Below are 72,089 nucleotides of genomic sequence, written 5' to 3' on the forward strand. Positions count from 1 at the left end.
TCTGTAGGTACTCTGGGATACCCACAGCGGCTGCTCATACTAGGCAGGGAACTGTGCTTCCAGTTTTGTGTCATGAGGCCGGTTACTACTGTAGACCACCTTGATGCCTCCCTCAGAAAGCTTATTATTTGCTATAATAAGAAATATTTTCACGAGAAGGACCCTGGATCACAGAAATAGTAAAGTTTGTCTAAGGTTATTGAGAAAGCGCCCCATAAATAATTATGTATCAGTGACTTACTGCACTCCCCCAATATCTACAATGATATGCGGGGCACTTAATATAAAAATAATTGGTGGCAGTAATGTCTGCAAATTACAGTGATTAGAAGCGACAGGAGTGCTTTTTGAAATACTATACACCAAAAAAGTATTACTATTACAGACTCCGGAGCACGGACCGCGAGTGACAGTCTTACTCCAAGCTCAACGTCGTATATTTGTTTTTCTTAATATGTCACTCTCTGCCAAACTTAAAGCTTAAATGAATCTGACTGGGTGTGAACATGATAGTTGTGAGAATGACTGGGGGTACTAGTGAAATCCTCAGGCACATGCTTGTTGCCAATTTGCTTGCAAAATACATTTCCTTTTTATGTTCAATTTACCAGCAACCGATGTCATTTGTATAGCGCTTTAACCTCACTAAGACTTCCAAATATTGCATACTTTTTTCATGGCAGCCTTTTTCCCGTCACATGAAAGATTAAGCTTTTGGGATTGCTCTAGTGACGGACGAGGGACTAAACTAAAATGCAGGTTGGAGCGGGGGCAAAGCAATGGAAAAGAATTCCCGTAAAAGTCGAGGCGTGGATATTGTCTTTTATTTTCCCCAAAAGGAGACATTTGAGGAGCTGTCCTAGGAAGAGGCAGTTAACCAAGTAAAAATAAGCAATGACAGGGAAGGGAGGGCCGAGAAACAACAGGGGAAGAATAAACAAGAAACATTAAATCAGTCCTGTCTGCAGGAGGAAGTGTTAAAGAACCCCCTTGCTGAGATACTTGTGTGTGCTATTTAATTAGCAAACAGCTCGGTGATGTAGGAAAAAGCTTGTTTTTATGATCTGTGTCAGAAACGCATTCATTTTTTCTGCAATGCTCAATGCATTATAAAACTGACCCATCCTGGTGGCTGTCCTCGGGCAGTGTGTAGATAGGGCTCAGAGGAACTTCCAAGCAAAAGCACGCCGTCACGGACTACAGGGGCGGCCTTAGGCATGTGCAAGCTGTGCACCTGCACAGGGCCACCAAACCCCAGGGGCCACCACGCCAATATATATCCTTAATATAATATTCCTCTGAGGATGGATACATATTTGTGTGGTGGCCCCTGGCAGGGATTTGGCAGCCTACGGCTCTGTTCCACTTCCAAACACCCTGAACCCCCCTCTTCACTGGCCTCCGCGCCTGCGTTCCTCCGGGGGCCCCCTACCTGTTCCTCAGGGGGCCCCCTACCTACGCTCCCTGCCCAGGGCCACCATGAGCCTAGAGCCGCCCCTGCGGACTAGGTGCGTGTGGACACGCCACCACAGCCAAAGTTGAATGCACACGCGTGCAGATGTACAAAGATGACTGCTCTCACCATTCAGAAAGGTAAACATGCACGCGTACGGATAAAATTAAAGTAAAAAAGATGGCGTTGGGCTGTCCACATGCACATGCTTTTTTTGTCCGTACAGGTGTTTGTTTACCTTTGTGAATGGCGAGAGCAGCCATCTTTATACATCTGCACGTGCGTGCATTCAGCTTTGGCTGAATCAATTGCAAAAATTCCTCTCCATGGTGAAAGCAGTGTTCCTTGCGAGAACAGCGCAGGCGCTGCTTTCACCAGGCGAGACCTAGGAGGATACAAACGCTCCATTGCAGAAAACCGTAGAAAAATGAGAAAATTAGCAAAAACAAACAAAAGAGAAAAAAGAGAGGGTGATTAGGAAGATCATTGACGTCACAGAGAAGCAAAGGTGAGTCAGGGTGGTTGCCATCATTTAGTGATTGTTATTTGTACAGAACATTGGCTCATGTGAACAAAGGCATTTTCTCAGAGACTCAGAATGGGGAAACCCCTTTAAAACATAAGGCCCGATTACGATGGCGGGCAGACCGCAACCGATCAACTGCCGGTTGTGAACCGTCCGACATCTGACATTGTGATCTTCCCGCCGCATTATGATGCGGCGGGTGGAGGCATTGGGTGGCTGCACTGACTGCAGCGCTTCTGATGTGCTCAAGGAGCCCATCGGAAAGCACCATAATACTCTAATGACGGTGGAGCCAGTCTCGGCTCAGCTGTCAGGATTATAAACACAGTTTCTGACAGCCCTTTCATGTCAGTCTTTCTGACATGGGAAGGCTGTCGGAAAGTGTTTTTTGGGGTTCTAGCAGGGCCACCTTTCCCCCGGCCCTCCGCTGTGGGAATCACCTATGGTGCCCCCCTAATCATCCATCCACCGTGTGGCAGGCACCATAAAGTGCCTGCCACACGGTGCAGGGATGTTTCCAAACATGCAGTTTACAAGTGAAGCTTAGGCTGTGGGCCTTTTCCGCCCACCATGCAAGCTTTCATCATAAAATGCATGTTTGTGACCGAATCGGAACCGCCGACCTAAGGTCAGGCGGTTCCAGAGCCTCCAACCTCGTAACCAGGCCCATCATATCCAATATGAAGAACTGCAAAACATGTACTAGGTTTGCATTTCCTTTGGACAACATAATCTGTTTCAAACTCTATGTAAACAAAATGTTAGTGCAAATTGCCTGTTGTCTCTCATTTCCTTTACAAAATCCAACAACTAGGTCAGAAGACATCACTTTTACCCATGCAATGTTTTCCAAACAAAGCTGTTAATTGTTTGCTGGAAAAATTCATTGCATATTGTGTTTTTCAACTCCAAATGGGGAAAACGAGGGGTATTATTGTATTTTCGAAAATCAGGTCCTGCAGAACTTAAAATGGAGAGATAACAGTGTTCTGGGTAAATGCCACACTTGGTGGTATTAGTTTTTATTATCTGTGGTATGACATCAGAGTACTTCCTGCCTCAGGATAGTGAATAGAAACAATATCTTACTTGCAGGGCTAATTGCTTTCAGCCTCTGTGGTTGTTTATCTCCAGCAAAAGCAAAACTAACCCTTCATGTTAATGTCATTCAAAAAGGGTAGGCACTCATTGCAGGCATCTGAATGTACAGGCTCTTCATAGCTGCTAAACAAGCCATACGTTTTTGACACCTTCTGTCAATGCTTTTTACCCAAACGCATTGCATATTTATATTCACAGTTCCCTAAGTATGCCAACAGAGCCAGGGCACTGTCAGCTATGCCAAAGGAGCCCTGTTGTGAACACCAATGCTTAGTGTAAAATTTCAAGCCTCTGGTGTACTTTCTTTAGTAACCCAATAAGGGAGAAACGCTACCGTATACATACTTTAGTTGCATAATGACACTGCCGCAGTCCTACAGAAGTGGAGTTCTGTCCTGAAATCATATCAACTCCCCGATTATCAACTTCAGTAAATATTTAATCGACTTCTAAATTATAAAGTGCCAAATTTCTAATTTCTGCATTCACAGTGATGACACACAGATCTTCTATACTCCTTTCCTTACTGATACCTTTCTTACACTGCATCATGATCCTCATTTTGTGTGACCTTTTTGCAGCTTTCTTCTTTTCAAATTATATTTAAAAAATGTTAGTTAAGAATCTCTGCCATTAGTGCTCAAATCTCCAGAACTTTCCAAATTTCTTCAACTTTCCTGAACTTTCACTGGAAATCCATAGGGTATGATTTGCAAATAAAATCTGAAAAGTTGTAGCGAAGGCCCATAAAAAGATCGGAATCTCTCTAAGTTTCTCCAATGACTTCTGCCAACATTATGTTTCACACATAGAAAAAGGACTGAAGCATAAAGTTCACTTAGGAGATTTTTTTTTCCTGATGGCTTTACATAACTGTGGACACTCATCCATTAATTGTGAAAGACAAAACAAAATAATGCACACTATTTACATATCTTCAAGACTTTCAATTAATTCCAAATTGAGCAGCTTTCCTTTCCTTATTAATAAATCACTAACATGTTCGTTATTGCAGAGTATATCTCAGTGAATTAAACTTCCCTGCGTCATTAATATTATCGTCTCTAGTGAAAACGTGATCAAATGTGTTATTCCTATTGCTGTTCACAAGGATTTCCTCTGAAGTAAAGTGGAAAATAAATATTTTTAGCAGTTTAGCATTTTTCAGTTTCATGAAAAGTTTCATAAGTTTAGTTTGTAGTTCTGAGCAAAAAATGCTTTTTTATTGTCTATGATGTGTCGGTATTCTGACTTCCCTCTGGTGTTATAAATTGCACCTTGGGTACTAAGAGGGAGGAGTTGTTCCTCCTCATGGAGTTATTACGCCTCATGGAATTATTCCTCCTCATAGAGTTACGCTTTCTCAGTGAGTTCTGGTGAGACAGTTCACTCTTCTGCAGGGTTTGGATGAGTATTGAGGGTTTTTCGTCCAGCTCCCTGGCGCTGCAGCGTGGCGCAGCCACTTTGACTGTGTTTCCAAATTTCGAGTAGTCTACTGAGTATATCCCTTCTTCTTCTGTTACAATAGGCACAAATCTGTGGCCCCACCGAATTTCCTCTGTAATGTATGAGGTTCTTGCTTGAGTTGTGATACCGGTGGTTTCCACCACCCCTTCAAGTATGACTATAATTTCTAAGTCCTGGTTGATGAGGTCAGAAGCTGATATCTCATACAAAGGGCTTCGCTTGTCTATGACATGGCAGATGATCAGTGGAGCCACCAGGAAGATATTGTTGCTTTCAATGGGATTCTCCACGGGGATGTCTACCTGGTGAGTGGGGATGACCTCTCCCTCAGGTGTGGTGGTTTTCCTCACTGCCTGAATGCGCACTGAAGCGCTAATGATCATGCTCTTCCGCAGATCTCCAACCCGGAACATAAAACAAAGCCTGCCATTTCGCACGGCAACGACAGCGTGCCGACTGAAAATAAGCGTTTCCGCCCGTCTGTGGGACTGCGCTGTTTTCATGAAGATGCAGCCCAACATGACCGCATTGATGATTAAACCCACAATGTTCTGCACAATTAAGACAGTGATTGCGAAAGGACACTCCTCAGTCATCATTCTCCCTCCAAAGCCAATGGTCACTTGAACTTCGATGGAAAAAAGAAAAGCCGAGGTGAAGGACCTGAGAGAAAAAGCAGAATGAATCCCATTAAAAGCATGTTACAAGCTAAATAAATCACATGAAAAGCACGTTTCATTAAATATACATCAATAAACAAGATTAAATAGTAGCTTAGTTATGCTCCCTTTTATTAAATCATAATTAGCATTCTTTTTGGACATAAATGTAGGATTTTTCTTTACTGTTTCTTTAATGAAACTAGACAGCCTTATTCAAGTAACTTCGAAATGTCACACTTTCCTGTGAAAAACGTTTAAACTATTATTTTTATTAGGGCAGGCCAGTGTTTTTTTTCTAGATGTAGTATCATAAAGCATTCGTAATTGCAAAAGGACCAAGTTACACTTTTCAGAAACATTAAACAACAAACCATACAGAAGAGATTTGTTACTATTTTTCAAAACCTGGCTAATCAGGAGACCAGAAGAAGCATTACATATCCCAGCCAAAAGCAAACATGCACCTAACCAGTGGGAGGAAATGCTGAGGTTTTTCCACACGATGCATAATTTAGCGACCATAAAAACATTCCCTATGCAAGACATGTCAACAACAATACTGGAAAGACTCCTTATCATCTCTTTAAGCTAAATGTGCAAAATTATTTGATGAGACAATGAATACCTATAAAATATGCATTCCAACACTACAGGCCGACCTGCTCTATTTCCACGCGTGGGTGTGACTGGTGCGCATGCTGCCAGCCGGGTCATTTCTACTTCCGTTAGGCTTCCAATGAGAATAAAGTATTTCATTGTTGAAAGAATTACCGCAGGTCATAATCGAGCCCAATAGTTTACCGTCCATTTCTTCTTGCAAGCTACGTAATAGCCACCAATTACCTTACTTGTCATAAATCATAAATCAAATGTTTCTTCTCTACACTAGTCCAAGACATTAAAGAGATAAAACAATCTTGCCTTCATGTCGAAGTCCTTGACCCCATCAACCATTTCGAAATCTTGAAGAACATGGAACAAGGTGCTAGGCAACTATTATCGCACCTTAATCTACCACACCTTAGAAAATGTGGAATGCCTAGAACGAGACAGCATCCAGAGTATGAGTAAGATCACAAACTGCCTAATGAGTGTTGTTCAGACATGATAGCTGCTACAAGAACAGCAAAGCATGGCAGAAGGTACCACAGAGAGTAGGAGAGGCAGAAAGATGGAAATGTGAGACCAAGAGAATTTCAAAATAGCAGATTCTGGATCTCATATACTATTCTTTATTCATTTTTGCAAACCACAGGCGTGCAATTTGCACATTGACATTTCACATTGCAAGCTGTGCATTTAGGGGGGTCTCAAAATGACTTGCGTGATGAATACTTAAATTGACAGGTCACAATTTGTACTCCACTGTGATTGGCTGTAAATGCAGAGATGGAGGCTTTCAAGGAACAGTAAACCGCCATCCCTGCATTTACTTTCACTGTAGTAAACATATATATAAAAGCAGACCAATCCCATTAGGGGACATGAATTTCTTAAAAAACAAAAAAAATAGGTTTCTCATATGGGAACGCCGCTAGAGGCCACCAAAGCAAATCCTAATGGGGCACATATCCCTCAGAAACAGTAACTGCAATTATAAATCAAGCATGATAAACTGTGCTCTCTGAACAAATGTTTAGCAAAGACAACTATTATACCATGCATGTGCCTAGCGTGTGCTACAATACGCACACATAAAAATTGGTCTTATATTAGAGTATCTGGTATACCTTTTAAGACGTTAGAAATGTGGTCCGGGTAATTCAATGCAAGTAAGTTTAATCATCAACTAAGCATAAAATGTATGGGTATTCATGCCGAAATTTATCTAGACTCTAGTTTTCATATAAAATAACAATGTAAGCATTGTGCATAAATTAGAGGGAGGTGTAATGTTGATAGCGTGTGTATGTAAGAATTGTTGCTGTTGGAAAATGGTCCTCTTAGACGGGTCACCTCCAACTTTTTTCCTTCCTCCTCCTCTTTTTCTGACTTTTTTGTTGGCTTTAGGAATCTGAGCACTTTAGCACTCCTAACCTGTGCTGAAGTGCACGTGCTCTCCTCTCTAAACATGGTAAAATTGGGTTACATCTATTTGGAATATTTTGTATTTATTTGTAAGTCCCTTGTCAAGTGGTGTATTATGTACCCAGGGCCTGTAAATTAATTGCTTCTATGTTTCGAACCCTCCAGCATTTATGGGTTCTCCTCAGAACTGCTGAATACTCAGGTCCACTTGCAATGTGAAACTTCCAGCCGTAAACAGGGGAATTCAATTTCTCACTTTAAAATGGATTGATTTGGTCTTTAATACTCGATCAAACATGCGTTTTAAATGCTGTGAAGGAAATTCTTTGCAGGAACCATCACTTAATTTCATAACGCCAACTAGCTCTGCGGTCACTTCCGAAATGAAGTGCAAAATTAAATTGACTGGAAGTTTCACGTTGAAAGTAGACACAAGTATTCAGCCGTTCTGAATCCTTCGGAGAAGAGTGAATGGTTGAGGATTCAAAACGCTTTGACAGTTTTTCACAAACAATGAGTGCATTCAAGAGACTTGTTGCTGGTTTTCAGGGAATACATTGATCAAACAATGGAATTGATCTACCCTTGATGGTAGCCAGCTTAGCACTGTTTAGTTCTTTGCCCAATAATGAGGATCTTGAATGGATGGCTAAAAGATATTTTAGGACAGTTGATTCCAGAACTGGGGTACATTTGTGGGTTCAGAGTTTTTGATGTAAAAAATGAGTCTTTGTTAAATCTGTCTAAATGGTTTGATTTTGTTCTGTCATGATGCTTTGTGGGTGAGATATATATCAAGAAAGTATGTTCATTGTATGTTATGGTTCTTCTGTTTACAACCATTTGTCTGAATGAATAAGCGTTTTCTTGACAAGGAAGAAAATAAATGGTGATCACAGTAAGTGAATTGTGTGATCATGTAGGTAATTAAGATTGTTTGAAAGTACAGTCAGTATTGGCACATATTTGTTTAAGAGTTTTCAGTGGCCTAGTCTTGCTGCCTATTCAATTGGCCCAACCCCTTTTGACTTTGTATCACTTTTAGAAAACAGACTATTCTCTGCTCTTACTGCTCTGTGTGCCTTCAGCCCATCTCCAATGCACATTGTGGGTAGGAGACAGTTATACTTTGTGCATTCCCTGTAGACAGCCACAAACACAGGACGGGTGGGGGTGACAGAGAACTCTTCTGCATTCATCTGCATTCTGATAGCTCTTTGTGGGCTGGAAGAGAGAGGGGAAGTTGACACTTACACCCGAATAGGCAGTGTCCTGTTTCCCACACAAGGGGCTAATTGCCCCCTACTGATAGTCTGGAGTGAGGGCTGGGAAGAAAGGGGACATTTGCACTTCCAGGGCCTGCTTTAAATACACCCCCACTTCAAAGACATTACTGAGTATAAGTACTGGGGCTCTGACCCTACCAAGACAGTACACTGGTGTTCCTGTGACAAACTCTGCCAGGTGTAAAGACTGCTGTGGTACAAGGATTGCCCCTCTGCTTGACTGCTGCTCTAGAATACCGGATTTTCTGCTTTGCTGTGCTGCTGTGCTGCTTACTGATCTCTGGCCTGCAGAGGACAAGGTTTGGCCCAGCTCACTTGAACCCAAAAGCACCGGGACTCAGACATCTGTGAGTCCTGCAGTGCCAAGTGGTGCCAATCCAGTCCTGGCCCTTGAAAGGTGACTTTTGCTGTCCAGAACCTAAAGAATCGACACAGTGACATCTTTGCGCCGATTGGAATTGACTCATTGCCCTTTGATGCCGACACAGGAGCTGATTGACAACATCACCTCGATGTACTGCGCGGCTCAACAACGATGCATGGGTTGCGTCGACAAAGCCTTCATTGCCTGTGCACATTAGAGCCGATGCATCAAGCCATCGACCTCGGCGCTTGCTCCATCCAAGGTACTTTTTCAGCGGGAGCTGCATGAGCCCTGTAGCTGACCTGCCCTTCATCTTGGTCTATGCAAAGAAATGATGGACGGAATGCTAAATTAATCATACATTCACCCCCAGTCAGGAGATCTGGGTTGAATCCATTGTTCTTTTGCCCACCATGCCACCCCAGTTCAGACCCAGCCATATGCAAATCTGTCTAACCCTGTGCATCATGGGAACAGTCCAGACCGAACTGCCAAGCCAGGTTATCCCTGGCCGGAAACAAGCATCCTGGGACCGGTTTCTGGGTATTACCCTTTATCAGCCAGGCTAGCTTGAATCCAGTGGCACAGTGTGCAAGGGACCCACGTCTGGCCGTACCCATCCCTCTTAGGGTGAAAAGTGCTACGCAAACAAATGATGGATGGAATCCTGAATTATTCATGCATTCACCCCCAGCCATGTGCAAATCAGTCCTGACCCTGTGTCTCGTGAGAACAGTCCAGACCGAACTGCCAAGCCATGTCTTCCCTGGACAGGAAACAAGCATCCTGAGACGAGTTCAGTCTAATACCCTGAAACCGCTCCCAGGATGCTTGTTTCTGGTTCAGGGAGGACCTGGCTTGTCAGTTCGGTCAATTTTCATATGGCTGGGTCTAAACTGGAGTGGCATCTCTTGACTGGGGGTGAATGTATGATTTATTCAGCATTCCGTCATCATTTGCTTGCGTAGCACTTCATCTTTGTCATCCTAAACTTTGAATTTGGTCCAGCGCAACCACAAGTAACGCCTAAGCACTATTTGCTTCTAAGCACTGCTTTTTATTTATTCTTAAAAAATTCATAACCTCGGTTCTACTTATTGGATTTTAGTCATTTTGGTCTTGTTCTACTCATATAAATATAATCTAGTTATCTTACCCAGTGGGGAGTATATTTGTGGTGTTTTCATTGTGGTACTGTGTGTGCTTGTTGCACAAGTACTTTACACATTGCCTTTTTAGATTAGTAGAGACTGGCAGGAAATGAGGATGGAGGAGGAGGGGGTAGCAGGAGGGATGGGGAAAATATTAAAAGAAATACTACGTACCATTTCCGCCGGCTGGGTCTCTCCTCCACTTCAAACTCCGGCTAGTCCCAGGGGAAACATCCTTTACAACGCAACTTTTACCACGCAGTGCCTTTACGACTTTTACAATGCAAACCATTACAACGCATTGCGCTGGGGGGCGCTCTAGGATAGGGAATAAGTTTAATTTACTGTTCAACACCTTCCCTAGTGTCCACAGGACTGGAGTTGGAATAGTAAATTAAACTATTCACTATCCAGCACCCCAAAGCGCTATGCGTTGTAAAGGTTTGCGATGTAAAAACTGCATTGTAAAGGCATGCGATGTAAAAGCATGCGTTGTAATGTCATACATCCGGACCATCCTAGTCCCAGATCAAGGAGGCACCCAGGCTCCCCATAGTCAATCACAACGCTGCACTGATTTTGCTGATTTTTGGTGTCATTTTATACATTGAAATTTTCTCTATGTTACTAAAATGGTAAGAGATGTTTCTTGCATTGTGTTTTCCATTTACTACTGTTTAAAAGCTATATAAATACTTTACATATTGTCTCCAAGTTAAGCCCGACGTCTCTGGTGCCAAGCTCCCGGAGAGTTAAGCATAAGTTATTTAGTGACTTTTGTGGTCACTCTGCCAAGAATTGTAATCATTATTTGAGGTGAGTTCTCGCCCCTCACCCCATCAACTAATAACCACTTGTTTGACACTTCTTCACTCACAGGCTAGCACCAGGCCTAAATGTGGCAACTTTGGGTACCTTCTTCGGAACACAACTGGCCTGCCGAAACACAGAATAAGGACTGCACATTCTGTTGAGACCTATGAGAAGAGCCCAAGGGACTGGACCTGCTCCCACTTGTACCTAGGACAGAGAAGTGGACGCCAAGGGTCAGTCTGCTGGCCTCCTGTTAAGCTACAGGGACACAAAAGCTACAAGAAGTCCACCTTCCTGAAAGAACCCAGCTGACCAGTTTCAAATGGACCTGCCAGGTAACCTACTGATGGCTTCTTTTGGAGTGAGTCTTAAACCCAAGGTGGGGCTGCCTAGGTCCTGGCTCCTTCGCTGGTGTTAGAGTGTGCTCCTCCTGTCCCCAACTGCACACACTTTTGCTTGGAGAAATGACGTAGGTCAGGGTCACCGTTAGCTCATCAGTCAGTCTCCATTTGCTGGATTGCCTCACTGAAGGTGACCCGACTTACAGAAAGTTTCTAAGTCTGAACATAGAGGGCATCACTGGGACCGAAGTTAAGCAACATCAGAGTGATTTTGAGGACCTCTTAGGCGTGGACTATGGACATTGCCCGCTCTGAGCTTTCCCGCCGTCATCTATAAACAGCTCCTGAACCCCATGCTTCAGCAATATGCTATTATCAAGGGCCGCTGTGGATCCAGCTTGTCCCGCCAACCACCCTTTGACAACAATTTTTTCTCCATTAAAGATTTTAAGTCCAAAGTTAACCCTTGAACGGTGACCAACCTGGTCCTCATATCTGATCCGCACTCTATCACAGTCAGCCTAAAACCTTACCCCTGTCCCGGTCTTGCGTGACTGGTTGCCAGTAGTTGGCGCTTTGCGCTATTTGTCACTAATATTATTTATAATAATTTTTGTTGTTTTGGTGTCATTTTGTTCTTTAAATATTGGAGTGGGGTTTTAATTAGGGGTGGGCGTAGTGCACGAAGTAGCGCTACGCGCAGCTACGCGAAGTGCACTTCGCACTACGTGAACTTCACGTAGCACTACGCAAGCTTCGTAGTAGCATGTTCGCACTGTGCAAGATGCGTTTTCAATGATTGCACAGTGCGGACAAGCATCCGGCACGGTGCAAGCATTGAAAACGGCATCTTGCACAGTGCGAGCTGTAGTTTTCTGCTGCTCGAGTAGATTATTCCTCGAGCGGCAGCTTTCTCAACGCGAACAGGTAGTTTCTCATTGAGAGCGGTCGCGAGCATGCGCAACCACTCACAATGAGAAACCTGACCTCCTCGCGTTGAGAATCTCGCCGGGATGTCATTTTGCTTGCTCGCAGTCGCGAACATGACGTTCAGGACCGCGAACAAGCAAAAAATGACCGCTGCACTACGCTACGCTGCACTACGCATGTTCGCACTGTGCTACGTGCAGCTCGCGTAGTGCGAAGTTGCGAAAACTTCGCAAACTCCACGAGCGTAGCGTAGTGCTTCGCCCAGGGTTAGTTTTAATGTGTTGTGTTTTTGACATTGTAAGTGTTTTGGTACTTAGAAGTGTTTTAGACATTTTCTTAAATTAAGCCATTCTGCTCTGTGCCATAGCTACTGGAGATTGAGCTCCAGTTGAAATTATTGAAACCTTTAGTGGACTCAACAAAAATAGCACTCAACAAAAATAGCACTCATTATCACTTGTGGTGATGTTAGAACTGGGGGTCTCTAGTTGGCAGGGGTAGGTACCACTGTCCACATAGGGACCCTTGCTTCTAGTCAGGGTAAGGAGGAAACCATCTGAGATAACCTGCTCACCCACTAGGTAGCTTGGCACGAGCAGTCTAGGCTAACCAGAGGCAATGTGTAAAGTATTTGTACCAACACTCATAGTAACACAGTGAAAACACCACAAACGGACTCTTAAGGTTTGCGATAAAGTTCTTTAGGTTGCGATAGAATAATCCACAGATGCGTCAAAAGTTCACAGTTGCGTCACGTTTACTCACAGTACCTTTTAGTTGTGACACAGTTCCAAAAGCAGAAGCTGGTGCGGTGGAAAACAAGCGATGCGTTGCTCCTGAGACCCTGGGGAGGCGTTTGCGACAGCCCCGATGCAGTAGCGGGCGTGTTGCGATGAATCCGGTCTGTATGGGGAGGAAGGCCACTTGTATGGATTCCGGTGCGGAGGTTCGTAGGAAGTTTGTTCTGGCAAAGGCACGATGCGACGATCTTTGGAGTTGCGACGATGCGCAGACCAGCGGTGATCTTCTCTCTCGCAGCTCCTCGACGCGATGGTTTCTGCGACGACACTCGCAGCGATGTGATGCGGTCCGCAAGCAAGCGGTTCGGCGATCTCACCCAGCGACGACAGGCTCTGCGACGACACTCGCAGCGATGTTCGACTTTCCCGCACCGGTCTGGCGCGACGAAGGATGCGACAGCTCTGGCAGCGGCAACAGATGCTGCGACGATCTCGACCTTAGTAGCAGCGGGAATCTTCTCGCACTGTCGGGGATGCGCTCCGCAAGCGAGCGATGCAACAATTTTCAATTGCAAAAGTCTCTCAAGCTTAGTTTCAAGCTTCCCAGCACAGGTACAACTTCCAGAGGCCCCACAACTGGATCAAGCACTCTAGGAAGGACAGAACTCTCTCAGCAGAGTTCAGGGAAGCTGGAGGTGAAGTCCTTTTGTTCCTGGGACTTCAGAACAGGGAGCCAGCTCTTCTCAGGCCCTTGGAGATTCCTTCAAGACAGGGGACACAGCACCACAGCAAAGTCCTTCCCCTCTCCTTGGCAGCAAAGCAACAGCAGGTCAGTCCAGCAGAGCAACAGCAGGACAGTCTTCCTTCTTCAGTTTCTGCTTTCTCCTTGGCTGAGGTTCCTTCTTGATTCCAGGATGATCTAATTTTCTGTTGTTAGGGGTCCTGTACTTATACCCCTAAAAGTCTTTGTTCTCTTTGTGCAAGTGGGCCCTGAGCCCGGTCTGAACCAGTTCTAAGTGTCTCCTGAGTACTTTTTTTTCCTGGCTTCTCCTTTCCTTTCAGAGTGAGGGGCAGGGTCGTCCGCCGCCCAGCAGGAGGTGGAGCCAGCATTGTGGAAGGCAGGCACAGCCCTATTCAGGCCCAGGTGCTAACTCCTCCCACCACTCCAGTTGCAAATGCAGTCATTCAGCCTAGGGTTGACTCAGCCAGCCTCCTGGGGCATCCCCAGCCCCTGTCACTCTCAAACCAGACAGTCAATCCACAAACAGGCCAAGGCACACAGAAAGGTCAGACAAGAGAACAGCAACTTTCTAAAAGTGCTGTTCTCAAACACAGGATTTAAAAACAACCTTTCCTAAAAGATGTGTTATTAAATTCTGAGTTCAGGGATACTAGATACTTATGTGCTATCTTGTTCCTATGGGAAGAAATGCTGGAAGCCACTGTAGCCAGCATGCCCCATGTTAATCTATGGAGCAAGATAGCCTTACAATAGTGAAAAACGAAAATGGCTGCCATTCACTATCAGAGCATGTCACCTGCACTAGTACATGCTCTACCTTTTACATACACTGCACCCTGCTCAGGGGGGTACCTTGGGCCTTCCATAAGGGTGACTGATGTGCACAAAAAGGGAAGGGTTAGGCCTGGTCAGTGGGGACACTGACCAGGAGGACATGGCAGTTTCTAAACCGCACACAGGCACTGCAGTGGCAGTCCTGAGACATCATTTTAGGGCTACTTATGTGGGTGGCACAATCAGTGCTGCAGGCCCACCAGTAGCATTTGTCATCACCAGCCCTGGCACACCCAGTGCACTTTACTAGGGACATCATGGTGATACAAATATGCCAAACATGTATATCCAATCAGAATAACAATTTACACAGAGAGCATATGCACTTTAGCACTTCTCAGCAGTGGTAAAGTGCGCAGAGTCCTATTGCCAACAGCCACGGGTCAGGAAAAATAAGGGAGGAAGAAGCAAAAAAGTTTGAGGATGACCCTGCAAGAAGGGCCAGTTCCAACAGGTGGAATACAATCGACCCCAACTATTGTTCCACTTTCTGCACTAAATTTCAGCTGGCAAAAAAACAGTTTCTCCATCCATTCTTCAAGAAGCACAGGCACTATGCTATCGAATGGACTCAGGCGCCATTTTTATGTTGGTTGACTCCTACATTTTTCTGGCTTCAAGCTTAACTAGCCGTGGTCCTTTTCAACATCTACATTTTTAAATGTGTATACTTAATCGATTTAAACTTCTTTTTTTTTTAAAGCAATTGGTCAATTGACTACATGTGACTCTGGCACCCTAACGCACTCTTGAAGGAATAAAGAGAAGCGTGGCTCAGTGGTTAGAGGCGGCAGACCCGGAAGCTGAGATCGACCGTGGACCAGGGTTTGATTCCCCGCCTCGGCGGGTCTCGGGCTTAAAATTCCACGGACTCGACAATTCTCGCTCCGGTGCCTACTCGACTCACAGGGTCACACTCTGCAACTCTGGGCAATAGCTTGCTTAATCTCCACTACGGCCCCTCGCGGCGGGATGCCTGGCTTTCACCTTGTGGACACCCTACCGGGGTCTCTCACAGGGGAATACCAGGACGGGTTCCCTAAGCAAGCGCTTAGATACCATGTCAGTGATTTGCGCTATATAAATACATTTATAAACTCTCCCTGAGTGTACAGTTTTAATGTAACCAATGAACTACCTTTTGAGGTATGTCTTATTTATGTGGCTTTTTAGCTCAAACAATGTAAATGTAAAAATGTAAATTGATACTTGTATAGTGCACTACTCACCCGCAAGGGTCGCAAGGCACTTGTACGAATACCGCTGTGGAACCCATCCTGGCTTTCCCTGTGAGGTGTCCACTCCTGGGCACCCCCAAGGTGGAGGCCAGGCATCCTTAGCGTTGTGGGGGCCGTTGTGGAGATTAAGCAAGCTATTGCCCAGAGTTGCAGAGTGGGACTCCATGATTGGAATAGGCACCGAGGCGAGAATTATCAGGTCCGTGGAATTTTTGAGCTCAAGACCCACCGAGGCGGGGAATTGAACCCTGGTCCCGGGCTAGACCTCTGCATCAGGGTCTGCTGCTCTAACCATTGAGCCACACTTGAACCATTGAGCCACACTTCTCCACGACAAAAATCCGACATACACAGTTCAAGAATATGGTTTCAAAAGAGTTCCTAAGGTTTGCGATAAAGTTCTTTAGGTTGCGATAGAATAATCCACGGATGCGTGAAAAGTTCACAGTTGCGTCACGTTTACTCACAGTACCTATTAGTTGCGACAAAGTTCCAAAAGCAGAAGCTGGTGCGGTGGAAAACAGGCGATGCGTTGCTTCTGAGACCCTGGGGAGGCGTTTGCGACAGATATGCTAACTTATATTCGAAATTTATAGACAATGTTTTTGGGAGCACTCTTAAAATGAGATTATGAACAGTTATTTTAAAAAGCACCCTACTACTGATTAGACTGCTATGGAACATCAGCTGATTTGCACAGATTAACAGCAAAATCCACAACTCCCTAAACACAACCCTGTAAACAAACACACACATACACTACCTGTCCTAACCAACTTACTGCTCACACTTTATTACCACCAAGCATATTCAGTCTCCCTGATCCTGTTCTCTTATTCCACTGACAGGCTTATGACTTGAGGAAGCAAGTCATGTTTTAAATGTAATGACAAAAATTCATCGTGATATAAAGTCTCCTCGGACACAAGTACTTATTTTACCTTGAGATGTTGTGAGGAGCGTTACCTGTTAGTTTCTACTTTCTGAGAAATGTCTTTTTCCGCTGTTTATGAGCCAAAGACCTCAGTGCCCAAAATAGCTCTTCGGTATTAAGATTGTTTGGGAGTTCTGGTGTTCATGCATTCTTTGGCAGAAACTCGCTGTCTGCTGAGACGTCTAAATCCCCTGGCAGCTTGGCATTGTTATAAGAAAGAAATGTGTGAATGAGGCGTAGGGAGAGAGGTTAAAGACATGCTAGGGGGGTGGGGAAAGGCGACAGAGGAGAGGGAGACTGGGACGAAGAAGAGAGAGAAGGAGCGGGGGTGGAGAAAACAGAGAGACAAGGAGAAAGAAAGTGAAAAAACGAGGGCTAGAGAAAGTTGGCAAACACATGAGACATATCAGGTTACCGTGGGATACTATTTTCAAACCAATGGTGACATTATATCCTTAAAGACAGAAGGGTGTATTTACAAGCTCATTGAGCCACCGGTGCGTCACTTTTTTTGACGCAGCAGAGGAGCAAAGGGATTGCCCATATTTACAAGGCCAAGTAAAGTCACCATGTAAAAAGTAACATTTATTTCTCCTTGTTTTTACCTCTTTCTATGCATGCTGCTTTCTTCAGCATGGACAGAAAGAGGAAATGTCATTAATGATAGTTTTCTCCTGCACACAATCATCCCGCAGCTCAGGCACCCTTGCAAAATGACTCAAGGGTGCCTGCCCTGGCACATGGCAGCCAATTGTGCACCAGTGCTGGGAAAAGCACAGTGATGCATCATATTGTTGGTAATACGATGCCTCCCTGTGCTTTGAAAATGACACCGCAAGGCGCAGCTAAATAGCTTGGGAGCTTCGAGGCGTCATTTTCTTGTAGATGAGGTCCAGTGTATGTAAATCATGATTAGGGCTCCCGGTTTTATGGTATTTCTTTTTTTGCCATTTCCGTCTGTATTTATCCATATTTATTTTTGGGGTATTTTTTCTGTATTTATCCACATTTATTTTTGCCACAAGCAAAAGACGCCGCTACAGCTAGTATTTTTCCGCATTTATTTAAATTGACAATGCACACCAGCGCCCGGCTGTTATTGGTCAACACAATACATTCATTTGAAAACGTTGCCATTGTAGTACAAGCACATGTGCATTTCAAGAGACTTTGCAGACATTCTAAAAAGAATAAAATACTACATGAAACCAAAATTAAATCACAAGTTACTAGTTCCAAGATGTAATTGGCTTCTAATAGAAAATACTCCATAGTAGTTGTCGAGAGGTACACATAATGTAAATAGGTCAGTGGTTTACTGCTTTTGTCAGAGAGACCCTATTGTTACTTGCAGTTAATTAGTAAAAATATTAACATAGAACAGTAAGCTATCAACTGTCACGTAAGAGCTGTATGCAAATTGCAAGGTATAAGTAAGAGCGTTATGGTTTTTCTTCCAGTCTTTGATCATCCTAATGAGGCAAAAAGGGTTAATTTGGGTAGAAATCAATTCCGATTATTAAAGAGACTCCCCAACCATGGTATTAAGTTTTAAATTCTGAGTTTGTTTCTCCAGACCAATCACTATTAAACTATGCTGCCTACTAGTATGGTTGTCATGTGACTCCTACACCTTGTAGTTCTTTGTTGCAAACTAGGATATTTTGCATTTCATTTTGAACTACTCTTGTGGAAAAAGGGAGGAGAATTGCTGATGACAGAAACTCCATGGCTGCTAAGAAGCCATTACTAACTGCATTTATATAGCGCTTACTACCCGTGACTAATGTATAGCGCTACCTGAAAAATAAGCAAAAAGTGGACGAAAGAAACGTTGCCTCTGTGCAATGTGTTAAACAAAAGTGCATTAGATAGGTTCTTCTTCTTAGGGCACATGATAGCCGAGTCAGACCTGTGCTCCGAGGCCTGTGATATTCACAGTGAGTTTCAGGCCCCGTGTGAGGAGGATCGCCACGCTGCTTGGAAACAAAGGGGTCTCTCTGAACTCATACGTCTATTACTTGTGCCTCGTGCTAACATGCCCTGATGAAAGGCTCCAGTAATCTGGATAAACCCAACTAAAGCCCAGAGCAGCATCTGCTGGGTGCATGTTTTTGTCGGTGCAGTTCTTTATCTGATCCAGTTTCTCACACAGCCACTTGCCGTGGCATAATGGGAGCTGCACTCCGGGAATGCGCTGCTCAGCCGCAGTCACGTGGGCACATTTCGCTAGGTTCACAGTTTGTTGAAAGCTGCTGCCTGACACTCATATAAGTGGAAAGATGCATAGACTAGGCCATGATTTTAAATTATGCAAAAATAAATAACCACGTTTTGTTTGTTAATTTCGTTTTGTGTTTGGTTTTTGCTCTTCAGGGTTTACTGGGTGTGGTATGTGCGAGAACTAAAGACGCTGCTATGAGGGGGAGGCCGGAGCTGTGTTAAGGCAGGTGGGGGACAGAATCATGGCTCTCGAGTCAGTCTGACCCCTATACGGCCCCCCCCCCAAGTTTTTTAACCTCATGCTAAGTGGGCAATTAATAAAGTAATGGCGCGATGGCGGGCCCTTTCCCTCCACCCCTGCTATAAACTATTACGCTTTTCTGTTCTGGAGACACTGCAGGCTCCGAGCCTTAATGCTACTACTATGGGACACAAGGCACCCTGTGGTATTCAACACGCACGGTAATTAAGAAAATAAAGGACAACAATTCTCACCTCCTCCTCACCCACTTGACGTCGGAGAATAAGACCCTCTGCTGCTGCCGGGGCATAGGGGGGGCAGGGTCCACATGAGGAAGCTAAAAGACCTTGATTGAAAGGGATTAAAATGAATTCCCAGGGGCGTGCAAAGGAAACAGCATGCAGCGGCAGCGCGGCAACATTTGCCAGTGTTTTGCCGTTTCTAAATATAAATACAGACAAAGGAAATATAGATTTCCGTCTGTATTTATATGTAAATATCCGTAAAAACGGAAAACCGGGAGCCCTAATCATGATGTAAAATGAATCACGAGTAACTAGGGACATATTTGAAATGCACTCGGTTGGACAAGACTGATATAATTTTGAGTCTGAACCTTGACATGAGCTGTGCCCTGGGTTTCTAGTTCCATTGGCTGTAAAGATGCAGGTGTTTTGGGGGCATCATCCCTCTCCAACTTTCCCCGAAGCAACTAGCAACTGATGATCTGGCTGTCTGTGACTCGCTAAGGCGGAACTACGGGTGGCACATATTTCCTCTATCCCTGGAGTTACAGACACTGAGAGTACCGGTAACTCCAGGGGAAGAGAAAATCTGGTCAATTATAATTTGGACCCAGAGCGTCCACTGAGAAATGATGAATTGCTGAGCCAAAGAGCAATTCTGGGTCTGATGCGTACCCAAGATAATTCCTCAATTCCTCTGGAGTTCAAAACAAATATTTGAGCTGTATTCAGGAGCTGGTGTTTTCATATGAAAATGGAAAGCATGCTGGAATCAGTGTTTCCATGCCGATTACTACATGTTTTTTCATGGAATTTCATACAGAGTTATATCTGCTGCTTTCATCAGCTGAAATCTTCCTGTGAAAACATTGGGGGATATTCACAAGAACGTGAGATAACTATCGCAAAATTAGCTTAACGCAACTTTCAACTTCGCAGTCTATCGTGGGAAAATAACGCTGTGTTAACGTGGTATTCTCAACACAGCGGTACCATGCGAAAGGCACACAATAACGCATCAAATGTCCGTGAGAAAGTCAATGCGATGCCGCAAAAATGCGAAACATGAACGCAAAAAAAGTTGCGATGCGGCCAATTGCGATCTAAAAATCTGCAAAAACCAGCAACAGGCCTGCAATGCACACACGTCAGGCGGGAAAAATCACCATAAAAGTAGAAAAAAAACAGACAAACAAATGCCAAACAACAGCGAAGCACAATGGATGTTCGCAGAGCAAGTATGGAGGACAACCAGAACCCCACAAGCCACCCGGAGGACCAGCTTGTGACCTCGGGGTCTGGGAAGGCCAAAGAGAAGAAGAGTAGGAAGAAGCGGTTCAGTCCTCAGAAAAACAGGATCCTGATAACGGAGGTGGTAGAACACCATAAACAACTGTTCATCACCTCCACTGTGTCACTGGCAACAAAAAATTGACTATGGCAGTCCATCGTGGACAAGGTGAATGCAGTTGGAGTGCTGAAGAGGACAATGGAAAAGGTCCAGAAGCGCTGGAATGCTGTCAAGCGCTAAACCAAGCTGAAACTCGTCAACAACCGGAAGGCAGCAATGCAAACTGGAGGTGGGAGTCCTGCACCACAGGAGGAGCTGGACGAGATGGAGGAAATGGTGTCCACAGTCATCAGTGGGGAGACGGTGGCAGGAGTTAGGGGACCGAACAATGCTCAACATGACCGGCACAACAGCTCCAGGGTGAGTAACGACGGGGACTGGGGGACGGGGGGGAGATGGGCACACATGTACAATTAAGTATTGCACATCTGCTGACAAACCATGCACCAGCCCAAAACTCCCACCAAGAGACCAATGTAACCAAGTATGCAACATCTCAGCACTGTACAAGCACAAAAGTCAAAGGCACATGGCATGAAAGGGATAAGGGGCAGCAAAATCAGAGCTGTAGGTGCGGCCCGAAATGCAGCACACACACACATAACATGCAAGGCACTATAACATATACACAATGTGGTACAAACCGCAACACGTCCACAACAGAACACAGGACACAACTGGTGCCGCTTGTGTGTAGAAACTGGCAAGCCACATATATGTGAACAACTTGTTAAACTGCATCTCCCCTTCACATTGCAGAGAGAAATCTAACACCTCCTGCAGAGCAGCCCGAACCTCTCTTCTCTGATGATGAGGAGGACCACCACAGCTACGACTCTGACGCCCTCCAATAGCTTGTGGAGAGCCTCCGCACTCCACCTCCAGCTGCCATGAGGAGACCCCACACCCTGCACAGACCACGTAGCAGGCAGCACCCACAACCACGGCTGCCTCCCAGGACCCACACGAAAAACACATGGCCTTCCAACACTATGTGTTGGGGTGCCAGGAGAAGCTGGCTGAACAGATGCGGGTGGGGTTCGACCGTATGGCTGGCATACTAGATGCCAAAAGTGGGTGTCTAAATCCCATCAGGGACCACTCACAGTCCCTATCCGACACCCACCATCCCCGCTTCATGCTCTCCAATGGACTATGGCTGACATTGCTTTAGCTCTGACTCTGAGACTAGAACAACTGGCCAGCCAGAGTGTCTCTAGAGATGTCACACAGGAGTTGGGACACATGCGGAGGTTAATGGAGGGCATGGAGCGGACGCAGGGGGAAAGAGCGGCTGCCACGGCTGCACATCAGCGAGAGGTAGCTGGGTTTCTCAATTACCTCAGGACGATCCTCATGGCATTGCTGCCACAATGCCTGGCGCTGATGCATGCTGCTGCTACCACTACATCCACCTCTCTGCCCCCTGAAGTGTCAGTGCCACACAGTGTGACAGATATTCCACCTCCAGCCACTAATGAGTCACTTCCACACAGTGATGGAGACAGAACATCACCACCCATACATGAGGCACATGAAACAGCAGTGGACGAAAATGTGAATGACCCTGCCTTCGTGGTACGAAGGGCGCAGTAGCATGCATCTCCGCCATAGGGCCTATTTCTGCTTGGTTCTGCCCTTTGCATCATCACCTTCTACTGTCCCCCGATACACTCTACAACACTCACCTTGGTCCTCGACATTGACTGCCATATACGGTGACTGAACTCTTCCTCATCTTTGGACTTGTCATTCCCTGAATTGTGAAGTGGGGTTTGCATGGCCCTGTACTGCTCCAGTTGCAACACACCACTGAATGTGCATTAAACATTTATAATCACACAGATGGGTCATGTCTATGATCTTTCAAGTGTGGGAGTATGGATGAATGTAGGGTCATGGATTCCCCCTTACGTCCATGTTGCTTATGACATTGGAGTTGGGTCACAGGGTGACACATTGCCGATTGCGGTCCGGGTGACGCCGACACAGCAACAGAGACACACACATTAGTTACGTTCTTGTTTCAGCCCAGTACGGAACCACGCCCAGAGCCCCGGGGTCATTGTTCAAACCCTTATGCTGGACTGGCATACGCCAGGCCAGATTAAAAACGAAAGAGAGTTACCCTCTGGACCCACAGGAACTGGGTAGAGTATAATAAAAAAAAACTGAAGATGTTCCCTGGGTTTTTGATTCTTATGAATGGAAGTAGTGTTTCACCATGCACCCATTCTTGTTCTCTCAATCCAACGTTCAATCTTGCCCGTTTTCACCTATTAAGTGTAACCCCTTATACTAGTAGAACCACAAAGGCAAATTAAAGTGGCAGGAGAGGATTTATTAAATTAAAATTGTAATAAAAAGATTCATAAATTTAATATAAATCACAATATATTCATATTTGAACAATATCAACACTGTGCGTTTTTTTATATTTAATACAGTGCCTAGTGCTGTTCGCTCAATATGTCAATACACAGTATAAAAACAATTTGTTTAAAAACAACACATATAATCAATAAAAAAACCCTTAGGAGGTGGAATTATCAACACTATCAGCCATTACGGTGGGACGAGAGTAGGAGAAGGTACCATACACTTTCTTAATTTTGTCATCAAAATAATCCGAGATATCTTCACAGAGAGACTCAGATGGGGTGACTTCTGTTTCAATAATTCTAGGCTTGAAAAAAGACTGCACTATTTTAAAAACGTATTTGCTAGATTGTTCCGCATGACGGATTGAGGTGGCAATATGAAGTCTTTTTGCTTTTTTTATAGATTTATGCAACTTGCGGAGGGCTGTTCTATAGCGCGCCTTAGCTGATTCACAATAGTTCACCCGCCACACACGCTCCAGTCTCTTGCATGCACCTTTTTCTGCCCTCAGCTCTGTAGAGAACCATGGGGCAGAAGGGGATTCCCTGCGAGATAGAGCAAGTTTGGCTGGAGCGATGGTCTCCACCATGTCGCCTATCCATCCATTCATTGCCACTGCATCTGCATTTGGATCTGTAGTTAGCACTGGAGGGTAGACTGCCAAGGCCGCGCCAATGGTGTCAGGTCGAAGGTTTTTCCATTGCCTGAGCACAAAGGAGCGTCTACCAGTGGCCTGAGAGCAGGATGGCAGTGTGATAGCATAAGGAGATCAGGAAGTGATCCGACCAAAGCAGAGGCTGCGGCGTCTCAACTGTTGTATCATGGATGGTCGAAAAAATCAGGTCCAGCGTATGGCCCGCTCTGTGCGTGGGGCCAGTAACAATTTGTGTTAAATTAGCTGCTCTCAGAGTAGATATTAACTGATCTTCCAAGGGGCAGCTAAACCCATCAACATGAGCATTAAAATCGCCCACTACTATAAAGTTGGGGTGTATAAGAGAGCTTTGGACAATGGTGTCCATAAGTTCACCTGAACTGACCCCAGTGCAGTCCAGGGGTCTATATATGACTATCCCTGCCAATGAAAGTTGGGGATTGACTTGCAGACAGAAGTGAAGCCCCTTCATCCCTGTGATCGAGGTACGTAGCGAGGATGTGAGGGTAAATTTATCTTTGAAAATAAGAGCCCCCCCCACCCCTTCTGTTCTTCTCCCAGTTCGAAAAGCTCATTTTGAAACCTGGAGGGATAGCTAAGGCGATAGTGGTCAGGTTGTCTTCATTCAACCATGTTTCTGTCAAGAACAGGGCGTCCCACTCCGAGTCCATCAACAGTACTCAGATGTAGCCTTTCGACTTGCTGAAGCACATAGCTTTTCATTCTCATATTTAAAGTTCAGAATATGGTGTTCTCCCTTGATTTGACTCGTTGAAGTGCTCCACACATTATTTTCTCGTTTCACTTTATAGTAAAATGGCATTTTAGTAAAAAAAAATACAACAATGCATACATTTCTAATGCAAACAATTGCAATCAAGTTTGAGTTAAATATTTCTGTGAGTGGTTGAAGACTGCACATTTATAGCCTGATTACGATGTGACTCGGAAAGCCTCTGACCACAGGTCGGAGGCTGTCCAAGTCACATTGTAGGCTTCACTTCCAACCGTCACATTGCAATGCAGGAGGTTGAAAGTGAAACCGACCGGTCATTTTGGCTGGATTCCGAGGGGCTCAAGGAACCCGTCGGCCAGTCGGAGGCTTCAGAGTGATCCCTATGGACAATGTTTCCGCCGTCAGTATTACAATATCGGTTTCTAACAGGCTTTCCATCCCAGACTTTCCAAATGCCTTTGAGGGCCCCTAGCACGGTTCCCTTCTTCAGATGGCTTCCGGTTGGGGGCACCTATAGTGCCTCCCTGTAAATTCCTGCACTGTGTGGCAGGCATGGTGAGGTACCTACCACATGGTGCAGGGATTTGTACAAACTCCCACTTCTCTATTGGAGATTGTGCTACGGCCGATTTCTGGCCATAGCACAAGCTACCATGTGGAAATGGGAGTATGTGACCGCACCATGTGCAGTCGCATCATAATTATGTGATTGGGTCTGCTGACTGGAGGTTAGTTGGTTCCGAATCCGCGATGATGTTGGTCAGAGGCAACTCCAACCGACATCACAATCGGGCCCATGGTGTCAGTGTAATACCAAAATGGTGAGATGAGGCAGACAATTGGCCTTATCAGTCTTTGGAAACCTTTTTTACACAAGTCAGACCATATCTTAATTGCATGATGTCTAGAAGATCATCTGATTTAGGTTAGTTTGTGCTTCAGTAAACTCCACTTTATTAAGCAGGCTGGTCAGAGCAAAACAAATAAGCACTGGCAAAGCAAACACATTGCGTCTTTGCTATTGCCTTTGTCAGTGTATTTTAGACATGTTGTGTCGCAGTGCGACTACCGTACAGCATAGCTGAAAGTTAGTAAAAAGAGCTATGACAAGAACAGCACTGGCCACATCGTATCGGTTTTGTTTTCAGGTAGGAGTAGTGGGGCAAGCAATACAACGCACGAGGAATGGGGCAAGCAAAACAATGCAGGAGGGAAACAGAGCAAGCAACTCAACATAGATGGGGCAGGGCAAACAACACAATGCTGGAGGGTTGGGACAAGCAATGCAATGCAGGCGGGTTACAGGGCAAGCAACACAAGACAGGAAGGGAGCAGGGGATGGGGCAAGCTTCACAACACAGTTGATGGGTGGGGGGATGGGGAAAGCAATATAATGCGGTAAGAGGGGCGGGTCAACATGCACAGTGGGAGGAGGGTATGTAGGGGAAAGCAACATGAAGAGCAGCAGTAAGAGGTCTGAAGTGGTTAATTAACACAATGGACAGAGAGGGGAGGGTAGGAATACAAGCAACACAGTGGTCAATGGGGAAAATGTCAGGAGGGGGCAAGGAACACAATGGACAGCGGGAAGATGGCAGGAGTGATCAATCAGCATGACAGGCAGTGGGAGGAATGTGGGTGGGGCAAGCAACACAAAGGACAGGTGCAAAAGGAAATAGGATAAACATTATAATCTGACCCACATTACATATGCATTGCAATGTGCATAGAATATTGAACATATTCCTTTTTGCTGTAATGTCTTAACAAGGCTAATGTTGCTAGGCAATGCGATATACTATACTGGTGAGTTCCAGGCATACTAACCACACTAAAATCTAAAATATTATTCCTTATCGAGGGCAATGTACTGAATGACTAAGGTTTGTTTTACAGCTATTGATCAATGTATCTTTAACTGAAAGTTTTAGCTTTCTCGCTCCTAAGGTCTCCATGCAAAAGAGTGTGTTAATTGTTAAGACAGCTTTGATTCACAGTATGTTTAAATGGAGCTGTGGGATAATTAAGGAACATTTAAGCAGAGGCAGGGAACAGGATTGTGGAGTAGAAATTCTGTTGCCACACACCACAATCCCTATATTTTCATTTGGGTAAAGGCATCTTGTGACATCGAAGACGTCTCCATGGAGTGAATGGAATGTATATCTGGTAACATCTAATTTGTTGTTCAGTCCCCTGTTACAGTATTACAATCAAGGATGCCAACAAAACTTTCCTTTACTCTGTGGTTTTGTTTAGTCAGGTCTTTGCCACACACCCAAAAAATAGAAGGAATAGAAGACTGTTAGATCTGTCAGCCTTATGGTGGTGTCCCCCCAGACTTTGTGCCTTACTTTTCCTGTTTTTGCTTAATTTGTTTTTGTAGGCTTTAAGGCTCTGTCCCTTTTACCACTGCTAGCCAATGCTAAAAAGTGTGTTCTCTCTCTTTTAAACATGGTGAAATTGGCTTACACTTAATTGGCACATTCAATGTACTTGTAACTCCCTATTAAAGTGGTACAACCTATACCCAGGGCCTGTTAGTTAAGTGCTACTAATGGACCTGCAGAACTCATTGTGCCACCCACTTAAGAAGCCTTTAAACATATCTCAGGCCTGCCATTGCAGCCTGAATGGGCAGTTTAAACTACCATTTCAACATGGCAAGATAAACCTTACTGCCAGGCTTAACCCTTCCATTTTAATACATTTAAGTCACCACTAGGGTAGGCCCTAAGCAGCCCATAGGGCAGGGTGTAGTATGTTTATAAATCGGACTTATACTTTTAAGTTTTAGATGTCCAGGTAGCAACAAACATATATGTTTGTTTTTCCCTGTTTATTACAATTAATGAGTGGTAACATTCAGTTGGGAGCAGGTAGGAATGCTGTGTTTTGTCTTTAAAGAATTGTAATTTTAAACCCTCTTTAATGGCAAAGTTGATTTTTTAAATCACAATTCTGAAAATGCCACTTTTATAAAGTTTAGCATTTTCTTTTACCAGACATTTGATGTCTGCAGCCTGATCCCTGGTCACATGACTAGGTGTAGCTTGCAGTTCTTTTTTGCGTATTGCTCCCAGGCAGTAAAACAAAGGGAGAATAGGTGTGGGCCAGATGGGCCATCTCTGACTTGATGAAGGGAATAAGCTGTCACCTACCACACTTGCACCCCACAAAGGCTCTGCCTCAACACACCTACAAGGGTTTCACACCAGTCTATTGTGATCCCATACAAGCTGGGGTCCTGGCAGGGAGGCAGGAAATGCCAGACATCTCTTAGAGTAGAACCCTCTAGAAATGTCTCCTACTTCAAACCTAAGTATAAATATTGGACCCTCATAGCCCAACTCTTCAGTGCACATCTCGTCCAGTGGAAGACTCAGAATAAGGACTGCTGTGCTGCTCTGCTGCAAGAAGAACTGCTACCCTGCTGCCTGAGTGAGAAGGACTGGACTTGCATCTTAAACCAAGGACCAACAAAGTGACACCAAAGGCTGGTAGGCTGCCACCCTATTCGGAGCTTCAGGGACACAATGGGCTTCAAATAACTTGGACCCAGCACCTGGACTCTGTCTGGTGTGAGTCGTTGTCCCCCCAAGTGGTGCCACCCAAGTCCCACACCCTTAGAGGTGGACCTGAAGGTGCTCTGCCAGCCCAGCAGTTGTGTAAGCAGAATCGGTGCAGCAGAAATGATCACCTTGCATTCTCACATCAAAACCACTGCTGCCAATGCATTCTCAATGCAGGACCTCTCAACTCGGCCCCATAGCTCCTCAGAACTGCCTCTGTGCAACGTATCCTCGATGCATGACCAGAATCCCCACTGCGCAGTGCATCCTCAATGCTGAATCTAGCAACGTGCCACAACCAGGATTTAAGGTACTCTGTTCAACGGGCAAAACCTGGTCCCTGTATCCAGCTAGTCCTCCATCACTGTCTCACTGGCGGCCTGAACTTGTGACATTGTCCAGATCTGACCTGACCAGATAAACACAGTTGCCACTTTTTGCTTTAAGGCATTATCTTTATGAAAATCTTTAAAATTGAATATCTCCGGTTCTACTGATTGGATTTTTGTTTATTTTGGTGTCAATTAAGTTGTTGCATTTGATTCTATTTTTTAACTTGGTGTTGGATTTTTCTTTTTTTCTGTTTTTCATTTTACTTCCATTTGTATGCTGCATAAATACTTTACACATTGCATCCAAATTAAGTATAATTGCTTTTGTGCCAGGCTACCAGAGGGTTTGGAACAAGTTCATTTGGGGATTTACCTGACAAGAATTGCGGTTGCTGCTTGAGTATGGTTTCATAGAAAAGGCAATGAATGAAACCAGCAAATATTTAACAGAAACATGAATAATTTCCTTTGTCACCTAAAGATAAGATCTCTGGTAAGAGTAGAATTTTCCAAATGACTGAAGCCCCTAACGTGACTTCTTGCATGTTGTAGTCTAAATATTGCATGAATCACTGTCCTAGGTAGGCCGTTAATATTAAAGACTAGTTATATTCCACTTTAAAGTATGGGGGCAACTTTTGTTGTATACATAGTATAGCTGATACAGTGGTAGGAATACAAATTACATTAATAGAATTTAATTATATGTTGTTTATGCTAACTGCATAAGGGCTAGATAAAACTCACAGGCATAAAATTCAGTCAAGAAGTCTACCACACAGCAACTGCTTAGAGAGCACGTAGGCGAGCCATGGTTGTGAACCCTCTAGTGAACGTTTCAAGTTGCCTGAATGGGAATAATTCACTCTAACAACATTTGTGTATTGAAGAAAACCCTTTACAAGTACAACAAAGCTTTTATTTGAAGTGGTAACCCTTTCTAGAAGGTTTCCACCTTACATCCATCTACTGATTAGTTAAGACATTGTTAGGTTTCGCCTGCACGATGCTTGCACTGTGCTTGTGAAATCTACTGTATTTAAAATAAACTTTAAGAGGGGTTCTTTCCTGTCTCCTCTCTTTCCTGGCTTTTCATTGGCTCCTGTGTGTCCCACATACTTTTCCTCTATTTTAATTGGCTGTAGCATATGTTCCTGCATTTACTAATGCTGGATCCTCGTCTGATTCTCTTATCAGTTTCCTGTAGCAGAAATACAATTAACATTCACTTTGGTGGAACTATTTTTTATAAAAGTTTTGCCTATTTTTGCTTTTCCGTCTTTTTTACTTTTTGCCCTCACATGTGTTGTGTGGCAGTTTTGCTTGTTGGGGGGAGAGGGGCTGTTTTTAAACATTTGGCAGTTGCACTTTTTAGTGCCGAAATCTGATTAGGAGTGGAGACTCCCCTGTGCCATAGAGAGCTGCCATTATTGAGAGGAACAGACATTCAACTAGTTGACGGGGACTGTCCCTTTGGGATTTAAGTGGAGCCGGTGCACAGACACCAACCAGGGTCGCTGCTGCCTAAACCTTCTCTGACACCACTCACCCTGCACACTCACCCACCATTTACTCTGCACACTCACCGTGACATTGCGCTGGCAGTCAGATATTACTCACCCACCACTCGCACAGTGCTGACTCTGCACTAACACACAATTGATATACCTCTCACCCAGCACTCACATGCCTCTCACCCTCGAACCACACCTCTCATCCTGAACTCAAACCGCTCATCCTGCACTTTCACTATTGACATACCGCTCACCGTGTACTAGTACACCTCTTACCTTGTAGAGGGTAACATCTCCCACCCTGTACACTTACACAATTCTCATTCTGCTCTGAACACACATCAATCACCATGCATTTAGGTACTTTCACCCTGCACTCAGACACTTATCAGTCTTCATTCATGCACCACCCATCCAGCACAAAACACACTCACACCATTCTCCCTGCACTCTTACACTGCTCCCACACCTCTTATTATTAATCCTGTGGATGAAACCTAATGCATTTAGCAGTGCTTGTTTTTAAATAGGCCCTACATAGAAACAGACAAAATATTTATATGTGGGAGAATGCAGCAGGAAAGAAGGTCAAGGGCCTAATCACGAGTAGTTTGACTATCGCCAAACCCGCAGTGGAGGGGTGGTGGCAGTCAGGGAACACCGCACCAGCGGTTGAACCGCTGTATTACCACTACGGCAGTCGGACCACCATAGGACACCTTCAAACGCCAGGGATCTGCGGTCTGAGGCTGCAATATGCTTGGTGGTACCGCTGCGACACCGCTAAGCATATTACGAGTTTCCTCACCGGCAGCAGTCTCATGGTGGTGCTCACACCATGAAAATGCTGGTGGTGAGGAAACTGTTGCCTCAGGGCCTGGGTGTACATGCAGGGGGGGGACATGGTGCCCCGTCCGTGTGCATGCATTCCAGTTCCTGCACTGTATGGACTGCAAAGTCAATGCTGTGTAGGAACTTGCTTTGGTGCTCTTTCGGCACTGCAGTTCAAAAGCTCACATTTGAGCCTTTTAACTGTACCCCGCACCCCCCCCCCTCCCCGCCTTCCAGACCATGAAATGACTCGTAATCAGGCGGGCAGGCAATGGTCGACTTTGGTGGTGTGGAGCACTGGCATGGTGGCCCGCTCCCACACCGCCAAAGATGTAATCAGGCCCCAAGTGTTAATCAAACATCAATCCGACATTACTTAACTATCTGTTTCAATGCATGCTAAAATTATATATTTAAAATAATTAATTTGTCTAATATCCAAACACCTGGTTGCAGCCAACTGGTTTATCACACTTACTTTGAAAAATAATGAAGTACATAATATGTATGTATTTTTATGTATGCATGATTCTGATACTTGACTTTCCATCTCAAGAACAGTATTTTTGCAGTTTTAAAATCCCAGGCAACATTCTAACACCACACTCCTGTACTGTGTATTATTCTTGTAATGTGTTTTATGCTTCTGCCTTATCACTTTGGCCCAACAGATATTAGAAGATCACCATTTGAAGCAAACATTGAACTGCAGTGAACATGTCATAACTTATGTGACATAAATATAAGGGAACCACGTCAATGCTGTGCATGATGCCAAACATTTCTTAGATTGAATAAAATGGTTAAATGAAAAAGATAAGTTTATTGTAGAGTTGCATCTAATGAGCTACGGTGTTAGTGTACTCTTTCCAAACATGATTCAGATAATCAAAATGAAGGATATATCAAAGTGCACCATGTCATTCAATGTAAAGCTCTGAAACAAACAATTTCAAACTGCTGTTATGATCTTGGACTAGATATATAGAGCAGTCTACAAAATAATTTACCTTACGCTTGTAACACATGGCTCCAGAATCCCTGTATTCCGCCCAATCATATCTAAGTCTCCATGGGCGAAGGCCACCAGCCACCACATCATTGCGAAGAGAAGCCAGCTGCACAGGAAGGACATGGTAAAGATGACCAGCGTATGGCGCCATTTTAGGTCCACGAGGGTTGTGAAGACATCTTGAAGAAACCGCCCCTGCTCCCGGATGTTCTTGTGCGCCACATTGCACGCGCCATTCTTTTTTATGAAGCGGGCTTTGTTGGGTCGGTCATGGACGCGAGGCTTTCGTAGGTTCTCTGCGGCAATTCGAGCAAGCACATACTCATCTGGGATGATGCTCTTCCGGGCAAGCATCCTCCTCCTGCCAACATAATCTGGGGGCAGTCCTGGGAATGTGGATTAAATCAGCGTCTTTCTGCCTTGGCTCCTCTCCTCTCTGAAATCAGATTTAATTTTTTTCGTGAAAAAGAAAATAGTGATATTTCGTTAAATAAGAATATATAGTTCAAGCTTGTTATATTTTGCAGCACATAAATATATGACTCAACACAATCAGTTAACCGCCCCCATCCAATGCACATATCCTTGCAGGACAGAGCCATCAGGTGCACCAGAGGCAGTATAATACCAATGTTAAAATGTTAGCACTTCTTCGAGCTTTTTTGTATAACCTTTTAAATATTTTCAGTATGGATCGTTAGCATTTGGCAATCAGGCTCTACCGGTTCAGCTGTTACCTTTCTTCTATCCTAACAGTTGTCTATTGCTGTGCCAAACCAGGGGCAGATTTACAAGCCCCTTGCGCCACCTTTGTGTCACTTTTCCTATCTTAAAACTACGCAAAAGTAATAGGCTTGTAAATCTGCCTCTTAGTGCTCTTGGTATCCCTTAAGTTGCCCTCTAGTGGGTGTGACTCCTAATTACCAGACCACTACTAGTGTTGCAATTTTCTGAGACTTTAACTTCCAGCCCTGTCAGAGAGGCCAAGAAATGAATGAGCTTCAAGTGATTCTGCCACAGCGGAAAAGGTCGTGAAGTTTCCAGAGCTCTCTTTTCTCCACTATTCATGGGCAACAGTGTCCAGGCACGTGTTTAGACACAGTTAACTGGACTTCACCTATTGCACAATATGACTTGCTCAACTCTGAGAATGCTGGGTGAGTCACCCTGCCTTATCTGCGATTGAGAGGAGCAGTGTTTGGACAGTTCTCTTTGTTGTTTAAAAAGTTATACAATGAGAAAACATTTCTATGTTTCACAGATTATTGAGGGATTTGGATAAACATTGAGCACATGGATACTTCTCCTCAATCGGGTCGGGCCCTTTGTATGGAACAATCCTGTATCATTCCTGATGGTTAGGCTAAGTGACTTGTGGCATCACTTAGTAGGGGTCCCGCCATCCACTGCACCACTGAATGGACAAAACCCTGACTGGGCGACCATAGTGAATTCACCACTGCGAACTTGTTTACAGGTGGCAAGCCTTTGGGTAGCAAAATACCGATCTAAATGACTAAACATACACGTTAAATTAAAAATACTAAGTAACTGTTTTAAAGGGCCCAATTTGAATTTCAGAATCTTGTAAAATTTTAACAATGTGTTAAAAAAATTGTGTAACCCCTCCCATTGTATGTTAACGAAGAAACATTGTAGTTATCTGTTTGATTCACAGAAAGGGGGCTTTTTAATATATTTATTTTGTCATCAGCATGCACTTCTTATCAATATGTTTTGCATTTTTCAGAGAGAACATTCTTTTCTGTCAAAGGTGGGTTCATTTTATTAGACTTCACGGTTGACCCTAAAACAGGTAATCTCACATTAGTCATTCTGGTATGTGCTGTGAAGTGGTGGTGGTCAGCTGCTTATTTCAACTGTATCCCTGGTATTTTGGTATCAGCAGTTCACATTTAACTATTAGCAAAAAACGATATATGTAGCACAGTGAACCATGAATTATGGAAAATCACCCACGTTCTTATACTATGTTTGGTGCTGTTGTTACACAACATAAAGTGGTATAAACCCCATATTTCGCAGAGAACTGTGTAATGTGGGAAATATTTTACAGTTTCTGGTGAATTACGGATTACATCATAATAATGACTTCCCCCAATCTTTCTGCAAAGCTTTTACATTGTCAGGGCTAGCAGGAATATGTCGCACGAAGGACCAAATTATGCAGAAAGGCTATCTAAATTATGCAGCAAAATGAAAATTATTGCAGCACTTTCACTATTAGTATCATTTTTTGACCATTTAGGATAGGAAAAACACTTTTGGTAAAGACTGTTGAATTTTCAAATTGGGTGACAGATGCAGTATATCTATAAATATGTAGTAAGCGCTGCATTCAGGGATTCACTAAAATCCACTGTAGCTCACCGTTGCCCATTGTTTTATTAACTTCTGCAAAAATAGTAAACAAATCCTACACATTCTAATTCCAATCAGCGCATTGTTAAGTTAACTTTAAAGAAAACAGTGTGTTCCAGCTACTTGAGCTAAAATCAGGCTTGTATATAAATATATGTATGTAGTATATGGTGATATTCATTTGTCAACTTGGACGAAACAGCCCATCTTAAATGGGAATCTTTATGAAATCACATTACAAATCAAACCATATTTTATCTCCGAGCCGAAAATGATAGAACACTGCACATTGAGAACATTCGCATGTTATGTTATTCCGGCAGTCCCTTAAAACACCTGCACGAGGACAACAGCGGGACACTCAGACATGATGGCTACTTCTTACAAGGAAGCAGTGCCAGAAACTCTCAGAAACACGGGCGTTTCGAAAACGCGGGAACGTATCAGAGGTTACCATTCAAACAGCATGCCTGCCTCTCACACGCAGGGAGTCGAGTTTTCTTAAGTAGCAACAAAGTCAAAACTTACAGGACAAGCCGAGCCAGCGTCCCCTTGGTGAATCTTGTCTGCCGTCCAGGTACCGGATTCTAGTAAAGGAAACTCAATTTAATGAGCAAGCATGTCCTGGAAAATAAAATGCCAGATTGCTTTTCCGTTTTTTTATGGAAATCATCAAATCTTGCGAATATATTCTTCAGTCTTCCACATGGCACTTGTAAATAATTCACTCTTTTACTCGCCAGTGTCCAGGAGCGGGGCGGTCCTGCCGATAGCTCACAGATGGGTCATTTCTGCTCCTGCTACGAGGAGAGGAGCCGCGCGCTCTACTCGGGTCCTGCACTGCTGTTTTGGGACGTGCTGCTTTCCAGGCGGGGGCTTACACGGTGCCAAGTGAAAGTACCGTGCTGGGATGGTTCACACGTTCATGCTTACAGTGTGGGAAATATCACGAGTCGCCTTTTTCTTGAGCCTCAAAACGGTGACGTAAGAGGGAGGATTTTTTCCGTTTTTTATCTCTGATGCATAAATCTGTAATGATGGATGTCCCAGAGAGAGACGGACTGTGCTCGGACAACACAGTACAAACGAGGAGAAAAAAAGCACTGCGTTGCAGCACGTAACTGTCTCACGCTATTATCTGTGTATGAATCACAGTGCACGAGTTCGCTATTTTGGACATTTCGTTCTGACACGAGTAATCATATGATCATACAAAGGAAAGTTGTAAGCAGTGTGCGTCATCTCTACGTCTCTCAAGTTTACATTCTGCGTTTACATGCAGTGTGTGCGATTACATAATGAAAACTGCCTATCCGGTCTCTGACCGGATAAGCACAAAAAAACTGCGTAGATAGATGCCAGTACATTTTCGAAAAGTATGTTTTGATTAGTGCCTCATTGTATTTATGACTTATGTCTGAATTAAACTCAACATGGTGAGGTCGCTGGAAACTCGCTTGGCGGATATGCATGGCGCGCTCACTTCAGCTGGCCCTGGATTCTTTAAGACACCGCCTGGTTCAAGATAAAGCTCAAAGACACTCGACTGTTTGTTGTTCCTGTACCCTGGAACACTGCGCGGCCCCCGAGAGTCACAGGGTGTCCGCCCACCGTATTCGGGGCGAGAATGTGAGGATACGGGTCTCCAGAGAGCAGTCGTTTACTGTCTCTGTGCGGGGTGCAGTCGACTTTAAGCCGAAGGTGCCTTTTAAGGGAAAGGCTCGCCTTCACGTCCGTGCCAGCGCAGACCTGGTTATAGCATCATGTTCAAAGGGAGACAAGCAGCTTGTAGGATGCGCTCTAGTCTATGAGCGTGAACGCGATGACGCGTCACGCCATAGACAAGAGCGCGAAGGGCGCGCATGCGCGGTAGGCGCCAGAGTGAAGGCGCGAAAGCAGGGAGAACGGAGCTGGCGACCGGAGCAGTCGTGTTAGACGCTCGGCGCCCTTTAGCTCGTGTTGGCATATTAATAATTGTAATAAAGACAAGCCAATTTACCTACCTGGACTCTGTGCATGTGTGGGGGCATAATCAACATTACATTGGCGACGAGGCTGGGACCACGAACACCAGGCACTTCAGGGTCAGGAGCAGACCCTCCATGACAGCCCCATACTTACAGCAGTAGGACAACAGCAACAGACAATCCAGGAACAAACGAGCAGAGGGCGTGGCAGCAGCTGAAACAACCACGGGAACCCACCTGAGCCGGCTCAAACAACCAGGTCAGTGCTGGGCTAGGAAAAGGGAGCATAGCCAGCACCCTGGCAGCCAAGGGCATTGACCCCAAGTCAGAGGAAAGGGCGCAAACAGACGACCCCACACAGACTAGAAGGGATAGCACGTCTGGCAGTCCCAGAGGGCAAGGGAACACGGCAGAGAGTGCGGGAGCATCCGGTGGACTCGGCCAACACAGTGCCCAAGGGGTAGACCCCAGAGGTGAAGCCAGAATGGCAAATCAAGCGTCTGCTCTGATGGCCCCAGTCCCATTCCTGCCTAGACCGGGCGAACCGCAGTTAAAATGGGAGGACTGGAAGGATTATTTTCAAAACTATATTGAGGCACTCGAAGATGAGAATGAAGGGGAATTCACCTCGGAAAGGAAGAAGAGACTATTGCTCCACAACCTGGGCCCGGAAGGGGTGAGAGTGTTCAAGAATCTGGTGCCCAAGGAGAGGGGAGTGAATGAGACAGATGTCTTCAAAAACGCCCTAGATGACCTGGACAGCCACTACCGCCCAGCAGTTTGTGTCTCTATAGACAGGTATAATTTCCAGCAGCGGAAGCAGGAGGCTGGTGAGTCGATTGATGATTACGTGGCAGCGCTCCGACGCTTGGCCATCACGTGCCAGTATGGAGGGCTTCAGGAAGAATATATAAAAGACCAAATTGTTATGCACACCACGTGCAGGTCGGTCCAGGACAAACTGTGGGCGCAGAGTGAGACGTCCCTTAAAGAAGTGGTGGCGATGGTCAAAAAGGCTGAGATGTCACGACGCGGTGCGGAGGCAGCAAAACGGGAGAACGCGCCGAGGCAAATGGTAAACAAAATAGAAGATGCACCCCAGCCTGGGAGAGCCAAGGGAGTGTATGGTGATCAGAGGAAGGACTTGAGATGGACAGGGAAGCAGGCAGGCCGCCCTAGTACAGACAACAAGTTTGCGTGTTATAGATGTGGCAGCACGGCACATTCGGCGCAGGATAAACGCTGTCCCGCATTTCGCGCCAGATGCTCATTTTGCGGCCTGGTCGGCCATTTTGAGAAAGTCTGCCGCAAAAAGGGGAAGAAATCCACGGTCAAGTGCGTCGATGCGGCCGCAGCCGACGTCAGCGAGGAGGACGATTTGGATGACGACGACTTGGTGTTGTGCATCGAGGACCAGGTACTTGAGGTGACGGGGAAGCGAAGAGACAAGCCTCGCACGGACATGCTGATAGGGGGAGTGAAGGTACACGTGGCCGTCGACTCAGGATCTCCTTGGACCATCGTGCAAAGGTCCATATGGGAGGAAGACTTTGTGCCTGTGGTGGGGCCAGACCTATGGCCGCCGGACATCAGACCCATCTCGTACACGGAAAATGCCATTCCTTTGGTGGGGTGCCGAGACTTCGACTTCGAATTTAGAGGGAGGTCGGCCACGTGCACCCTGTACATAGCTGAGAAAGGACCTTCAGTGCTGGGGTGGAGAGATGCAGGTGATCTGGGGATCATACTCAACCCGGGAGGTAAAGAACAGATTCTCTTGACGGACGAGTGGCCCCTCACGAGAGAGGAAGATTGGAAATCAGCATACCCCAAAGTTTTTGACGGATCAGTGGGAAAACTGGACAAGTTCGTTCACAAAATGGTCCTCAAGGAGGGTGCAGTACCGGTGGTGCATAAAGTCAGGAACATTCCCATATCCACCAGCGGAGCAGTACAACAGGAACTCCGGAGGCTAGAAGAGCAAGGTGTCATAGAGCCGGTGGATAGTGCAGAGTGGCTATCCCCCTTGGTCGTGGTCAAGAAGCCAAATGGGCAGGTACGGCTCTGCGTTGACCTCCGCGAGCTCAACAAAAGTCTCATCGTGGAAAAGTTTCCCCTTCCCAGAATCGAGGAGATGCTCGCCAAGACTAAAGGTGTGACTCACTTTTCCACTATAGATCTCACGTCTGCGTACTACCAGATAGAGCTGCATCCATCGAGCAGGAAGTTCACCGCTTTCATCACTCCATTTGGGTGCTACCAGTTCCGGAGGATGCCCTTTGGCCTGGCATCCGCAGCGGCTGTTTTTCAGAAGCTGATGCACCGCTTGTTCAAGGACATTCCTGGAGTACAATACTTTCAGGATGACATATTGGTGATGGGCTCGTCGAAAGGTGATCACGACAGGAAGTTGCGGAGCGTGCTGGAAGTGTTGCAGAACAAAGGGCTAACGGCGGAATGGAGTAAGTGCAAGATAGGGACCCATTCGGTGACATACTTGGGGCATGAAATCAGCACGAGCGGAATTTCACCCAAAGAACGAAATGTGACGGCCATAAAGGAGGCGAAGGCACCCAGCTCCAAGGAAGAGGTGAGGTCGTTCCTGGGAATGGCCGAGTATTATAGTAAATTTGTGAGACACTTTGCCACCCGGACATACAGAATGCGACAACTCATCAGAGACAAGACCAAGTTTGAGTGGGACGCAGAGGCGCAAGAGGAGTTTGACACCATCAAAACCTGCATTAGTCAAGCTATTCCGTTGCAAGGGTTCGTTCCATCGGGCCAGACCGTGGTAACCACAGATGCCAGTGACAAGGGCTTAGGGGCGGTCCTGGCTCAAGTGAGGGATGATGGGGCCACTGAGACGATCTGCTTTGCGTCCCGTGCGCTGTCTCCGACGGAGCAACGATACAGCGTAATTGAAAAAGAGATGCTGGCAGTCACCTGGGCTTTAGGCAGATTCCGACAGTTCGTTTGGGGTACAAGATTTAAACTGCAAACGGATCATAAACCCCTCATCAAGGTCTTGACTTCCTCGGGGCATGAGACAGCGACCCCGAGAATAGCAAAAATGACTCTGAAGCTACTCGATTACACCTACGATGTTGAATATCTGCCGGGAACACAGAACAGGGTAGCGGATTATCTCAGCAGGGCTGCGGCGATGGAAGCGGCGCCAGAGGAAGCCCTGGATAGGGAAGAGATGGTGGCAAGCATGGAGGACTATGAGAGTTCGATAAGTGCCCAAGAATGGGAGTCCGCCTATGATGAGGACATGGGAAAAGGGGAGATCAAGAGATACTTAACATCAGGCTGGCCTGACAAAAGGAAGCTCACTGATGGAGTACGAAAGTTCTATGAAATTAGGGAAGAACTGTCCCTGAGTGACTCTGGGGTGTTTATCTATCGGGGCGAAAGAGTTGTGCCGCCGGATTCACTGATACCCAGATTACTAACTCTACTACATGAGGGCCACCTAGGTATTGTAAAGACCAAGGCACGCGTCAAGCAGATGTATTGGTGGCCAGGCATGGACGTCCACATTGAAAGGCAAGTGAGGGAGTGTGGCCAATGCCAGGGCGCTGACAAAGTGCTGAGGCCTCTCCGACCGGCCATGGGGAAGTTCGACACGCCACAGGGACCTTGGGAGAATGTGGCAATTGACATATTGGGACCGGTCCTGGATAGCAAAGGTGTGAACAAGTACTTGTGCGTAGTGATGGACAAGTACTCAAAATGGCCTGAGGTGGACATTCAAGAATCCATGGACACTGACACGATTTTGAGATTCCTGACTTCAGTTTTCTTAAGGGAAGGCATCCCCAAAACCATTCTTAGTGACAATGGCCCGCAGTTTGTCTCGGACAAATGGACTAGGTTCATGAGAAGGAATGGTATCGAATCCAAACACACGGCAGTGTATCATCCCGCATGCAACGGTCAGGTGGAGCGGTTCAACCGTGTGCTGATGGGCTCCATACAGGCGGCCATCATGCAGGGAAAGGATTGGGAGATTGAGGTAATGAGCATGCTGTGGTCTTACAGGATCACCCCCACGGCGGTGGGGTACAGTCCGTTTCAAGTGTTGAGAGGACGGCATCCGTTCACACGAGACAATGTTGTGTGGAGGGAGAAGACCATTACCAGTAAATGGTCCCCTGCGGTGGTTCAACATAACTTGGAAAAAGCCCAAAAGATTTATGCTGCGAATTATGACAAACGTCGGAATGTGAAAGGAACAGAGCTGGAGGAAGGAGAGTGGGTTAGGGTTAAACTCCCTACCCTTCAAAAGAAAGGCGACAGCAAATATAGTCAGCCTCTACAAGTCAAGGAGGTGAGAGGCAGAGCAGCCCTCCTCAGCGATGGCAGAGTGTGGTCCCAAGACCGCATGGCTAGAGTAAACAGGATTGTTGTATGGCCCAAGCTGGAAGAGACAGAGGCACAGAAGGACTTCCACGAGAGCACGCCTCGACTGGAGCAGGCTGAAGAAGTGTTGCTCGAGGAAACAGGAGAGAACAGTGAGATAGACATTCCCGGCGCAGGGCGCGCAGTCAGAGATGTCACTCCGGCTGGAGTAACTCAGAGTGGAGATTGGAGAGATGGTGCGGGACCAGGCGGAGACAGAGAGGTGGAAGAGAGCATGCCGGTAAGACACACCCGTAGTGGCCGGGCAGTTACAGTGCCCTCAAGATATAGAGACTATGAAATGGGTGGACATTAATGATAAGTTGGCACCCTGGCTGCCAGCCAGAGAACATTGGGACACCTAGTGCAACTTGATGGAGGGTGAATAGTTAATTTTGTTTATTGTTAAAAAGGGGAGATATGTAGGATGCGCTCTAGTCTATGAGCGTGAACGCGATGACGCGTCACGCCATAGACAAGAGCGCGAAGGGCGCGCATGCGCGGTAGGCGCCAGAGTGAAGGCGCGAAAGCAGGGAGAACGGAGCTGGCGACCGGAGCAGTCGTGTTAGACGCTCGGCGCCCTTTAGCTCGTGTTGGCATATTAATAATTGTAATAAAGACAAGCCAATTTACCTACCTGGACTCTGTGCATGTGTGGGGGCATAATCAACATTACACAGCTCACAGTGAAGCGCAGCCTGGCAGGGAACGGTAGATGCGTTTCCGTGAAGAACTGGGCCACTTTTGGAAAAGGGCAGTTCAAGGGTGAGCGTAGACGTTTAAAGAGACCCTTGACAGTTTGCAGAGCCGCATCTTGTGCACGTGCGTTTACCCGGTTTAAAATCTCCAGATTTTCAAAATCTGCTAACCAACGCCAAGGCTGTTGAATAACTTTTTATAAAGCTCTTCACATTACACGTGTGCACTTTGTAAGCACTGTAAATAACAGATTTTATAAATACCTAATTCAACTGAACTACATTTGCTGACCTCAGAAATATGTAATAGTAAGTTCGGCGTGTTGGGATTCACCGTCCTTGCAAACTGACAGCTGACGTGTCACACCGCACCTCGGGGCCCTTTAACTTTAAATATTCACATTTGCAAACCTCCATCTGCAAACTCTCTACACTAACAACACAGAAAATAATGTAAGAAATGGAGATGCAACTATCAAATGTTTAATATATATAGGGTAGACCCATGTTTTATGTTCTCTTTATATGTAGTATATAAGTTCGAGGTGCAAAGAAAGACACAGAAGTTTGTGGGGATAGTAGTTCACACCTTTCATCGATTAATTAGCCAGCTCCTAGTACAGGTGTACAACTGACCAGGCAGCCTTGTGCAGGGCCAGACTGGCCTTAGCGGGCACCTAGCGCTTTCCCGGTGGGCCGGAAGGGAGGACGTTTTTGGACCCCTGGGGACCGATTTTGTTACATGGGGTCCGGTTTTACAGCACTGCGGCTGTAGTGTAGTTCCTATATCCCTAATATGCTCTGCGCATTGGAATAACATACACTATAGTTTTGACATAGGACTGAGGTCAGTATGTCTCTATCGAGTACATTAAACTTAATTACTTGTGTGTCAGCTAACTCAGAGGTCACTAGAAACTTCTTGAATAAACATGAAGGGATTAGTTTCTGACAACTGCATAAACATGACAACTTTGTTTCCCTTTAGAATCTGAACAGTCTCAGAATCGTGGAAACAATAGATAACAGTTTCACTCCGTCAATCATGCATGCTTTGTTTCTACAGAGATTGCACAGAAATATAGAGACGGGCGTTTCAATAAAAAGGGTTTATTGAACAGAACTGCTACAATCGTAAGACAGAATGCGAAGTATAATACATACAGCGTTAGCAGTAAGATAAAATAATACTGCACTAGCATGGCTTGTAGCTATGAAATATATTCACAAAAATACATACGTAAATACCACAGGCTAAAATACTCATCTGGTGCTTCTAAAATAATCTACCCCAGTGTACCTAACCAAAGTGTAGTACAAGGGAAGAAGTAGGTGCTGTTTAGCTATAGTCTAGTTTAGCCAAGAGTTGCCAAAAGTTTCTCTAGGTTCTAGTCCACTCCATACCCTAGAATGAGTGAGGTTGGAATCTCTTTTCGGGTCTCGATCTCTAACACCCCAAGTGGAGTCAGAAACACTGGAGCTGGATTGACAGCGTCTGGTCAATGCATCTGGCGGGGACTTGACTTCTTTCCGAACTTGCCCGAACCATAGTTTGCCATGGCAACTGAAGGTATATCTATACCTTGAAGGTGTTTAGGAATGCCAGTATTGACGTACAAGTCGGGCATAAGAACGTCATGAATGAACCCCTAAGGAATAGATGTTCATGCATAATAAATGAGTTCTTGGAGAAATCAATATCCAGGCAAGGGGAAGTCCTGAAGGCGTAAGAGTCTGGTTTTCCAAGAACTCGTTGTGACGAAGTTGAACGGATGTAGTTGACCATGCCTGTATTTGGTTAGCATGAGCAATGCCTAAATAAGGGCTGGATTTATATGCCTAAATAAGGGCAATGTGAATTGTACCTATATAAGGGCATAAATCGGGAAATCTATGTTCGGTATCTAAATTGACACACAAAACTGCAATATTGGCCGTCTTTAACAAAATGGGCAGAGGGAGTGGTGCTTCCCCCCCGCACCCCTGCCCACATCCTCCCCAGCCAGTCAAGCTGATTGCCAGGGCTGGCTTCAGTTCCTAGTCTGACCGTGGCCTTGTGGATCTCCCTCTTTTTTTAGCAGAGGTAAGATGTTTTCAGATTGGAACAAAATAAGTGTCAGCACGCAAACCAGTGTTTCATAAGCTTACTGAGAGCACGCCAACGGCTAGGACCGGGAGTGGTGTAGACTTTAGTGCTCCCTGACTGGACCCTTCTCAAACTCATTTGAGTGCAAACTTAATAATCACAACTATAATATTCTCAGTAAGAATGATAGATGTGGGTCAAAGGTTTAAAGGTGTTTATTCCAGATTAATAGACAAAATACATGAATTAAGCTATCAATAGGTTTAACTGCAAAGCATTCATATTACATGTACAGAGAGTTCAGGAAAGTTCTACAGAAATTCCAGCATAGATTTGCCTTGTAAGAATAGTAATTTGGGCCTCCAAATTTCAGAGGAAAGCAAGTCCTTTTATAGGGCCTTAGCCAAAGGTTTTCATACATTACTACACATGTACATGCTTCTCACAATATGCACCAATGAGAAGCTAGCGAGAAGAAACAACTTACTACAGAATACATTTGAAGATCCTCTCATAATACTATGATATTGAATTCAGTTGTTCTCACCGTTTAGTCAAGCATTATAGCTGTTGTATTGTTCAAGCAGTTGGGATATCCTTGATTAAGTAAAGCATGGTGAGCAGTCTCTGGGAATGCTCAACATTTAGTAGTGTACAGCTCACAATTCTTTAATTAGAACAAGGAAAAGCAGCGCTTGTTAATATGTGGAGTACTGCAACATCCTTTCAAGATGCAGGACAGTGTAAACACAGTTTATGTTAGTGTAATCTCGGTCTCTAATACATTTTAAGCCTAATGGAAAGAAGAACAGCACTCACAACTCCCCCTCCCCAATGATTTTTAAGTCATCATTCCACATCTTTATTACAGTACAACATTCATTAACTTTGGGTTATTTTCATACGAATCTTACAAGGTCCTTCAGGGTGTCATAGAGATCGCTTTGCATCTCTTTGACCAATATATCATCTTTCTTTTGCTTCCTCTCATTACTAACAGTCTCGAATACCCATAGTTCATCCCATTGCTTGATGAAATTTGTTGGACTTGGCCCTTTTGGCAGGTTCACCCCGAAACTTTTTGCATTTTCCTAGCCTGTTTCTGTAACCTGGTGTTGGTGATTTTAGGCCTTTGCACACTTTTTCACTGTGGTCCAGTGTAAAGTGAGTGCGCTCTCTGTGTATGTGTGGTGAGAGTGGCCTGCCCTCCCATAGGAATGCATGGGGATATGTGTGTCTATGGTAGTTCCTGATGTGTGGGGAGAGCAGGGTCGAGTTTGGTATGTGCGAACTCGTGAGATTAAATTCAGCGCGATGATGTGCGCAGATTTATTGTGTCTAGTGGAGAAGTGCCACTTTTAGAAGTTGGCATGTCTGTGCAGTGAATGTGAATTGACTGTCTGGCTTGTGATTGGCTGGAGCTGGCTGGTGTGCCTGGCTCCAGGAGTCAGGATGGGTCTGCCCGGTGGTGAATGGGGAGATCTGCATGTTGATGGCAGGAAGGAGTTGCACCTGGGACCTGAATAGGGCTGGGCCTTCCCTCCACAATGCTGGCTCCACCCCCTGTGGTGTGTCTGATGTCCCTGGCCTGTCCTGTGAATAGGGAGAGGGGCTGAGCAAAACAAAGTGCTCAAGAACCAGTTGCAATTGGTTCTCCCCCTGCCCTACAGCCCTAGACAAAGGATTTCTGTATGTAAAAAGGGGCTGTGACCCCATGAAAAATGTTCTTGTTCTTGGACTGGAATCTACCAGGGGGGTGCTGCTGCTGTTGCTCAGGGGAAGGCTTGCCTCCCTGGGCCCTGCCCAGCCCCTGGACGCCTGGAGGACTTCTGGGGGACCCTTTTGCCTTGCTGGAGTATTTCTAGGACCCTGAAGAGACTTTGGGGCTGCCCCAGCACCTTGGGAGTGCTGGCTTTAATTTTCAATGTCCTTGGCTCTTTCTGCCCTTTATCCCCCTCTGGGAGTGCTTTTTTTTAGCTTGGCAGCGCTTAGCTGCCCCTTGCCCTGAGGGAATACCTGGCATAGGGATTCCCCCGAAATTGCTCCACTGCGGGTGCCCACCCTGCCTATTTAAATATTTATATTACGGGTGCCACCCCGTTTATAGGAGCTCAACCGGGTGCCCACCCCGCTTCTACTTTTATTTTGCCCACCGAGGGAGCTTACCCCTCGTTTGCCTCGAGAAGTCATCGCTGCGGCCGGGCCGAGAACCGGAAGTCAGGCAGGCCCGCCCAGGACGCAGGCGGGGCCTGCACCGAAGCCGGAAGAGGTTGGTGTGAGCTGTGACAGCGGGGATCCCATCCTCTGGGGAGAGCCCCGCGGTGGTGGCAAAAGAGATTAAAGCCCCGGGTCCCACGAGGGGGCCTGAGTGAAGCGAAGCAGGTGGCCGAGGCCGCCATCGGAGGTGAGGGGCTCCCTGGAGTCAAGAGGAGCCCCGCAAGAGACGAGCTGCCGCCTGCCCGGAGGAGATCTGCCGGAGGAGAGCAGCCCAGTAAGAGGATACGGGCTGGGGGGTCCGGGCGTGTGTTGATGCCTGAGAAAGGAACAGTGATAGGGGTGCATTTAGGGCGGCCCCGGATGGCAGTGGGCCGCCCCAATGTTTTTACCGAGCCCATGCGTGGCTCCAATGAGAGGGCAGTTCTTTTACCTAGCGGGCCAGAGTGGCCCAAGGGGAATGTCAGGCCCCCAATTATTTCCCGAGCCCGAGGGCTCCAACGATGGCCCTATTTATCTAAAAGGCCCGAGGGCCAGAGGGGCCCATGTTCTTGCCCCTGAGGGCCCCAGTTCAAGGGGGCATATGTATTTTAAGAGCCCAGTGTGGCTCCAATGCTGGGCACATTTGTTTTCAGAGCCTAGAGGGCTCCAATGTGCGCATTATTTTTTCTAGAGCCTAGAGGGCTCCAACGTGTGGCACGTTGTTCTGAGGGCCAGTGAGAGCCCATGCCGCGGTTTTGCCTATTTACAGTTGCCCAGCAAGTAGTGGGCCGCTGCACCGTTTAGGCTTTTCTTTCAGGGGACCTGTTCTTAGTGAACCTAGGAGTGAGAGGCACTCCTTCGCCCCTACCTTGGCCTTCCACAGCTGCGCAGTACTTAGTGCCAGCTGCAGCGTTTATGCCCCAGTCTGTAGTTCCCAGCTGCCCAGCAAGTAGTGGGCAGCTGCAACGTTTAAGTTTGCGCAGATGGTGCACCCCTGACTGGCACTGAATTGGCAGCGCACCCTGACATTCTGGACACAGGGCATTTGAGCCCCTTTGGAGATGGCCAGTTGGCCAGTTGGCCAGGAGGACTAGTAGATGTATAGGGCACAAAGCCCTAATGTGATTGATGTGCTTACGCAATGTGGTGCTAGGACATGTAATGCATTTAGTATGTTTTGCGCACCCTGTTTGATACCTCTAGATATGGTTTAGGCTTGAGAAGTTGTTTTACCTATTTAGGTTTGTGTTAGTGAGATTATACTTCACTCTGTGATTTATGCCCCTAATGTGAGTTATACTTAGGAGGTAGGGTCCAATGTGTTTAGACTAGTGAGGAGATTGCATAATGGGTTTATGCTGGTGAGGTTGGCGCAGGATGTGACTGTGCATAATGTAAAGTTATGTTACAGGTTGATGTGGAGTACAGTGATTACCAGTGGCTAATGGTTGTAGGTTTATGAACTATTTTTACTTTTACCAATTTCTGCTAAGTGTTGACCCTGACAGTGACCCACGTGGCTCTGTCCTGTGTAAATAATCCCTTGTGAATATTGCCCGTGCCAGTTTGCACAATGTATATTGTGTGATTACTATCTGACGTGTTTTGAGAATACAAAGGCTATTTTTACATAACCTTGTGTGGAGTTCCTTTTGTAGTGTGCCTGGGATGTTGTTGCTGTGTGTGTGCGCAAATACTTTACACATTGCCTCCGGGATAAGCCTGACTGCTCGTGTCAAGCTACCAAGGGGGTGAGCAGGGGTTATCTTTGGCGTGTAACACCCTTGCCCTGACTAGAGTAGTGGTTTCTGCCCGGCTTTGGCGCAAGCCTTAGCCAACCAGAAATTCCAGTTCGAACATTGGTGGCAGCGGTGGGATTAGGACTTGTGTTTGCGCAGTACCACAGCGACAACTGGCTACATTACAAAACTCTGCATTTTAGATAGTCACATGATGGGGATTATTGTTTATGATTTTGTGTTCTCCTCAAGAGTGTCATTTTTAAATGGTATTTCCTGCGCTTTATGTTTGGTGGCAGAAGAGAGAAAATGACAGGGCGGGACACCAGTAGATAGGGTGTCCCTTGCTGGGTCCAGTGCCCAATCCCTGTTCCTGTCCCCAGAGGTGTGGGTATATAGGAGAGAGGGAGTGTGGAGGAGAAATGGCGAGCTCGGGAGGGCGGTTATCCCCTGAGTGTAGTGTGTGTGTCTGGATTCCCCAGTATGATGGGATCCAGTGGTCGCAGCTAAAGTGTGTCCAATGCGTGAATTCCCATTCCCAGTTCCCAGAGTGTGGTGCCCGGTACTCAGTAAGAAGGGTACAGTTTGAGAGTCAGGGGCAGTGAGGAACTGTCTCAGCAGTCTGGAGGGGGTGTGTGTGGATGAGTGGTGTGTTGAACTGGAGGAGTTGGTGTGAGTTCTTTTGGTGATAAAAGGAGCTTGCACAGGAGGTGTACCTCTGGTGGTTTGCAGAAGGTCCTGCAGAGGCACTGGACGAGTGAGTGTGAGTTCTTTGTCTGATAAGAAGCTTGCACAGAAGGTGGACCTCTGGCGGTGTGCTAGAGGTCTTTCAGAGGCATTGGGGAGTGATTCCAAAAGGAGTGGCTTTTGTATCTTCTGGTCCTGTGTGGGGGAAGAGGTTCATGTGTAGCCCAGCTAGGTCCCAGTAGAATGGGAAGGGTTGTAGGGGCCCACGTCCTGTCTCTGAGGAGAAGGTGTGGGAGGGACTGCGCGTCTCCATGTGCCCGAAACCCTGTCTCAGAGCCTGGAGGGTCCCCTAAGGGAGTGCCAGGTCAGGGGAAACTGTTTGTATTTGTTCATATTAGTGGGCCAGGCAACACAGACTAAGTGTACCCCTTCCTCAAAGACTGCCTTAGTGGTGTCACTGCCATCGTCACGCCACACCTTGGATCCCTTCTGGACATTAGCAACTACAGGTACAGCATGTGGACAAGAGCCATTTTTTAGGTCACACCTACGCAGCGCGCATGCGCTACATAGGAAAAAGACCTTTAGCAATCGCTTCAGCTTTGCTGCCAAAAACGTTCACGCATTGCATTGCTTTCAATGGCAATGCGTGCACGTTTGGCGATTCCCTTGCGGGAGCGAGCTTTAAAACCATCTGGTTTTAATTAACATATGGTTCCTGCTCACTCCCGCAACGGAAACAGGTACAGGCCCCCTCCTGCCTCCTACTCTTTGAGCATGAGGCATGCACTGTTGTTGCTGCGTCTCTTTCCTATGCCACCTCCTCCTCTTTGTGTCCCTAAGGAGATAGGTCTATGTACATGGTTGAAGCTAGACCTTGTTTGAATATAGAATACACAAAAATGCCTAAACCACACTTACTTCAAACAAAAGCCTTTCAAGGGATGGAAAAATATTTATTCAATCCAAACCTGGCAACTTGATTTATTGCCAATTATTTTATACTTCATCAAAAACTACTTATGCTTTAAACAACAGAAAAAAACACTGTACCTTGAAATATTTTACACTTTTGTACATAGAGAGCAAAACAATATTTAAACAAATGTACCAACATCAAACATCATACATAGAAATAGATACATTACACAAAAACACAAATACATATATAAACAATCAATGAATGAGAAAAATCTAGTGCATGAGGAATATTGTCAAATAAATGACAGTAATTCAATATTCACTGGACTCATGAGTCCTAGTTGTCTTTACTAATGAAATTGTATTCCACCCAAAAAACTTCCGACGCGTTTCAAGGCCAGGACGAATGTCCCTGGTCTCTCATCAGGGCTTTTAATCTTTGTATCTGTAAGATGCAAAGGAGAAAAGCAATTTAATGTCTTGAACTAGTGATAGCCTCTAATATTCTTCGTCACGTGAATTGATCATTAAAAGTAAGGAATCAGTACATACCAGGCTCTTTCTGTAGGGAGTTGGCGGTATGTTGGTAGGTTCTGGGGCACCGAGGGATTCAATCGTAATGTTTTGGGCAACCTGATCAAAAAAAGTCAAAGTGTGTGTGAATCTAACATGTCGCAGCCTGTCTAGGGTCTGCGGTGTCATGATAAGTAATGGAAAGACACTGACCTTCAGTTTGCCATCTAGCGGCTAAATATCGGGGAAAGTGTAACCATCAACCAGTTTCCTGCAAGAAACATTCACAAAGTTGTGTGAATAAATGTCTGTCTGGGGAGGGTCCCTCATGTGTAAAATATTTAAATATTGAAAAGGGGCGCAATTGAAAGCATACCTTGTTAATGCTTCGTTTGCCCGTAAACTCGGTGATTCCTCCGCACACCCGCACCTGGCAAGTAAAAAGAGAAGCTTGTAAAACTTCTTGCCAGTTTAATAATTCAAAACAAACGGGGGCGCTGGTAAAAAGGCATCTTACCTTCTCTACACGCACTTTCTCTGCACTGGATTACTTGGAATTCCAATCAAGATGGCCGGCTGGCGGCTAACCGCAATTTATGTAAATGTTGCCCAGATGCATTGTGGGCGTTGCAGTGTCTATTAGCATCGTGGAGCGCCTACAAGCGTTGCGCTCGATGTAAACGTTGTGAGGGTGGGGAGGCGGGGAATATGAAATCTATAGAAGCCCCGTATTCTATCAATGAATCTCTAAAGCTGTGCGGTTGAATTAATTACGAGCTCGCTCGTACCGCAGAATGTACCTAACAATGGCAGGTATTTTCAGGGTCAGTGTTTAGGAGTGTTATTTAAACACGTATGTCACACCATACCTGTGCCTAACTCATGGCTTGTTATAGCATAAAGAGGGGAGGGAGGAGCCCAGCTAGGAAATGTCCAAATGCTAACATGCCCAGAATACCTCGTTGCTGTTTGAGGGGGTAATTTTTGAAATGTGAGGAACATGGCCCACTGGCTGTGCCTGGCAAATCACAAACTGCATCAAGTCACTCTTAAAAGAAGGGATGTTACAAGCGCGCTATTTCAGAAAGATTGTTTAGCCCTGTCTGGGCGCTATTGAGTTTCAAAATCAAATATGCCTCCTTTTGGAGCAGAATCCGCTCAACATCTTGGCAACGGTTTATAGAATTTACTGGATACAAAATGGACCATCTGAAGTCATGTTCGGTATGGCCCCTTTCTAAAAGTGCTCAACAATGGGAGCCGTTGTCACTTTCCTTTTAATCCGAGATCGGTGTTGGCTGATTCTGTGATTGATCTGTTGGTTCGTCTTACCAACATAGATCTTCGAGCAGGGGCACAGTATCGTGTACACCACATTCTTTGTCCTACAGTTAGAAAATTCAGTGTGCGACCATTTGGTCCCTTGATGGATGAACTCCTTACCCTCAATTGTATTCGGGCAAGCGACACAATTGCCACACTTGTGGTGGCCCTCGATAGGTTTGAGTTTCCATTGTGCCAGCAAGTCATTTTTTGGCTTTGGTATGGCAATGTCAGCTCTGACCAACTGCTGGCCAATGCTCCGATTCTTTTTATACGCGAAGATAGGCTTTGGAAAAGGACAATCAAGGCCTTCCAAAAGGTGCCAATTCTTAAGCACAGCCTGCCTTAGTTTGTGTGTATCAGGGCAGAATGTCGTAACGCACACAAGTTTCTCAAGTGGTGTGCGTTTTTTGGCTTGGAGTAAGCATTCCCGAGGCGTATATTTAACTCGTTTAAAAGAATGCTTAAGGAGTTTTTTGGATAGCCTCTTTGTTGCATGTCAGAGCAGAAATAGCGGGCATGTTTTTCATAGTCATTCATGTCAGAGCAATTCCGCCGGATCCTAAGTAGTTGCCCATAAGGCAAATTAGCCTTGAGATTTCTCGGGTATGAGCTTCTGTGATGTAAGATGGTATTTCTATCTGTTGGCTTTTTAAAAAGAGATGTTTTGAGTTGCCCTTGGGCACACGTGAGCTCGACATCCAGAAATGTCATGCGGCTGATGCTATGTTCAATTGAAAATTGTATGTCTCTGTGTCTTGTGTTGAGCCAAGCATGGAATGTCATTAATTCGGTCTGGCTCCCCTGCCACAGAAGCCAGACGTCATCAATATAATGGTACCACTGTACGATATGGTGTTTGAAGGGGTTATTCACCTCTACAAATTGCTCTTCATACTGCGCCATGAAGAGGACTGCCATTTCTGGGGCATAAGGGCACCCCATGGCAGTCCCCTTCACCTGCATGAACAACTCACCATTAAAGGTGAAATAGTTCTTTTTCAGGTCTATTGCGGCCAGTTCTAGGATGAAAGATGTAGGGACCCTGTGGGGTCTCTCTCTTTTATCAAGGTATAGCTGCATCACCTCCAGTGCCTCTTCCTGTGGGATTTGGGTATAAAGGGACGTGACGTCCATGGTGACCATTATTTACAACTGGGCATCGAATGAAGTACCTTCGACTTTCAGAAGGAAGTCTGTCGTATCCCTAAGGTAAGATCTAACTTCACTAATGAAGGGTTTTAAAAAGAAGTCCACGTATTGTGCAATAGGTTCCAAACAAGAGTCGCAACCCGAAACAATCGGGCGTCCCGGCGGCTCATGCAAACTCTTGTGTATCTTCGGGAGAAGATATAGAACCGGAGTCCTAGGGAATTTCTTTAGCAGATAGCCATATTCTTGAATGCCTAGAAAGCCACTTTCTTTGCCAAGTTCTAAAATTTGGGCAATCAATTCCTGAATTTGCTTGACTGGATCCTCTGGTAATGCCCGATGCCAAGTGGTGTTTCTGATTTGCTTCTCACCTTCTAATAAATACATGGGGCAGGGCCAGATGACTACCGCCCCACCTTTGTCCGCTTGTTTTATTATAATGGAAGGGTCGTCTTTTAGAGATCTTATTGTAGCACGTTGTTGTTGACTCATATTCTGATGGGTATAGCTTTTGTTTTTCTCTAACTTGCTGTTAGAGGATAGCAGAACCTGCTCAAACGCTAAAACTTGTTTAGGAATGTTATTGTGTGGTACAAACCTGGACTTGTTTCTCAGGCCTGTAGGCTTCACATTTTCAATTGCTGGAGTATTCGCAAAAAAGGCTTTAAGTCTCACCTTCCGGCAGAACTCCACAGCCTCCATTTTGAGCTTAGTATAATCTGTTCTCATACAAGGAACAAATTTAAGGCCTAAATTTAAAACTGCCTCCTCATCCGCAGATAGCTCCCTAGATGATAAATTGACAACCGTGCTTGGCCTACCTACGATTTGTAGTGGCTGCTCCGTGTTTTCATGTCCCATGGTACCTTGTATCTGGGTTTGAGTTGTTTGCCCTGCTCTAAAAAAGACACACCCTCCTTTTTATTTCTATTATCAGGTCCCAAAGAATCTGAAGAGGACGTACTGGAGAAGGTTGTGAACCTAGTCCTTGATCTCCCTTGGAAATTAGACAGAGCCTGTCGTGAGTCTGACTGCAAATAGTACTTGTCTCGCAAAAAAGGGTAGACTTGATCTATTTTGAATGCCTTGATGTCCCTTTCATATTTATTGCTCTTGTCGTTGATCGTATTATCTTTAAAAACCTGAATGTCTTTTTCGATCTTGTCCAAGATTGACTTGGCGTCTGTGACCACCTGGCTGGTCTCTATGGCCTTAGTGAGTTCCTCAATCTCTTCTTCCTCCTTACTACACAGCCTTTGTGCAGTTTCAATAGTGTGGACCATGAGGTCCCGACTGCACTTCGTGTTGATGAAACTAAAGCCTTTCCTGTATTTTAGATCTTCAGTAAAGATGACGGGGACATTCTTAACCTGGAGGCCCCAAGGGATTGTGCCTCCCTTGAGGTGCTTCAGGAGGAAGTATCCGTGCAGTTCAGTCCTTACGTGCTTTTTGCGGAGTCTGATTAATTTATCAGACTCATTTTGTTGCTTCGCACTAGTGCTAAGTGAAACCGTGGAAAAAGGAGAAGAGGCTATCAAGTTCTGAATATGACTTTCGGTAAAGGACAAGGTGTCCTTTTCTGCCATATCTTAGAGAGACCCAAAGTCTCTCAACCCAATAGTTGTATGAACGCTAAAGGACTTCTTCCTGTCCTTAATCTCTCGCGGGTGACAACCCGCTCTAACGTTGTGTCCCTAAGGAGATAGGTCTATATACGTGGTTGAAGCTAGACCTTGTTTGAATATAGAATACACAAAAATGCCTAAACTACACTTACTTCAAACAAAAGCCTTTCAAGGGATGGAAAAATATGTATTCAATCCAAACCTGGCAACTTGATTTACTGCCAATTATTTTATACTTCATCAAAAACTACTTAGGCTTTAAACGGATCACTGAAAGAATATCGACTACCACAATATCGAGTACCCAAAATATCGAGGTGAAAATATCTACTACAAAAATATCGAGTTTGTATGTACAAACAGGTAAGTACAAAAATATCGACTACAAAATATCGTTTACAAAAATATCGTTGTAAAAAATATCGACTTTACTAAAAACAATGTTTAATTAAATTAATATAAAAAATTAATTACTGAAATATAATTAACAATACTTAAAATACCTTTTAATAATTAAATATTTAATGAAAGTAAAAAAAAAATATATTTTTAATCATATTTCTTAAAACATATATATATAGTAACAACATTTAATTAAATAATAGGCAATATTGTATATGTACCCCAAAAACCCAAAACTGACCCTGAACCCTAAAAATACCCCTTTACCCAAAAACTAAAAACTGACCCTGAACCCTAAAAATAACCCTTTACCCAAAAACTGAAAACTGACCCTGAACCCTAAAAATACCTCTTTACCCAAAAACTGAAAACTGACCCTGAACCCTAAAAATACCCCTTGACCCAAAAACTGAAAACTGACCCTGAACCCTAAAAATACCCCTTTACCCAAAAACTGAAAACTGACCCTGAACCCTAAAAATACCCCTTTACCCAAAAACTAAAAACTGACCCTGAACCCTAAAAATACCCCTTTACCCAAAAACTGAAAACTGACCCTGAACCCTAAAAATACCCCTTTACCCAAAAACTGAAAACTGACCCTGAACCCTAAAAATACCCCTTTACCCAAAAACTAAAAACTGACCCTGAACCCTAAAAATACCCCTTTACCCAAAAACTGAAAACTGACCCTGAACCCTAAAAATACCCCTTTACCCAAAAACTGAAAACTGACCCTGAACCCTAAAAATACCCCTTTACCCAAAAACTAAAAACTGACCCTGAACCCTAAAAATACCCCTTTCATTTAACATAATTAGCAATTAATCAATTAAATAAAATTAATTACCAATTACATTTTAATTAATTAACAAACATTTTTTAATTAACAATTAATTAAATATTACTACCAATTATTAAATTAACATATTTAAATAATTATAATTAAATTACTTCCCACCCTATTCCCCTATAAACCCACAACCCGCTAGAGAAAATAAATTATTTTAATTGACATAATTAGCAATTAATCAATTAAATAAAATTAATTACCAATTAAATTTTAAATAATTAACATATATTATTTAATTACCAATTAATTAATTATTACTACCAATTAATAAATTTACATATTTAATTAATTATAATTAAATTACTTCCCACCCTATTCCCCTATAAACCCACAACCCGCTACAGAATTAAATTACACAATAATTAAAAAAATAATTAATTAAAAAAAAAAAAAAAAAAATTGACACTTTTCACACATATTATAACATAAACACACTATAAATAATTAAATATTATTTAAAAAACTATATTTTTTACTATCTAGATTATATACTTGGATATTTTCACTGTCTATATTATTTACAGTCGATATTACTTCACTTACCTTAAAAACGATATTTTGGCTGTCGATATTCTGTCTAGTCGATATTTTCTCCAAACGATATTTAAAACTCGATATTCTGTCCAGACGATATTTTGGAGTCGATATTATGTCTGTGCACCGCTTTAAACAACAGCGCTAGGCATGCGCTGTTGTTGCTGCATCTCTTTCCTAAAGTCACTTTTAATGAGCACTAGTGTGTGCCCCGCCCTGTCTTTGTGCATGCCGTGCTGCAACTTTCTTCCCTCCTCTTGTGCTCTGTGCCCCTTCTGCTAATTCCCCGTCCCCGTGCTTTGTTCCACCATGACGGTGCCGGTTCACTGTGTGCGTGTCAAAGTGACGGGCACAGGAGCCTCAGCAGCAACTCTAGTGCCTGCCGCGCTGCTCCTCCTGTAGCTCCTCTTATGTTGTGTATCCCATCTGCCATGAGTGCGCCCGCCCTCTCATGCTCAGTTTGTGGGTTGTGGCCGTACCGGATCCCTCCCGCTGTTGGCTCCTTTATTGCAGCCCCCGTTCACTGTGTGGGCTTGTTCAGGTAGGCGTTACTGAGCAGTTTCCACTTGTGTTGCCTGCCAGCACAGCACATTTTGTGACTGGGGGGTAAATTGATGTCTATTTAGGACTTCAGTTGCCCTGCTAACTACACAGCGTGCACACACTGCAGCCCTACCCACATAAATATATTTATTGGTTATGCCATTCCAACCCCACTTAAAGCCGATACCAGGGGGCCCTATTATGACGGAACAATAATGAGCTACCAGATTATAAATAAAGCCTCAAACTTGGCCTTGTTCCAAGGGGATTGGGAGTTCCAAAACACAATTAAAAAAAAATGTTGCTTGGTACTTTGAAATCCCTTGCATGCGACCTGCATGGGGGTATTTATAATGCAGGAAAAAGCAAGGTAATTGGGGCAGGGAAGCCTTTACTTTTTGGGATTTTCGCTTTCATCTTGGAGCACATACAGTGGTGGAGCAGTTAAGCTTAAGAGATTGAAACCAGGGGGCCGACCAATTGACTGAAAATCGTGTGATTGAACAAATAACTTTATTTCTCTATTCCGAAAGTTGATTTTTTTACTTTTTTTTCTCATTTAAAAGAATTTGTAAATATGTGAAATATGAGTTATGTAACTTCAGTGTGTGAATTTTCACTTGGTGAACACACTCTTTTTTGGACTAACTCCCCTACATTAATGTAAAGCTTGCTTGGTGATTCAGCAGGGTTTTCACTACAGACCCCAAACGTTGGGAGTGCGTTCTTAAGACAACAGCCACTTTGTAGGTCAGTGGGGGCATTTGAAAGGTGCTTCGAGTCGCAGCTACGCCTTTTGACTAAGATTAACTGTGGTATTTTAAAAGCACTTTCAGTTTCAATTCTGGTGGCAGTTTTCAAACTGGCAAATTTTCTTTAGAGGTGATGCTGCCCGTGTGCACATTAATATACAGAAGCATCATGGGTGGTCGCTGGCACAGCTCAGCCACTCCTTGCACTCTACCAGTACATGAGCCAGTGCTGTGAAGCTCAGTACAGTGCAGTACTGTTGCTACATGCCAGAGAGACCCACAGCGCACAGTGCAGTGAAACTCCCAGCTCTTACCATAAAGGGAACACGTGTCTTTCAGACAGCCCTCCCAAAGTGAGAAACGTGAGAACAAGCTTCCAGATACAACTGACTGTAAAATATCTGTAGCATAATGACTGTCTCTGTTGTCTATTCTTCAAAAGTCTGAGTAACCAAAAGAGTGCTGCTGTCTGAAACTAGAGCTTGTCTGTGCAGTCTGAGTGCTAGCTCTGCTGTCTGAACACTTTGTAATAGGCGCTTTAAGTGAACAGGCACTACTCAAGCACTGTGCTGCAGAACCCAGTGCTTCCGCTCTCTTTGGCAGAAACCCGCCCCTCCTCCCCGTTCCCTCCCTCTTTCTCTTCTGTCTGAATTGATCCTGCAGGCTCCAGATCTGAATGACCAGTTCTCAGGTTCAGTGCTTTCCATGACAGCTGCTAATCTCCCTTTGCAGGATGTTGGTTTACTGTTATTCAACCCAAATCTCACTCAGCCCCTCACTTCAGGCCCCTCCCTCCATGGGGTTAGTTCTGTCTCCCCCATTTAAAGTTGGTTTGAAAGGCCTGTTCTTCCATCCTTCTCCCAGCCTGGCCCCTCCCTCTGATTTCTCATATTTTCCTGGACCCCACACCTCTTGTATTGTATTATATTGTATTGTATTGTATGTGATATTTATAAGGTGCGGCTATTACCCTATGGGTATCTTGGCGCTATAGAACATGAATCATCAGTCAATGGAAGATGCCAAAAAGAGTTTCAGGGAGAGGAGCCCTCCTAACTGTCAGATTCTAGGGAACAGCCATGTTTTACCCTTTTTCCTAAACGGCAGAAGGTCTTGAAACTGCCTGACTTCCAAAGGAAGGCTGTGCCAAAGTTTGGCAGAGGTGAACGTCCTGCCTCCTGATTTGACTTTACTAATTTTCGGAGCTCTCACCAGACAGGGTGTGGAGGAACGGAGACACCTTAATGGAGTATACCACACAAAGGTCCCCTAGAGGGGTTTAGTTTCAACCCCATGCAGATCCTTAAAAACCAAGCAGAGGGCTTAAACTGAATCCTCTGCCTTATTGGTAGCCAGTGAAGCTCTGCAAGAGCCAAAGAGTCTGATGACCACCGCGGTTTCGCCAGTGCTAGTTTTGCGGCAAAGGTCTGGACTCTTTGGAGACGTTCGACCAAAAATGGTGGGGCCTCCAATAGTAGCGGTACAAAAGGGGGTGGTGATGGACGGAGCATCTGAATCAATCAAACACTCACACCCAGTCAAAAGTTCTGGGTTTAATCCATCACCGTTCTTTAGCCCATTCTGCCACCCCAGTTCAGACATGGCTATATGCAAATCAGTCTGACCCTGTGCCTCATGGGAACAGTCCAGCCCAAACTGCCAAGCCATGTCTTCCCTGGACCGGAAACAAGCTTCCGAGGACCGGTTTCTGGCATTCCAGCCATCTTCGGCCCGGCTTGCTTGAATCCAGTGGCAAAGTGAGCAAGGGACTCACGTCTGAGCATACCCTGCCACACTTATGCGGCCAAAAGCGGTACAAAAGGGGGTGGTGATGGACGGAGCATCTGAATCAATCAAACACTCACAGTTCGGGCTGGACTGTTCCCATGAGGCACATGGTCAGACTGATTTGCCTATAGCCATGTCTGAACTCGGGTGGCAGAGTGGGCTAAAGAACGGTGATGGATTAAACCCAGATCTTTTGACTGGGTGTGAGTGTTTGATTGATTGAGATGCTCCGTCCATCACCACCCCCTTTTGTGCCCCCCTTTGTACCTCCAATAGTAGAGTGTTACAATAGTCCACCCTACTGAGAATGATTCTTCCAACGACCAAAGCTCTGGCCATCTTAGGCACCAGCGGAAGGATTTTTCTCAAGGCTCTGATCAGGGAAAAACAGTTCCCCACCACCTTATTTACATGTGTTTCCGGGTTAAGTTATCATCAAGAATAACTCCCAAATTGCGTACTGTTTCGGCTGGAACCAAAGTCGGGGCAGCTGAAGAAGGCCAGAAATTGTCAGGAAAAAGGGGAGAGACTTTCCCTACCGTACAGTGTAAGACTTCAGTCTTATCTGAATTGAATTGAAGCGAGTTGGCTCTTAGCCAATGAACAGTATCATGCATACAATCATGAAAAGTCGCAAGAGAAATTGACTGATTCCCCTCTAAGGCGAAGAAGAGCTGAGTGTCGTCAGCGTAGTTAACCAGATTCACACCATGTGCCTTTATGATTTCAATCAAGGGTCTCATATAGATGTTAAATAGAATAGGGCTAATGGTCAATCCCCGAGGAACACCATGGTGGACATTGGAGAATTTAGATTGAAACGGTGGGAGAGAGACCGCTTGACACCTGCCAAAAAGATATGAACTGAACTATTCTAGTGCCGTTCCTGACACCCCAACCTCTTCTAATCTGGTCAGCAAGATGTCATGGTTGACCGTGTCGAAAGCGGGAGACAGGTCGAGCAAAATAAGAATACCAGATTGTCCCCTGTCTGCCGGCAATCGAAGGATATCTAACACGGTCACCAAAGAAGTTTCCATTTTGTGACCAGGACGGAAGCCAAACTGGACATCATCTAATTTAGAGTTAGATACCAGGAATTGAGACAAAGTTCTGCTGACCAGTCGTTCAATGATTTTAATCGGATATGGTAAGAGAGAAATTGGTCTATAGTTACCAGCACAGGTCGGGTCGAGTGTCGCTTTTTTTAAGAGCGGAGTAACCACCACCCGTTTCCAACATGCTGGTACTAATCCAGAAGTTAGAGAACTGTTACAAATCTGGCGCAAAATGGGAGAGAGCTCAGAACCCAAATCCTTCCATATTGTGTGTGGGAGAGGATCTAAAGGGGAACCTGATGACACACCCAAAGCAGTTCTGTTAAAGATCTCCTTGGAGAAAGGCTCAAAATGGTTCAAGGAGGTCAGAAAATCTGACTCAGTCCCATTTACCTTCCCTCTATCTTGTGGCCCATCAGTTTCCATGGTAAGGCCTTCTTTCCTAGAAACATTAGTCGCCCTCAGGCCATCAATAATATTGCTTATTTTTTCCATAAAGAAAGTCGCTAAGTTGTCACACAAAGCTTGAGTTGGCAGAAATGTGGATTGTGTACATTCAGGGACCGTCATATCCTTAACTATTTGAAAAATTCTTCTAGATTGATTTTTAGAATTTAAGATAGTATTAGCGAAATATTCTGAATTTGCTGAGTCAAATCCCTTCCTATAGTCCACTATTGCAGCCTTCCATATAAATGTATCCACATCCGAGTAAGCCTTCCTCCATTTCCTCTATGCCTGTCGGTAGATCAGTTTTAAGGATTTAAGATGATCATTATACCAGCAGGCCGATGGCCTGCCAGTCTTCTTAAAAGTTTTCATGGGGGCGATCCGGTCTAACCTAGTTTCAATCTGGTCACAAAAGTCTATATAGTTGTCCTCCACTGACCTCCCCATTATTAAAATCCTTGCCAAAGAAAAAAAAACAAGGATGAGGAGATCGTATTCTTTAAAAGTCCCTTCCAATCTCTACTCTTAAAGGCCCTTGCCTCCCTAGTGGTTGAGCGTACCTTTCTAGGGTCCAGTATCTGAAATGTGACCAAATAATGGTCAGACAGGCAGACCAGAAGGATTTCAACTACTCCCAAAGCCTATGCTTTAGAGAAGATCAGATCCAATGTATTTCCCCCCTTATGGGTGGCTTCGTTAATGCATTGGCCTAGGCGCAGGCTCTCGCAGGATTGAATCAGATTACTGTAGCCCGAGTCCAGATTTCCATACAGCCACAAGTTAAAATCGCCCAGGATAATTAAGTTAGAATGAGTAAGGGCCATATTGCAGACATCATCTATCAGTCCTTGCATATGAGATGAGCTGGCCGCTCCTGGGGATCTATAACAAATAATGCCCACCAGTGAGCAACCTTTATGATCTTTTAATGAGAAACCCATAAGTTCGAACCCTTCAACTTCATCAATATCCAATTGGGCGAAATTCAGGTTTCCCTAAATATAATCCTAACTCCACCTCCTCGTCCCCTGGCTCGAGGTTTGTGTAAAATTTTATACCCATAAGGGCAGGCCAGGCCTAAGTCCACGTCAAATTCCGGAAGTGTCCAGGCTTCCGTCATGAAAAGGACATCTAGGCAATGCGAGTCAATCAATAACAGGATCTCCACACGATGTTTGGGTAAGGATCTAACATTAAGCAGCCCTCCCATCAAAACACTCTTCCTTATAAAATCAGCCACAGGGCCAGCCGTCTCCTCAAAATGAAGCGTAGAGATCCTACCACACACAGACTTACAAATCCGTCTAAGTACTTTGCTGGAGTAGCAGATCTTTTGAGCGGAATCATCCCCTATATCAAAACGAGCAGCATTGCCAGCACCGTGCGCGGCCAGTGCATGGAATGGAGCAGACAGGCTTGCCTTAGGCACGCCTTCGGTGCGCCAGTAGCGTGCCCGCTGCGCACGTCCGCTGCACGGCCACGCCAGCGTGCTACTTAAGTAAGTATTGGGCAAAGAAAATACTAGACTGCTGACTCTCAAAGGACGGCGGATCCGCTCTAACAGGCGGGCACCGCGAGGACAGTCAGCAGCCTGAACAGTAAGGCAGAAACAGTGATAATTTTAAAACAATTTAAGAGAGATTTAAGAAAGGTTTCTTTAAAAAAAAAAAAAAAAAAAAGCAGAGTGCAAATGTACAAATTGAAAATCACCCCACCACACCGATCTAATCGCGTTTGGCCTCTTTCTTTTGGTCTCCCACACCACTGGTAGTCTTGGTCACTCTTGTTGTGACTCAGTGAACTGCCTTCTTCCCCAATTATTGAGGAGAAAGTGGACCTAGGTGTACCAGGAACTGATGTCGTTTCTCTAGGTGACAATTACTCAAAAGGTGCTCCTTCATCATCAAATTATACATCCCTTTAAACTCATGTACGTTGTTACCATCTAACCAACCTCCTAGCGGTTTCACTGAGAAATCTACAAAGGCTGTCTAGGTTTGGCTTTGGGTTTTCTTAGCCTCCCTGAATCTGATTCTATGCTCCTCAGTGCTGAATTCAAATCCCTCAATTAGGGTACCCTTCATGAGGTCATAGGAGTAGCATCTTTCTCATTGAGTTTCAGGAGTCTATCCCTGCACTTCCCTGAGAACAATTCCCACAGGATAGCACTCCACAGCTTCATGTGGACCTGTCTATCAAGACAGGCTTTCTCAAATGCAATGAACCACTTGATGATATCATCATCCTCTAATAATTTAGGGACAATACCTTTGGGAATTCGGGAGTTAACAAAGTCTACCTCCCTAGTAACTATTTTGCTGTCACCAGAGATGGGTCCTAGGCCCAACTCAGCTCATTCTTTTCTATGGCCTGGAGTGTAGCCTTTATGGATATTCTCCTAGGCAGTTTCTGAAGATCTGCATTTTCAGTTTAACCTCATATAAGATACCACTGGAGTCACTCCCAGTGGTGTTGCTATCTGAGGAAAGTCAGGACTCAGAGTCTCCTTACTCTACTTCTTGGGGCTCATCATCCTCTTCCTCATTGGGGGAAGTTTCATTTCCCATGGTCATATTATTATCTGCCAGCAACTGCTGGAGATGGTCTTTTGTGGGTCTAGATCCCATGACAATGTTCCATGCTGTGCACAAATGTTTTAGTTTGGTAACTTTTAGAAGTGAAGGGTTGAGCTCCTGGCTGGTCCCTATAGTTTCAGACATGGTTTTTAAAGTAGCTGGGTCTTTTAGAGAATAGAAATAACTCTAAGGCCTAACTACTTTACAGGCTTTTTAATTTTCTAAGCAGTGGGGGACTTAGCCAAGGCCCTAACACTCTTTTAAATATATTTGGGGGGAAAAGTTGAAAATTGATAAAAAAAATTCTAACTAAAGATAATTTTGGATTTCCTCTTGTGAAATCAGTTATTAATCAAGTGGTACAACAAATGTCAAAGTCTTGCAACCCACAGCTGAACCACCAATGTAGGAAGCTGGCTCTGTATATGGTATGCCACTAGGTGGTTATACCATATGTGGGGTGGAGTTGACAAAGGTGGGCACACCTCCTAGTCTTTCTGAGCTTTCCCGTCGGTTTTTCTGCCTAAAGTGGAGGTGTAAACTGGGGCTGCTATCTGCTGCTAACAGCAGAGGCAGGGGGTTGCATTACAAAAGTTGCAGGCCTTTGAAGCTTCCCCTTTGAGCACTGGCCCATCCTGGGGGAGGAGTTGAGACACCTCTGCCCATGATGTGCATTATTTCAGGTCCAAGAGAGCCGAGGCTTTCCACACAGGGCTCCAGAAACTTGTCTGTATGTGGCAGCCTACCTAAAGTCAGTCACTGCCCACAACAGGGTCGGTAGGTTTTGAGGTGCCCTCTTAGTACATGTTTCAATAAATCTCACAATGGCATCACTGTGGATTTATTACGTGGAGCTATTTGGTACCAAACATTCCTGGTTTCAGTGAAGCCATCATGGTGCTAGGGAACTTGAGATGTCGAGTTTCCAGCTCATGTACTCCTTATGGAATCCCTGGCACTTACAATATTTTAGAATTGGCTTAAGTATTGTGGGGGCATATCTACTAATGCAGCTATACCCCCACCTGTGGTACAGGGCACCCTGCTTTAGGACTGTAAGGTGTGCTAGAAGGTTGACTTACCTATACCTACAGGCAGTGCTGACTGGCATGGCACCCAGGTTGGGTGCCATATTGACTTTGTCGTTTTTCAGCTCACATGGGTATGGAAGCTGCAAGGGCAGTGGAATGATCATAAGAGGGGTGCCAGGGGCCCTTCTTCAGCTTCCAGGCTCTATGTAGCCAGGGTACCACTTACTATGGGCTTACAGTGGACAGAAGTACTAATTGTGGATATGTTTCAGGAAAGAAGCACTGGCACAGGGACCTGGTTGGCAGGGACACTGTGCACTACAATCAAACTATATCAAATAGCAGGCGTGACATGGGGGTTAACCATGTCAAAAGATGCACTTTCTCACACCACACACATGATAGATGCCCTTAATACTCACCTCTAATTTGGTATAGGTCCTCCCTTTGACCTAACTATGCTCGCGTTGGCTCCAGTCCAATATCTCAAAAGTTTAATTTTCTTCTTGTTTCCTTATCATACATAACGAACCCTTCTTGGCAATATCAATGCTCAATCTTGGGGGTGTTTGCTTTAAAATCTATTTGCCTTTCCAAATAATGTGTTCTGACTCAACTTTCCCTTCCCCTTTCTCTTCATCTATTCTTATCCTCTTGTTCAAGTCATCTATGATAATTCTCTCATTTTACTAATCCTATAGGTTACATCATGCATGATTTGGTTAGTAGCGCTCAAGTTAGCTAAGGGAGGAAAGAATTTATTCCAATGCCCACACTGATACCTTGAGTTAAAGTTTTCAGAAATATCGAGAAACCTGTTTAGTAGCCCACAAATACATATTTGCATCTGTTGCAATTGGTACATTCTCCAAAGTCTTAATCAGACTTAAACATCTTAATAGGAGTCTGCTAGTAGTAAAGATTTAGACAGACAGAACAAGAAAATGATCAAGACAAGAGGCAAATTAAAATATACTGCCCCTTCAGCTGCAGAGGCTGGAAGGTAGGAACACACTAAGCAATCTTCTACCTGTATAACTTTCACATAAGCAAAAACAGTTGATTAGGACCAAAGGGAATTTATAAGACCAAGCTCCGATAGGTTCCCTACAAACATTTAACAACAAATATACCAGAGGGTCTAAAAGAAGAACTAAAAAGTTCGCAACATGGAGACCTAAATATCCTCAAGCATGTGTGTATCTATCTAGGGTCATCCCCGTAGTGGTCAAACAAGGATGCCCATCAGTCACCACACGGAACCGCCCTTCATCATTTGGGATTCCATCAAGACCACCACCAGGAGTGCCACTTAACTTTCACGGTGGAGGGTCCATTGTTTGGAGAGGAACCCTCCGCCGGTCAGATAGGTCTTACTGTGGTCTTGCTACTCAATTGAGAGGATCTTGGCACACTTGACAAATGGGGGACTGATGTTGCAGTGCACAAAAAAGTGTGAAAAAATAGGAAAAAGGAGTGTTATTAAAATTGGATGGGGGGGTACTAACAATTTTATTCAGGTGCTACCCACTCTTCCAATATTAAAAAGTAGTCAGTGACAGTCACTATAGTATGGACTGCCCAGGTGTTTTATAGGGTCGACATGTTTCAGCAATTGGTGACACAATTGTCATTGCTTTCTTCAGGACAGTATCTACTAGTGGCCACTGCAAAAATGGTGATAAATGAAACCAAACTGTGCTCAAAATCAAAACAGATACAGAGATCACCTGAAATCACTAGGTGTTCGCATCGTTTCTTTCACTCTTCTAAGTCGTGTGAGAATACATACTTGTAAGAGGTGAAGACCTCACCCCACCTGGCCACGGCTCAGGAAAAGGGGAAGCACCGCTCTGTACGTCGGTACTCCTAAACTCGGCGTCCGAGCCGATCGGGGAGGTCACCGAGTTTAGGAGTACCGACGGACAGAGCTGTGACACGCTCATGCTGTAAGATGTGACCTTTAGCTTAATGCACTGGTTTACTGACAACATGTTTATTCATAGTGTTTACCAGAGTATGAGAAACATCACCACCCAACTGATAGACATCCACCCAATCATAGAAATAGAAATGGCAACTGCCAAAGATACAAGAAATAATTAGCAGTGTTGCTGTGCTGCTTCACCTTAAATAAGATCAAAACAAAGCAATTAGTCTTCTGTTCTTCTACTCTATGTCCATTACGCTATCTCAAGAGCTACAGTGAGCTTTATTCTGCATCAGCTGGAGTCCTGAGGCATTAATGTCCTCTGAAAGTTACCCTAGCTCTCTAATCATCCTTTGCTCATTTCTCAGTGATTCACACAATGAGTTCTTTGTGGAGTTGTCTTTGCTTCAGGGAGATTCGTCAATAACAGTCAACCGTTGTCAGATTCAAGATCAATTTTTGCAAAGTATGTCCAATCCAGACCTGAGTATTTTTGATTTGCCTTTCTCTCTCTCTTTGGTCCTTTGAAAGTGGTAAAATCCGTGCTGTCATCCACAACACCAGGTTGTTCAGCAGGTTCTAGCGCTTTCAACTCACCGCCTCCCCTCTCTGGTCAATTCCTAGTTGTTAACAGTCTTTCTGATTTTTCATTGTCTTTGGCCAGCCTTCTTCAGTCGAGCCATGGTCCTAAGATGTGCTTCTGATTTTGGCTCCGATGAGGCTGATTCACTCTCAGAGGTGGAACTTCCTTGAGGGGTACCACTCTCTGTTTCCCACAATCTTGGCTTAGGCATATTTGTTTCAGTGTTCCATGAGATGCGCAATCGCAATCCAGTGGTTGGTATCACAGTGACCCCTGGGATAACGACACCTTCACCTGAGTCTCGTTCCTGTTGATGTGCTACCAGTGGAGACTGTGAGCCCAAGACTGATCGTCTTCTTCTCCAGAAGCCTTAGAAACGTGTAACTTAGGGTGATTTGAAGAATTAGTGGATGTTGCCTTGGGAAAGGTCCTTTAGGATGGAGCCAAAATCATGCTGTGCCTTCACAGCGCTGTCAATACAATGAAGGTGTCTTTAGCATGCATTCCTTCAGCACTCAAGTCATCACAACGACTTGCTTTAGAGGGGCGCATTGGTGGACTGGTGTTGGATCTAAAGTCCAACATCTTCTCTACTATTGCGCAGACTGGAGTTGCAATAGTAAATTAAGCTATTCCAAAATTCAGCGCCCCCTAAGGCAAATGGTTATAATGACTTGCGTGCTGAATCAATGCATGCTAAAGACGTGTTAGTTCTAATGACGGTGTTTTTAAGGCATGCATCCTAAACGCATGTGGAATACCGTCATATATTCATTGCCTCTTCTTCTTCCTTTTCTCATCTTACCCTCCTGGCTGGGAGGAGTGTATCCAATTCAGCAGAAACAGCATTCTTGGCAGTAGTGTTATTGACTGTGGGAAAGTCAATATTTTTGCCTTGATTACCCCCATTTTTTGACTGATACCAGTGGTTACTGCCAGTTAAGACTGGCATCCTTAGGATGGTCTTTCCCCAGACATTTTCCCTTTTAACTATTGTTTTTGCTCATTATTTTTTTTGGCCTTAGGACTCCGAGCATATTATCACTGTTAACTAGTGCTAAAGTGCATGTGCTTCTCTCCTGAACATCGTGACATTGGTGTATACCTGATTGGTATATTTGATTTACTAGCAAGTCCCTTTTGAAGTGGTATACCATATATCCAAGCCTTCATTTCAAATGCTACTAGTGGGGCTGTCGCACTTATTGTGCCACCCACATAAGTAGCATTTCAAACCTGTCTCCAGGCCAAGCACAAAACAATCATGCTCTGGGAGGCGGCCAAAACCCAGACTGTGGTCATAGCATTCTTGGGCTTCATTAGGTATTACAGGAGGTTTGTCAATGGTCGTGCACCATTGTTGCCCCGTTTACTATCTGCCTTCTAAGAAGCAGCCCAGAAATGTGATTTCAACAGAGGCCTGCCAAAGTACACGTGATGCCCTCAAGGAAGCCAAGTGCACAGCTCCTGTGCTCAAGGCCCCTGATTTCTCCCATGAGTTATTGTGCAGACAGATGCTTCAGAGTATGGTGTAGGAGCAGTACTTTCTCAGCTGAATATAGAGGGCCTGGACCAACCTGTAGTCTTCATCTCCAAGAGGTTGCTTCTCAGGGAACAAAGGTGGAGAGCTATGGACCCAGAAGCTTTTCAGGTGGTCTGGGCTCTGAAGAAGTTGAGGCCATACTGTAGTGTAGTTCCTATAGTACCCTCATGCAGGACCTGTGCTTTTGGATAACATACACTGTGGGTTGGGTGGTAGACTGATTCTGTGCACCCCCACCACGTATGTTAGCTATGTTTTGTATTAGCTAGCTCACAGTGCTACTAGAATCTACTTTTATCAGAGAGATTAGTTTTTGGCAACCTCAGAAAACAACAAACCTTGATTCCTCAGACTCATGGAAACAATATACTACTTTCACCCAGTCACTCGTGCTTAGTCATTTTCTCTCAGAGAGATACATGGAAGAAACCGTTGAGCGTGTTTACAATAAGAATTTATTGTACCGTTGTTTTTCTCGTGTAAAATATATGCGCTGCTACAACTGTTACGCCGTAGCAGAGATAGAGGATCAGCAGTACAGTGAATAAAACGAAATAGTACAGTTCTACCATTTTGCAATAGTCAATGACAGATACATGAATATAAAATGTATTTATAAAAGATATCGCGTACTCCTACGATGCCTGTCTAGATGTACCTAAGTGTATCTAGCATGTGTGTAGATGTGAAAGAGCCTAAGCCTAAGAGCTAAGAATCCCTCTAGGATTTAGTTGAACTCCATTACCTGCAATGAGTTTGATCACTCAAGTTGAACTACTGCAAGCGTACGTAGAAGGCCATGCTTTCTGAAAGTGTCAATTTAAAAAAAGTTATTTTGAAGAAAAAAGGCAAAGAAAAAGTTCTGAATTCGTTCCCAGTAGACGGTGTGCCAGATTTAGATTAAATGTCCTGGCTGGGAGATATAACATTATCGCTGCCTGCTGCCACAGGGGACAAACTCTGCAGTACCTTGCATAGCACATCAAGGGTGCATAGATGAAACTCCTCGCTGCCAAAAGCTGGTGTGGAGGCAGCTGGTGCTGAATTCGATACCTCCCTGCCAATGCTGGAGCTGAAATTCAATTCAGTTGAAAAGGTTACTTCCGGATCCTAGAGGAATTCATTTGTCAAGATGGGAATACGCCTCCGGACAGAGTCAAGCATGGGACCACAGTGGTTCCAGCCTGGAGTCTAAGTCCGCTGGCGTCTCCATTAGATGTGTCAGACACATGTCCAACTCGCATTTTCCTCCGCAGAACAGGTATCGAAAGACAAGTACGACTCTGTCCTCAAGACTGGTCTAAAGGATAAGAACCAAGAAGCACTTAGTTCTCGTAGGCGAGGTGCACCCAGATGCTGTATCATGTGCTCATGTTAATATCTCTCCAGGAGAGCTTTTGCAATCTCGCTGGCAGATGGTCCGTCCATTGCGGACCAGGTAGACGATAATCAGGATTCCAGCTACAGCGAGCAGGATCAGAGGTAGACCCCTGAAAATGCTTCCAAATACAGAGTGTATAAAGTTAGGAATAACTCTGAGGATTGTCTGGAAGGTGCTAAGGAATCCTGACCCTGTGGCCTTAAATAGGTGTACAATATACCGCTCGTATCTGACATGTTAAAGATACGTCCCACCATTTCTACGAAATGTAGGGGACAGTTAGTATGTATAAGCGCCTGTATCCCTGTCGAGGTCCTTGCGACTTGAACTTCAAAGGTTTCTCGAGCGGAGGTTAAGGGTACTGTCTGCTGTAAAAGCATGGCTTTAATTCTTCTCAAAGCATCAAACTGTATAAAAGAAACATTCAGTGAAGGCCATAGCGGCCACAGCAAGTAACCTTGGTGTTCATAATGTCCGGAAGCATCCTTGCTACCTTGATCGTTCAGCATCAAGTAACTCCCATTCGAAAGTAACTCGGGCAGTGACGTGATCATGGCAGCTGGAGTCCCTTTCATGTGGCAAGACAGATTAGCAATTGAACGATTACAAGCTCTGTGCAAAAAAATATTTTGGCACATGAGCCGCAAATTTCTCTGCAAACGCTTGTGTACTACTTTTTGGTGGAGTTGGGCAATTTTTCCACTGATGGAACTCAAAAACATTACTAGCTGAAATGGATTTGTGCAGGAAATGATGACCATAATGTTGGTAACAGTACAATTTTTCATAGTCTGAATAACCCGCTAACATTTCATTATTAAAAAATGCATCAGTTTTCTCTAAATCAGACATGTTATTTACTGTTTCAGTGCCCCAGTCATCAGAAAATGTACTGGAGGTAATGAAATCACTTAATGAGATTTTCAATACATGATTCACTTTTAAAAGTTAGGTCTGGCCGAATATGTTGAAATCAACCATCGGGTATAGAAACTGCTGTAATGTTCACTGATGACAAGTCTCTTTGTTCACGATGTGATGATGTATGTGGCTTCAGTAGAATGTTGACCTTTTGGGCTATGGAACTTAGTTGAAGATAGTGTCCATTATTAAGCATACTAAAAGTCAGTACTAAGCATAGCCAGAAAAGAAAAAATAATATCCCATAAATTACCCAGAGTTCAATCCAAGGTGATACCAGGTATGTCTTTTGAAGAAAGAGAAAAAAGCTCTTTGCTTGTTGTTTGAAGGGTGTTTTGGCTGGCGTCGTTTCCGGCTCGCTTGGATTCAGAGGAAACTTATCAAAGTTAATGAAGTAGCCAGAATCAGTTCGATCAATTGTTGGAATTGCATCGGGATTAGTTGAAATGTTATTTTCCTCTCGAAGAGGCATGTTGATGTAGATGTCTATATGAGGTCTAATTGCAACTTGTGAATTATTCTGATTTTCATTTTGAATTTGAATGTCTGGTTCAAGTAGAACAAGTTCCATAGAATTGTTGCTTAGTCCTTTATTCCTTACCGGTGGCTCTTCAAACGTGATGAGTTTTTCTGTTTGAACTTCTTGGATTGTAGCTAGAGGAGGGCATCTGCTACAGTGGACTCCACAAGGCGTATTGTTTAGTATCGCCACATAGTGTGGTTTAATGAAGTCTATTGAGACAAATCTTTTCTCCTTTTCTCTGGCAAGTGGCTGGAGCAGCACAGTTCTTGTTCCGTGTACTGCAAGGACTGGTACAGATTTTCTGTAAAAAGGTCCAAATTCTTTTTTTGTCCACAATTTTCTCTCTGACCAGATCACCGACTTTTGGGATCCAGACAGGTATTGCTGTAACTACCTTGACCTCCTCAGTGGCGGTCTGCTTCAGATGGACATTGCTTTGTTTTGTTCTGGATTCATTTAGATCCTGTAAAACATCCAAACGATCATGGATATCAAATGGTTTTTCATCTGCCACTGCGCCTTCACAATCAAGATCAGGTACCCAGATTCATGTCCTAAAGAGGACCTCATATGGAGTGACACCCCCTAGAGAGTTTCTCGGGTGGTTGTTTAACGCCCTCTGTCCCCATAAAGGTGTGTGAACCAACTACCGACCTTGCCTAATACCCTAGCTGTTAAATATTGCTTTAAGTCACAGTTTTTTCTCTCCACAACCGCATTTCCCTCAGGATGGTACGGAGATGAGAAGCGCAATGCTATGACCATTCCTTCCATGGCCTCTTTGCAAGCCTGACATCTAAACGCAGGGCCGAGGTCAGAATGTTATGTGCTAACTGCAAATGTGCCGATAAAGACTCACAAATCTTTGATAAGAGTTTGAGCATCAGCCGTGAGCTGAGGCCATACCCATAGGAATCTCGAGCATGAATTCACTGCAACCATGATATATTCGTAAGCCCCGTCCATTTGTAAGGGGCTGCAGTGGTCCAAGTACACACATGAGAGAGGTTTGACTGATTTTAATAACAGCAACTGTGGAACCTTTCATCTGCTGACAGATGTCCCATTTCAAGACATAGTCTTTAGTTTGCTTAGTTAACCCTGGCCACCAATAGCGCTGTTTCAGTAAAGAAATAATTGCTGTAACGCCTGTGTGCGCAGAGCCCAAACCCTCGTGTGCAGCTAGTATTAAACCTTGCCTACGATCCATATTTGGTATTACTCTATCCCCCACTCCAGGAATCTGAGCATATGGAATGTTTTGTGCATCTAACTTGTAGGAGTATTTGAGTGGAAATTTTTTAGGTACTGCGCTGCTGCCTTTGCGTGAAGCGATGACCGCTACCATAATATCTCCGTCTGTTCTCATTTTTGAATGAGTGAGTGCAGCTGCGGAAGCTGTGTGAACAGCCCCCTTTGCGGCTTCATCAGCCAATTAATTCCATGCAACTTGAATGCCATCACGTTGATAACTCAGTATATGAATCACGTGAGTCCTCGGTAGCTCGGCTTTCAAATCTGCTACATGTTCCCATAGCATTTATGCTTAATTGTGCCACCTTTCCCATCTTTGAACCAGTTTTGTTCTCAATGTTGTAAGTACTCATTGTACAACTGTACACAGTAAAAAGAATCACACATGATTAGTGTGGGGAATTCATGATCCGTATTTACAAGTGCCAGTATTAGTGCTTTTAATTCTGCCAACGGTGCCGTGCAGTCTCAAAGAGATTTCGTGTTTGTGCAACTAGGATAGAACTTGCCATCACACATGCGACCTTTAACGATAGCACACACTGAAAAATATTGCTGCTTACTTCC

General features: G+C 44.8%; 1 protein-coding gene across 1 annotated transcript; it reads right to left on the bottom strand.

Moving 5' to 3' along the window:
• Positions 1–3,913: 3,913 nt before the first annotated feature.
• Positions 3,914–34,979, bottom strand: KCNJ8 (potassium inwardly rectifying channel subfamily J member 8). The gene is made up of 3 exons (XM_078674072.1): positions 34,615–34,979; positions 31,703–32,140; positions 3,914–5,210 (listed from the first exon to the last, which is right to left on the bottom strand). Exons 2-3 carry the CDS (start codon positions 32,056–32,058, stop codon positions 4,310–4,312), a joined length of 1,257 nt encoding a protein of 418 aa, XP_078530198.1. The 5' UTR covers positions 32,059–32,140; positions 34,615–34,979; the 3' UTR covers positions 3,914–4,309.
• Between the last annotated feature and the right edge of the window lie 37,110 nt (positions 34,980–72,089).

This window comes from Lissotriton helveticus, chromosome 1_1 (assembly GCF_964261635.1).
Source record: "Lissotriton helveticus chromosome 1_1, aLisHel1.1, whole genome shotgun sequence".
Classification (NCBI taxonomy): domain Eukaryota; kingdom Metazoa; phylum Chordata; class Amphibia; order Caudata; family Salamandridae; genus Lissotriton; species Lissotriton helveticus.

Coding starts and splice junctions, on each gene's coding strand:
- KCNJ8 (XM_078674072.1), bottom strand. CDS start 32,058: ATGCTTGCCCGGAAGAGCATCATCCCAGATGAGTATGTGCTTGCTCGA. Junction 5,211..31,702: donor CCATGTGTTACAAGCGTAAG/GTAAATTATTTT, acceptor TTTTTCTCTCAG/GTCCTTCACCTCGGCTTTTC.